Below are 50678 nucleotides of genomic sequence, written 5' to 3'. Positions count from 1 at the left end.
CAGCCAGCTGTCTATAAAAGCAGGCTGGCTGAGCTGTTGCAGTTCAGTTTCTATTCCAGCTTACAAAATAAAGAGCTGCTTGGAGAAATCGCTGTGTCGTCTGTCATGTCTACCCACTATTCAACAAAAACAGTGAGCTTAAAATCTATTGTGCATATGTATGCACTTTCTGTCTCTCCAGAGGAAGGGTGGTGGCCACAGCACTCGCTCAAAAATCTAATTGCGCCCAAGGACCTAAAAAGATTGGCGACTCCTGTAGAAATCAACCTGAAATGCCACTTAAAGGGAGAGTGTAAGTGGTTGAGCCATCAGATGGCTGTTCCTGCCTCTGTCCCCTCACCCTCTTTTAATTCTCTGAGCAACCCAGGAGGGAGAACTGGACCCAGCTGTTCTGCTTAGAGAAACCATTAGAGAAAGAGAAGGCAGCAGCTGCTCCTCACAGGAGCTGCCATTTTCTTTTCTCTCTTCCTCCCCCTTTTTTTGCAAAAAGAACTGGAGACGACCAGCAAACCCAGTCCACCCAATTGCACCATGCAGAGAATGAAAAAAAAAACCAACCAAAAACAAAACAAGACTGCCGAGAGAGAGAGAGAGAGAGAGAGAGAGTAGGGAAAAAAGGTGAGCAATTGTGTGGAGGCTGTTCTGGTTCACCTTCACTTCCTCTCCGGTGGGGAGTGGGTGGCAGGGAGGACTCAGTAACTGATGGTTGCACAAACCTGCCCAGGATCACTTATATGTCCATCATCTCTTGAAGGCCCTCTCTGTTCAGAAGGATCTATACTTACTGACCCATCCTTGCTCTTGGGGCAATGAAGCATGGAGGACTGGGGCCCAGCAGGACTGTCTAGGCGAGTTCTTCAACCTCTGTTCCCCATTTGTTGCGGGACCACAACTCCCACTATCCCTGACCACTGTGAAACTGACTAGGGGTTGCTGTGCAACTAGGAAGAGGTGTCTGCAGCTGCCGCCACATCTGCCTCCTTGACCTTGACCTCTAGATGGTGCCCAGAAACAGAGGTGGATGAGCAGACAGACAGAAGCTATAGCCAGTCAGCAAGCCAAGTTCTCCAGACCATACCTTCCTATCTGCCATTTCTGGTGGTGAGGAAGATCGGGCCAACCAAGGGGCTTGGGGTGGGGTGGGGTGGGGAGGGGAGGGGAAGGAGGCCCCCTGCCTCTATTGGTTACATCCCAACTTTCCTCAGACTTGCTCAAGGACTCTTTCCTCCAGCCACTTTGTCCTCACAAGAACCCTGCGAGGCAGGTTAGGCTGAGAGCGGATGGCCCAATGTCACGCAGCAAACTTCCATGGCTGGGGAGGGAACTGAACCCGACCCCCCCCCCCCCCGCAACCTTCCTAGCCCAACGCCAATCTTCAATTCACACATTACGGCAGCCACGAGAGATTGACATGGGAGCAAGTCCCACTGAAGTCAACGGGAATGACTCCCAACTAGACACGTGCGGGATGGCGCAGGTATGATTTGCACCATACCTAACCTCCCTCACCTCACCCCACCCACTCCTTTCACTTTGTCCTCCTGCTTAAAATTGGGCCCTCTCTCCTCCCCCGCCGCCTGACTTTGCTCTCGCCTCTCGTGGCAAGTTGTTACGACGGCGGCGGCAGCAGCAGCAGCCATTCAGCCCCTCCCCCTCCCCCGCTTCGCGTTTCCGCGTTTTGTCCCTCGCGGCGCCCCGTCTCCGCAGCAGCTGTTCGCACCAACATGGCGGCGGTGCTGCTTCTGCAGGAGCTCTCAATGTCAGCGGCTGCGGCGGCGAGGCACTTGGCGCGCGGGGCAGGGAGAGAAGCGGCAGCCGTTGCCTCCACCGGCGGCTTCGGGCCCAGGTATATATCTATCCATATATATATACGGGAAGCGGGCGCGTCGGCAGGTATATAGGGGGAGCGGGAGGGCCGTGGCCCCTCATCCTGCACTGTCCACCAGCCCAGGAATGGGATTGCGGGTGGGACGGGATATGGGATGTGTATGTGTCTCGATGTCCAGGTGTCGTCGGAGAGAAAGGGCGTGGGTTGAGGCCGTGAGCCAGGGTGTGTGTGTGTGTGTGTGTGTACACATGTACACGTGTTTATATGCGACAGACTTAACTGGGACGCCCCTCACCCAGCTTTGCCTTTCCCCCCTGTGGATGCCCCTGGGAGTCTACTCGTGAGGAGGAAGCAGCTCTTCGCCTACCCTCCAACTCTTAAGGGTTTTGATTCTTTTATCTGGCCTCCACTATGCGCAGTTCACTGTGCGTCCAGCTGTAAACGGGGAGAGAGAGCGAATTAGCTCTCCTTTCAGATAGAAAACGACAACAAAGATTGTCCAAGGGGCACCTGAACAAACAGGTTTATTGTATGTTTTCGCTTGGAGACCTCAGCTGCGTGAGGCGTAGCGTTTGGTTGTCAGGTGCAGTCACTTGGCGCAAGGGGATAATTGCAAGCAGCCGGGCATGGTGAAGGCCATGAAATGTAAAAGGAAGCAGTAGTAGGCCTGTGTTTTTTTCCGTGTGGAAAGGCATTATATACAATACAGTACAAGATAAGAACGTGCCCTTTGCAACAGCAGTCACTGTGATGATAGTCCTTCCGGTTTGTGTTAATGTTGATTTGACTTCTGTATGGGAAAGAAGCCCATCGTTTCAGAAGCCTGGTTTTTCCATACTTGCGATGCTGATGGTTTCTTTATTAATGTCGATCTTCTGACTGAAGCTTGCTTAAGATGTGCTTTTCTTAGAACTTTCCACAGTTGCAAATCATGTTTCCCTCTTCTTTTAAAAAATAGTATAAACTGTACAATATACATATGGAGATACTGTTGTTTTGCTTGTGGGTGAATAACTTCTGTTCTAAGTAAACTCTTCTATCTGTATGGCTTGAGAGAACATGAAGACATTAAAAAATGTTGGAATAAATATATTCAAAGCTTTGTAAGGCACCTGATTTCTTTTCAGACACACATATTATTTACAGCATGGACAATGTCCTGTACTGTAGCAGCTTCTGAATGACAAATTTCATCTGTCAACAAACACTTCAGGGACTGGGAAGCACTGAATATTATTATAGTGTGTGAATATGTGTATATGTACACCATATTTTGACTTTTCCTTTGCATCTTAACCAATGTTTCCCTAACAAATTCATTGCTGATTTAGTGGAGAAAATAAGAGGAAGAGTATATTCATTTCATACATGTTTAGGTTTGATAGTTCCCTATGATTAGAACTTACTACATTTGTAGCTAATTAGAGCTAAAGAAAGTTCACTTAGTTCAGACAAATTGAACTGTACCATATGCTATCAGCAACCAGTTTGAGGGAGAAGTGGAAGGGAGGAGCTACAGAGGTTTTTTTGGAGCTTGTATAGAAGAAAAGTCTTAACTTTTGAGTAGTCTTTCTCTGTGTATTTTTCTCCCTCTCTTCTCTGGGCTAAATTTGACCCATCTGATTGGTTATTGTGGTTTTTAAAAAAGTATACTCTTTTACCTGTGGGAGGAATAAAATACTGTACTCCCTAATGTCCTATAAGGGAAAATTGTCCTGATCTTTTGCAGAATCAAGCACACACTTCTGCACTGATTTTAAGGCATGCCTTACCTTACTATAGGATTGGGCTATAAAGATTTTTCTAATCATCCCTAACCTGTCTCATCCATTATAGCTTTCTTATCAGTTAGTACATATACCAGTGTTGGTTGGAAAAATTTGCACAGAAACACTGCTGAATAAATAGAAGATTTAGATTCCTATGCTGTTGTTTCTTAAACCAGAAAGAAGAAATGAATCTGCACTGGAGCAAAATATGAAAGAAATTTCCTTTTGGGGGAAAACCCAAACCCCTATACATGGATTCAATGAGACTTACTGCAAAATAAGTTTCCCAATAAATGTGTATAATGTTGGAATGCAAGTAGTTTACAAGAGTCTTCTTAAATAAAGGCCTACTTGTCTCTTTGCCTACCTCTGTCCTTTTTTAATGAACTTCGCAGTTGTATGCAAATGTTTGTGTCATTGGGAATCAGGATCTGAGCAGTTACAACATTTTTATAGTCCGATGTTAGCATAGTTTAAAATGGCTACACTTCTGGACAAATGCTTTATGGGTTGTCTTCTGTATCCTAGATCTCATTGGTAATACATTTTAAAAAAGAATTCTATATTGAATATTGGAGCTTCAGTTCTTGGGTGGTCTTAAGCAGTGCTTTTTTCGGAGGGGGGACGATGCAGGGGTATGCATACCCCTAAACATTCTGTGAATCTTTGTACTTTGGCCCATTTACTGTATTTATTTTTCCCAATTTGAACTATAAAATGGTGCTTTCCTTGAGTCCAAATGAAAGTACCACTAAACATTTTTAAAGGAAAAAAACACTGGTCTTAAGTTATCCTAAAATGGGGACTTCTAGTAACAGCTTCTTTACATTGCATTCTTCTTCTTTTCAACCCATTGAGACAAACATTGATGTATTTAAGCGATCTCCTTGGACCCAAATATCCAATTAGTGCTACCTCAAGGCAGTAGATCGCCCCAAGTGGTACACAGCATCATCTGGAAAGTGTGTCCCAGTATTCCCTGCAATGTTATAAAAGGCACTTGATTGCGTGTGCCTGCACAGTGAGTTATATTGTAAAGTTTCCTAAGATGTCCATCTCTGATTTCATGATGCTTCACTGTGCCCCTAAAAATACTGCCTCAAGCAATTGCTTGGGTTGCTTATGCAGTCTAGGATTTTAACTCACTGAAAGAATGAACCCACTTTCACATTTCTTTGGATAGTGGAAAAATCAGACACTAACGATGTCTTAAGGCACCCTTAATTAGAGCCTACTACCAAATTTTGTAGGAGAATAAATCAAAAGCAATGCTGGTTTTTAAAATTCAGATTATATCACAGTTCTAATTACTGCATGGTATACAACAAATTGAAATGCAAATATGATTTTTGTTGTGTTCAAATAATCGGTATCACTATATGTTCAATAGTCATCTTGCATTTTAGAGAGGCATGATTTCCAATTGTTTATCTCGCTTTTGACACTATATTTTTCTGGCAGATAAACAGTCTTCTTTGAAAGATCTATTACCTAACCAGCCATTGTGTTTTTCAGGAATCTCAAGAATGTTATTCATTACAAAGCACATATTTGATTGTCAGTGTGAGAAACTTCCATTCTATTGGTAAGGTCATTCCCTATATCCAAAGAGAGCTGGCAATTTCAAGCAGTATTTGAACTTTGTTCTTCAATCAATATGATTGGTGGCAATACAGATTAACATCACATTTTTTTTCTAGACTAAATAAAATTCATTTAGTTTTAGATAAAGCAGAAAAATAAGTTCAGTGTTTTTTACATGATTCATAACATTGCTTATTATTGTACTTTAAAAATAAATAAATTACAAGCCCTTAGTCAGTTTCTGAATGAAGAAGTTGCCTCTTATTTGTTTGTGTATGTTTCAGTTCCATGATTGACAGAGATTGAACTTTCACCAACCCACTTGCAGGCATCTTTTGAAATAGTTGTAGCAAGATGAAACTAAACAGTATGTAAAAGTCTTGATTAGAAGTCTGCAAGGTTTTAAAAAATTCATTTAAAAGCAGCCACAGAGTGCAGATTCCATTGAATCTCTGCAAAAACCTCTAGGTATTCATTAGGGAAAACTTACAGGTGTTGTTTACCTCTTCTTTCTCTGTTTAAAAAGATTTATTTTGTCTTTTAGTACTCCTACTAATAATGCTGGATGTCAATTGCATTTTTTGTATGGCATAACAGGATAAACTCTTTGAAGTCCGTGCTTCTGAAAGAATAATTCTCCATTCTGAAAATAACATTATTTTGTGTACGTATATTACACAACACTTTGAGTCGATATATATCCTTCAACAGAACAGTCCTGTCCAGAGAGCAGATGAGTTGCAACAGCCCTTTGCACAGCTGATACTGCAAAACCTCAAATTAATATAGATAACTTGTTTTCTGTAGAGAACCATTTATTCAGACTCAAAACATCATGACCAAATGCAGTCCCCGGTTGTGTGTACATTTGTCAACTGACTGATTATTGGTTTCACCTAGAAATGCAGTGATATTCATAATTCATAATCTACTGTTTGTAGATTTGTAATTAGTTTGTGTATATATTTTAAATGGATGTTTAAGGGTGTAGCATGTTCAAAGTACAGTGCTTTAAAATGCAAATTTAAGAGCAGGGAGCAAATTCACATCTGCACATGGCAAAGCGGAATAAGATGTGAGATGGTTTTACATAGGATAGTTACGGATGCAGTCCTGTGCATCCTTTTTGGGAGTATTTCAGTTGAAGTGATTGGGAAAGAATTGCACTGTAAAAAATAGAAGTATGTTGAGGAGATATATAATGGGGCAAGTGTGTCTGGTTTGTTTTCTATTGTGACAAACATGGACTAGCCTGTGTGTGAATGATTTGTGTGAAGAGTTGCCATTGAATGTGTTAATTCTTCTTGACATTTATACCCACTTCTTCTGAAGTGACCAGAAGGAAAATGGATGGTGGACCTGCCTTACTTGCTAAAATTCCCTCTAAAGCTCCCTTTATGAAGTTGTTGTGAAATTATGCAAAACTATTAAAGGTGCCTCTTTTGCATCTGCTCACACTTGCTTCTTCCTATTTGTTATGCTGTTATACTTCACACAGATATACATAATTGGTTTGTTAAAAATATTTGAATAATAAGTTCATAAGATAATAGTGTTAATGGCTTTGGTCTAAATTGTTAAGTATATGATTAGTTAATATATACTTTTTCAGAACTATTGCTAAGGCAGTTGTGGCCACCAAGCTAGTGACCATTGAAAGATGAAAGTGATAAAATCCCATATGGGTGATATCCAGTTGTGGCTTTTTGCTTGTTCCACTCATGAAAACAGGAATTTTCTTTTCTCTCCTCCCATTGCATGCCCCCCAGATCTGCTCCTGAGAATGGGGAGACACCCTGGGGGGTAGAAGGTGGTGGCAGGGGGCATGGAAAGAGAAGACCTATTGCATACACAAATGTGATGTTATATTTTGCCCTTATAGTTGTACTGTGCCCTACGTTATTGTAAGTTTTCTTACTAAAGGCGCAAACTCCTTTGATCAGAAGTGAGCAAACTCGTTAACAGTTAATAAGTGAACGAGGTCAGTGTTGATCGTTTTTCACAATATGACTTTTATTAATTACTAGGGGGAGATAACTAGTTGCCCTAGTTATCTAGGCAGCAGCTCTTGTACTAGCTATTTGAAACTGTTCCTTTGACTTTGGGGGACAACTGGCAGCACAAAAATGACTCTTGGGGTGTCTTTTGTAACAGGCTTACTCCAAGCATTAGTAGAAATTTGTTACATTTCTAACGAAGGAGAGGGCCTTTTTCACAGTGTCACCATGTCTTTGGAATGCCCTTCCCAAAGAAACATGCCTGGTGCCAGTGTTACAGGTTTTTCAGTAGTACATGAATGCTGTCCTACTTGTGTAGACATTTTAGATAATTTCTGGATTTTATCTCCATTCAGTTCTTTTAGTTGTTTTTTAAATTGTCACTTGTTTCATTGTGTTTTATTTGTTGATTGTAAACTGTATTTGTGCCGTGAATTAGTTTTATTCACACTTTTTTGTTTCATTCTGAGATGTCTTGTTGAAAGAAGGTTTAAGAAATAATTTAAGTAAAATAAATCAAAATTGGAGGAAGATCATCTGCGGCTTGGTGGCAAAGTACATGCTCGAGCCTTAGTTCTTGACCACTCCGGTAGGACTGTGAAGCATTAGCATCTGAAACTGGGGAGCTACCAGTCAGTGTAGACACAACTAAGCTAGATGGACTAATGATTTGACTGTATAATTAGAATCATGGAGTTGGAGGAGACCACAAGGATCATCTAGTTACACCCCCTACAAATTTGGAATATGCAGCTGTTCCTTACAGGGATCAAACCTGCAACCTTGGCATTCATTAGCACCACACGAATTATTATTTTTTATTATTATTTATTTGATTTATATACTGTCCCTCATCAAAAGATCCCAGGTTAGTGTACAACATTTAGAACACATTAAGTAGCTTCTATATCATGATGTTCCACATAACTAAATTCAGTGTTGCTGTTTTTGGCAACTTATTTTACTTTCTGTATGTTAATAAACTTTCTATAAGGCTTATCTTCCGTAACTATGCCACTCATGCACGTTTTAAAGTTTGAAGATGTTGTACCTGTCTTGTTATCTGGAAGGTGCTGCCCCCCCCCCCGCCCCCTTAACTAATTTATAAAATTCAGAAGGAGTTTGGAAAAGTAGAATATCATAGCCTTTCCTGAACACAGAGGTGGGTTGTGGAACGTTAGCTGTTTCATTCCTCGCAGTTCTGGAATTAAACCCTTTGACTTTTGTACTACTTTGTGATAATAAAAGCACACTTGTTATTTACTGTGGCTTTTGGTACAATCTGAATATATTTGTGTGGGGAGACATTTGACATTTCAGAAAACACTGGCAGGGCAGAACTTAGGTCACCTGTGGTTTTTGCAAATTTGTAATCCTTCCTCCCCCAGTCGTCTCCCTGTTCCCACCAGCCGCCCACAAATACAGAATTCCAGTACAGTACTAGTCAGGAGCTAAGGAGATGCTGCATGGGCATAATTACTGTTCTGTTAGATTTTGTATTCCTTCTTAAGCTGAAAAGTTGTTGTTTTGCTGCAGCAGTTATTGGAACCAGCATCATGGTCTACCTTGTCTGGCCTAGGCAGCAGTTCCTTGGCTAGTTATCAGTGGGTGACTCTTTCTTTCAGCAATTTTGTTATCAAATTACTCATTTTCTTAAGCAATTGTATGTATAAATAGCACTCTGATTGACCTATTTTAACATCTGATGCTACGGAAGCGTGAAGAAATGCACTTTTTTCACTTGGAGTTTGATAGCACCATTGGTTGTGATCAACATTGGGGGGCTTCAGTTGTATTTATCTATTTGTAACGCTCATATGAAATGCCTAGTAGTTGTTCATTTTCTAAATCATGTTTTTATTACCTAAAGGGTCATGAGTTCAATTTGAAAAGACAGGTGAACTTTCTGTAGTAATTGGCTTTGATACATGATACCAAGTAGCTGCCTGACCTTTGGCTAGTAATGTTAAAATTAGTTTTATTTTTTTTATAAATTTTTATTAATTTTCCAATACATTTATACATTTTTAACCAAATTATAACAAAACATCTCTTTTGGACTTCCTTCAGCTTCCCTGGCAATCATCCATGTTTATCTCTTAATTACGCATTCCCTTTATCTTCCCTCTCCCTTATATTTCTTTTTTGACAATATCTCTCAGTTTTTACAGTGCCTCTCGAAACCCCACTAGCGTTGTTTGTATATCACATACATTTTTCAGATACTCTACAAACTTTCTCCAGTCTTCGATGAACCTTTGGTCTCGGGCATATCTGATTTTCCCAGTTAATTTGTCCAGTTCCGCATAGTCTGTCAATTTCAATCTCCATTCTTCTATTGTCGGTAATTCCTCTTGTTTCCATTTTTGAGCCAATAAAATCCTTGCCGCTGTAACTGCATACTGAAAGAGTTTACAGTCTTTTCTTCTTATTTCTTTCCCTGTAATTCCTAAAAGAAAGGCTTCTGGTTTCTTCACAAAAGTAAATTTTAACATCTTTTTCAATTCATTATAAATTGCATCCCAGAAACCTTTCACCTTCTTACATTCCCACCACATATGGTAAAATGTTCCTTCTTTTTCTTTACATTTCCAACACTTATTACATGTCTCATACATTTTTGCTAATTTTACCGGTGTGATATACCATCTGTAAAACATTTTCATAACATTTTCCTTCAACGCAGTACATGCAGTAAATTTCAGATTTTCTTTCCACAATTTTTCCCAATCGTCAAATTGTATATTATAACCAAAGTCTTTGGCCCATTGTATCATTACCGATTTATCCTCTTCATCTTTCATGTTCCATTCCAACAGTATTTTATACATTTTTGACAGAATTTTACATTCATTATTTATTATATCTACTTGAAACTTTGAATCTTTTTCTCCATATCCACATTCTTTTATGTCTTTTTTAAACAATTCATTAACCTGTAGATAATGCAACCAATCATATACATGTTCTTTAATTTGTTCATATGGCTTTAACTTCCATTTTCCCTGCTCTTTAATCACCATTTCACCATATGTAATCCAATTGCCTCTCATATTAATTTTCTTTACACTCATAACTTCTAACGGAGATAGCCAGTGTGGAACTTTTGGTTCCAGTAAATTTTTGTACCTGTCCCATACCTCTATCAACAAATTCCTGAAGATGTGGTGCCCAAAACCTTTATGAATTTTCTTCTTATCACACCATAGGTATGCATGCCACCCAAATCTGTTATCAAAACCTTCAAGGTCTAATAATTCCTTATTGTATAATTTTATCCATTCTTTTAACCAGCAAAGACATGCTGCTTCATAATATAGTTTCATATCTGGCAGGGCGAAGCCTCCTCTTTCTTTTACATCTGTTAATAACATATATTTTATTCTTGGCTTCTTGCCCTGCCAGATATACCTTGAAATCACTTTTTGCCACTCTTTGAAAATCCCTATCCCCTTTATAATGGGGATAGTCTGAAATAAAAATAACATCATTGGAAGCACACTCATCTTTATCGTGGAAATTCTACCCCAAAAGGACAGTTTCATTCTGCCCCACACCTCTAGATCTTTCTTTATTTCCTTCCAAACTGGTACATAATTATTCTGGAACAGGTCAATATTTTGGGGTGTTAACCAAATCCCCAAATATTTTACTTTTTCCACAACCTCTATCTCTGTCTGTTGTTGCATTATTTCTATCTTATTTTGTTCCATATTTTTAGCAATTATTTTAGTCTTTTTCTTATTCAGTCTAAATCCTGCCATTTTTCCAAATTGTTCTATTTCCTCCAAGACTTCTTTTACACTTTCCAGTGGTTCTTCAATTGTTATAACCAGATCAGTTAAAATTAGTTTTATTTTGGTTTTTATTCATGTACCAAATGAGTGGCATCTGTGTTTCCAAGACAATGTTGTTGCAGGAGACTGATATAGTGAAATCACCTGTCCTTGTCCGGACATAATGTCAGGTAACTTTTTTCTCCAAGTTGAGTTCCTCAATGTGTACTATCTATCCTTTTGAACATTTTCATTTCAGATCTGTGTTTCAAATTCTGTTTATCTACAATATCTTTAGTTTAGGGTACAAACACAATTATTTTTAGATATTTATAAATATAACATAGTAAAGGTCACTTGCCCTGTTTCCTGTGTTGAATAAAATTGTCTCTAGACAGGAAAAGTTATGCAACATAGAAAAGAGCTTGATTTTTCTATCTCTTTTTCCCTGTCAATATGTCACAAAATAAATATTTCATAGCACTTCCTAGGCATGTAGTGGCTTGTCTGTACAAATTTAACTGTGGAAAATTAATGCAATTAATTCTAGGAAAATTAGCAGGATTTAAAAACTGCCAGATAAGTAGTAAATGTGTATATTGTTATGGGGGGGGTGTTTGGTTTGTTTGTTTTGTTCATTTTATGAGATGTATTTTGTGTTTTCATTTTATACTTTAATGGTGGAAGCGGCCCTGTGGTGTTAGGATCAAACAAACAAACAAAAGCAATAGAGAAACGGACTGGTGTTCTTTGATTGAAATAAATTCCATACATTGTACAGTGTACCCCACCCTCTCTGAATGTAACTTCTTTGGATGTAAATCCCACTGGATGTTTCCAGGTCTTGAAGGTTTTGATTCAGCTGATAGCTATATTTATTTATGGAGAAACACACAGCATAATGTATTTAGCAGCGATCTTGGTTTCCTGGGTATTGACAGCAGTCAGTCAACTCCTGTGGTCCTGATCAGCTGCAGCTAGAGGCGAACACCATAAATCACCTACAAAAACACTGCGGTCCAGGGACCACCAACCATCATCACTTATGTCTTGTTTTTATACAGAGTGTAAATCCATGAACTATGACTTTCACTCACTTGTTTAAAGTGGAAACTGCATCTCCTCAGTTTGAAGAGCAGTAGTTTTGAGGTTACCCCACGCAGCGTTTGAAGGCTGAGCACCAGTTGCATGTTGCGATTGGCAGTCAGACCTTTGCAACTGGATGGAGATGTCCAGGGGCTGCCCTTGGCACCTGGCATCTCCACCTGCCTGGCTGCAGTCATCTGGTCTGCTGGGCACAGCGGCAGCAAAAGACACGCCTCTTTTTCTGCAGCACAACCCTTGGCAAACATCTAATTCGTCCAGCTGCGCAGCAGCAAAAGATACACCATTTTTTACTGCCACTCTGCTGGATGAATCCGATGTTTGGCAGGGTAGAGCAGTAGCAAAAGACGTGTCTTTTGTTGCTGCACTACCCTGCTGACCCCCAGATTCGCCTGGCAGCATTTTTAAATTTCTTTTTATTTCTTTTTCTGCGGGGCTGCCTGGTCTGGTAGCAGAGCAGCAAAAAAAGGTGCCTAGACATTTTGTCCTAAATCCCAGGAGCCACATGGCTCCTGGCATTCCCATCCCATTTTCTAACACTGATAATATTAACAGCCTTGTACAGATGTTATTGGCAAAGAATGGAACTTGAAGGCATGCTGAAGATTGGCTGTGCTTGCCTTTTGAGAATATTTGATCAAAAATGTAATAGAACCACATTTAGCTTGCACAGACGGGCTGCATTCTCCCTGAAGCAGCAGGTGCATAGCATGCGGGTAGTTCTGATCCTCACTTGTCACTCTCATTAGATTTACAGATGGCCACAGTGGCAGGAAGTGCTTTTTGGTAGCTTTGGCTAGTTAGCCAGTTATTTGGCCTTTTCTGGAGACAGTGGTCCTAGTGTCAGTAACTCATCCTGTAGTAGAGTATGACTAACTTGTGGCCCTCCAGAGGTTGAACTTGCAACTCCTGTCAGGCCCAACAACATTTGGAGGGCCACAGATTAGCGGTCACCTCTGCCTTGGTTACCTTCAGATAGTGCTGTATTGCTGCAATGTAGGGATGCTAAAAACAGTTCTATAAGGTTCAGTGAGTGCAAAAATGGCTCTGCCAAATTATTGTCTAGGTTTCAGCAGTTGGAGTATGCATCTAAACTGATTTTGTTTCCATGCTTGATTTGTGCCTTAAAGCCCTAAACAGCTTAAGAGCAGGCTATTTCAGAAAGTATCTGCCCTCACACCTACCTGCCTGATCCTTAAGGTTGGCTGTGTGACTCTGCTTTCTGCCCTGTTCTTATGTGAGATATGATAGCATCATGTCATAATATGCTATTACCCCATTTTTCTTGTGATTCTTATTATGTCCAAACTTTTTAGAAGAGAATGTACCACTTGCCTGAAATTCTGGCTTTATCTTGTTTGCTTCACATTGGGAGCCATTCAAATATATTTTCTTTAGCTTTCTGGAGTTCACAAGGCAACATGTGAGACACTCTTAGCTATTTTCTCCTAATGGAACTTTGTGAGTAGCCTTAAAGTTCATTTTCAAAGTTCGCTTTGCCTTGTTAAAATATCGCACATCTGGGTAAGCCTGATTTCTAGTCATTATTAAGAATGATGTGTTATAACCAAGATAAAATACTAGTTAAGTTTGCATGCTTGAAAGTGCTCTCAATTAATCACCACAGTTTAAAGTATAAGCTACTAGAAAGCTAATATTGAGGAAGTAAACTATTTTTTGCTGTTTGAAGGTTAGCATCTTGTAGGAGTAGGACATATTGTCTTTCAAACTTGTTCAAGTTACAGTCAGACCAAATAGCTGACTTTCAAAAATTATGATGCTCATGTAGTGGTGGAATCTATGCCAGCAAGGCAGCTACGGCACCTCATAAACTCAAAATATAATTTGCATTTGGAAGTCTGCTTGCTTTGTAAATTATGTAACTGCTTCAGAGACAATTCAAAACTTAAAAGGAGTCTGGTTTTTAAATTCTGTCCGTAGTAAACTTGCTGATCTGATGTTTCCCAAAGAGGAGTGGGATGGAAGTGAAATAGATGGACATTTATAATGCTCTGTCTTGCTTTTTAAGGTAAACAATAAAACATAATGAGCTGTACAGGTATCTTGAGTACAAAGTGGCATACAGTAAATTAATAAAAACAATAGACAATAAAAAAGATGAAGTCTCGAGCTTCATCTTAAAAAAAAAGTGTGTGCTTGGAATCTTGCATCAACCTCTTGCTTTTTTACTTTGCTTCCAGTTATTTAATGAATATTGATAACTACAGTTGAAGACAATGGGTTGGATCCAAGAACCTTGAGACGGAAAAGAGCTGCCACCGCTTTCCTCACATGCTTGAGCAAGAATTTGCATAGTGATATGAGAGGTTAATTCTGTAGCAGTTCTGTTTCCTTCTGCCTACACAAGAGGCTATGCAACCTCTTTGAATTTAGTTGGATTTTCTTGCACAGCGTTCCCATTGCAAAATGTCAGTCCTTTTGTCCAGCGCAAGGACAACTTTTGGATCCAGCCCAGTGTTGGCCTAATGTACTAACTGAACCATAGAAATGACTTGAATCATTTTTCTGGGACAGATCTTTAGAAGTCAGTTACAGTGGGTATTTGTAGATAAATGTGTACATCAGAGAAATGTTGAACAGGGCCTAGGCATTAATTCAGAATCTGTGTCTTAACTAGTCTCAGGAGTGTTCTTTCATTTATGATCCTGCCTTGAAACTTCCACTGCAGTTTGAATTGTTTGGAAAGGGACTAATGAGTTTAAGTCCTCTGATGCTTCATTGAGGTTCAGAGTTCCAGAGGAGTCGCAGTAGCTTTGCATTTTTTTCCTGTTTGTTCGTGACAAACCAGCTACTGTACTTGCATAGAGTAGTACAGTCCTTGCCACTGGCAGTCTCTGTGTGACAGAGAGCCTGTAGGCTGACATAAAGTGCAGCCTGTTGTGAACTGCTAAGTGAGAGTCTGCCAAAAACTCAGTAGACAGAACTAATTGGGGGGTGGCGGGAGGTGGGTGGATTTTTGAGCCCTCATTTCTCTCCCCTTTTTTTACAAGATGGATATTGTTAAAGTAACTTGTTTATGTAAGATTTGTCTGCCTCTATTTTCTCATTGCATGAATCATTTTTTAACTTCAAGTCTTGCACTGCAGGTCACTGAACACTTCCACATGGCGGCTGGCACAGGACCAAGCTCAAGACACGCAACTCATCACAGTTGATGAAAAATTGGTAAGGGCTTTCTGCTGCGTATGCTGCCTTGAGGGTTGTTTCTGTGCAACAGGTATTCAGTCCTCCATAGTGTACTGGGAAAAGAGTGTAACTGCCGAGTAAAAGGCCTTTCTTGACTAAAATGGGTACCTTGGTAAATCATAAAAGTCATAAAATAGGATAGGATAGAAGAGTTGGAAGGGATCCTGAGGATCATCTAGTCCAACCTCCTGCAATGCAGGAATATGTCTTCAGGAATAAAAAGTGTGTACCGAGATATGCAAGAGTTTAAAATACAAAACTATGCATCTTGACTACATTCATGTTGACTAAATTGTGGTTAGGAAGCAGTAAAAAACATTTTTAATGTGACATATTGGAATCTGCCCACTTCCCTGTTATACATGAATGATTTACAAACACTTCTTAAAATTAACTGTTGGGTTGTCTCATTTTATCGCAATACAGTTTAAAGAAGCCGTGTAAATTAATTGTAAGCTGTGTTCATACACCCTGTTTTAAATATGCATGAAGGATTGCAATTAGAAACAACTGTGTAGCATTCTTTTGCTAATCATTACCAGATCATAATTTTGGCAGCCTTTAAGTTCTAACATATTGCAGCGTGTGGTCCATCACTAGTACAGTGATGCAACCTGATATTTATGCTTACATTATACAATGGCCTGACCTTTGTTGTAAAGCATCCAAGACTCCTAGTGGGAATGTCATAGTTAAAAGAATAGTTTTCATTGACAATTGTATCATGTTTGATTTTTGGAGATGGAAAATGGTCATAGAACCCCTAAGAATACATAAGTTGTAGTGTGCTTACCTTTGAACATTGCGAGAACGTACCTCCTTGAAAGCAAATGGCAGTGGCTGAACAAGTGCTTGGGAAAACTTGCAGTGCTACCTTAATTAAACAGGGTGGTTATTGAAGGATGTATCCAGCCCCTCTTAGCAAGTGCAGAGCTGCATTCTGGGGGGATTCCCAGCTCATCTATGCATTCAGGAGCATTTCAGGGTATCAGGGTGGGGATCAGTTGTGCTCCCCCTTTTCAATAATGCCATTACAATTAATATTAAATAAAACGCAACTTTCCGATTGACTTCTTCAGTGACATTATCTAGCAATATGAAGAACAATTCTTGGTGCAGATTTTGTTGAAATGCTTGGTCATTGTGTGGGAGCACACTTAAATTCAACTGCACTTTTTTGTATTCTTTAAATATAGCAGAATATTTTATATGTAAGACAGCCTGTGTAAGTTAAGTTCATCTTACAGGTAAAATGCACTCTGTGTTAACCCTAGATACAGATTCTGCATAGTCTGCATATTTTTACAGGTATTTTTTGTTAAATGAATAGTTTCCCCCCTAAAATAATAATACTTGTTATCAATCAATCCTTGTAAAGCTTGTAAAGCTATTGGGGGGGGGGGATTCTCCAAGCTTCTTAGAATTAAATATGCCTGTTCTAATTTACCCCTTGCCCTCCCTAGCCTATTTGAACTTCTAGTCACTTACAAGGATCATTTGAAGTACGGCTAGACTAGTCTTCACTGAATTTAGAAATGTGGACCCTGAATGAATTAACGATCTATAAGATCATTACAAAAAGTTCAGTTTGTGCTTCTGTGGCATACTGAACTTTTGATGTTTGATGATGAAAAATAAATTAATGCAATCCAGTTTTAAGAAGTCTTAATGTCAACACCCACAGCAATGAGCCACAAATTTGCATCGTGTCCATTTAATGTGATAAAATTTAATAACCCAAACTCTGGTTACTCGTATATACTTTGAGACTGACTCTGTAACTTCCTTAACTTCAATCAGAATTATTGAAATTTGAATGGACAACCCTGCAAATTTCTTCCTCTCTTGCCGCTAGTCTTCTAGCTCAGTGGAGCAGCTTTAATATTATTTCACACAACCCCAACCTCTCAGCGGTGCGAGATTCTAGGAGTTCCAGCCACTCACCCAGGGTCCCTGTTTCCTTTTGGAAATGAGGCACAGTAAAGACTCTGGTGTCTTTATGATATATGGTTTATTTACACATATATACAAGCTGAGCCCCTGTGTTGGAGGGGCTCTCACCATTGCACTCCAAGAGGGTCTGGTCTCTCCCATAGCTGCAGCCTTAGATTCAAACAGAAATCAAATATAACTCTAAAACATGGGTCTGACCCTCTCTCCAGCTTGCTGCATTTTACCATCTGCAGTATCACTGCAAAAACTCCATTCTAAAATCTCCATTCCACTCTTCAAAAACTCTTCTTTTCGTCTTCTACCTGACTCAGAGCTGAAGGAGGGGCCTCTCCCATCTGTCTGCTTTTAATGGTCCATCTCCCAAGGCGATTACTTCTTCAGGAAGCCAGCCTGGCTTATATTTTAACATTTGCTGGGTCCAGGGGTTAAGAGCACCCACAAACTCGAGCACCCACCAACTTATAACTATATCTATATCCTTCTATCCATCCATCCATAGAGACAGACACACGGTTCATAATACTGGTTAATCATGAGTTTTTCTGGCAAAGGGGCTGCCTTTATTTCCTCACCTTTTATTGCTGAAATGGGATACTATGGAATAATTTGACTGCATCATGTTCAGTGGAGTTGACCTTTAAATGTGTTTCTTAAATTTGAATGCCCTTATGGTGACATTGATAAAGTCTGCAAAAGAAATAGGCAAAATATTGTAGTGATTCCTAGACTGGGAGACAGAATGTGGACATTTGCAGAGGATAATTTATGTGGGTGATACGTACTCGGCTTAAATGAGACATGAAGAAGCCCTCAATATAGCAGAATAAATACTTTCAAAAAGATTCCTCGCTTAGCCTTGCCACAGATGTTTTTCCTACATCTAAACAGTCAGATCTAAAGCATGGGTCCTTCTGTAGCATCCTGAGTTTGTGGCCTAACAGCAACACCAGGTGTACCATCCATGGGTTGAATTCCAAAGGTCTGGAGTTTATCCTGAGGAGCTGATATCTATAGCTTGCCAGCTGATCTTGGCTGACATTATAAAATTCAGGGTGAGAGGTGGCCCCTCTAGGCTTTGTCTATGTTGGGAAATTGCCCTGTTGCTGACGTGAGATGTCAGCAGTGGTCTCCCTTAGTGAAACTTAAAATGATTTAACTTCTACCATATGAAACAAAATTGGTTCCAGTACTATTATAGAAATCCTGTTTCTCCTTTTATAAAGTTGTGTGTGTCACATATAGTTCTCTTAAACTTCAGTAATCTCTGCGGTGTTTCTGCATGAGCCCTCGTGCCTGTTAGTCCACTCACATTCTGATTTGTTGAGTTGTAAGTATTGCTCTTCCAGATCACTTTGCAGCTCAAAATCAGGAAAATATAAAAGTAGCTGTCCTAATTTGTCTGTATGCTATAGCAAGAAATGCTTAATCCACAGTACTATTCACAGTACTTAATCCACAGTACTATTGTTAATTAAATAATAATAATAATACTAGTGGCAAGTTGTTGCTGGCAAGGTTGGCATAATAATAATAATAAATACTGCAACTCTGATTGTGGGATTCCTGGTCAAAATGAGTCAACTTCCTAAAGATTTCCAGGTTGGTATAAGATGCCATTTGTCCCCATTCCAGTTGGGCTTTGTATATTGGAAAGAATAGGAGAAACTTATCCTAAACCGGCAGACTTCATTCAGGACAAAGGAGTAGCAGGAATCTTCCTACCCTCCCTCCTCTCCCATAGAGTTGAAGGGACCAATGTTAGTCATAATGAACTGTAGAGATGTAAATGGGGTAGAATTTAAAGGAGCTTTAGAGATATCTTATACTTTTAATGTCCTCAGTGTGGTTCGTAGCCATACTTCTCACATTGAGAGTCTGGCTGCTCCTAAGAGAGGTACCCTGGGGGTAATGTAAAGTAGACTCATCCCTGGCCCAAAAGACACGGACTGGAGTAGAAAGTATTGTTTCATTCTCTCCCAGTCAGGGGTCATGTGCCCACCCACTTCTTCAAGTAGTAGTAGTGAGGGACCAGCAATGCAACCCTTTATTTTTCATGGTCTGTTTTGTTTCTGCAGGGAACCTGAAAGCATCTCTGTGATCCCTGTCTGCTCCTTTGATCTGCTTGACCTCAGACTGGAGATAACTGAATGCTGCCAGCTGAGCTGTTTGTCTTTACTTTGTGCTGGTTACGCTTGGAGGCCCAAATAATTCTTTTGAGTTAGGGGTGGCTCTCTGTGACACAGTTTTAAGACCTCTTGTAGATAATGCTATGGATACTTCAGTATCTGTTCTGGAGCTTAGTGATACTGAAAATTGTGGTCATTGTTGTAAGGTTGACTTGTGGATTTCGTGATCAGTTCTTGAACTGATAACACAATAGTCCCAGTGCAATCTTATGTGTGTCTACTCAGAAGAAAGTCTCATTTAGTTCCATAGAACATAGTCCAAGCAAGTGTGTATTTCTGCACGTAAGTGAATTAGAAGAGTAAATATTCACTGTGGGTATCTGTAGTCAGACTTTTACCACATACCCATTAACCTAGGGGGCATGCTACAACCCCCAGATTGCTAGCCATGATATCAGTATTGTTTTTCAAGAACTCTGTATGATTATGAGTTAGTAGAACACCAGCCAGTAACAGAAGAACTCAGTAAAATTAGAAAATACAGGTTGGTGTTTTGAGGGAGCTGGAGGTCTGCTTAGCTGAAGATTTGAAGCATTCAAAATACATAGTTTGAATTATACATTTCATTTCTAAATTTCTTTTAACATTGACTTTCTAGCTGTCACTTCAGAATTGCTGGTAATATAAGGCATTGTACAATATTTTGTATTCAGTTAGAACATTTGTTACTGCCAATACCTCAAGCAGTATGTTTAACAGTCTGATGTACTAATGGCCTAAAATTGATTCTTACATTTAACTCAGTACTTCTGTATTTCAAGAGTGTGTTTCATTCCTGTTATAGGATTTACTGTGGTTAGGGGACATCATTGGGTCTTAAAAATGAATGCAAATGAAAACTGGCATAGATAAAGATGGTCCATCTTGGATTGGGAAAGTAGGCTAATGGTCTGGTCTGATCTGGTATGTTTGTTAGTAATGAGCAGATTAATGAATTGCAGTTAGGAATTAAATATAGTAAGAGCTACCTGAAAATGGAGAATACAGGAGCAAAGGAGAACATTTCCACAGAGTTCCTAAAAAAATCTTTTAAGACTGGTAAGAAAGCTGAATGTTTAGTTGACAGACAGAATAGCACACTATGGTTCTTAAGCTGAAACAGGACTTGTAGTGCTAGACAGATTTACATATTCCCTGGTATGTTAGGAATGCCGCAAGATTTATCTTATTTTAGTAAATGCATGTCTTACCTTTCCACCTGGGGACACCCTTGGCAACTAACAATATAAAATACCAAAAAATTACACTCAAGTAAAACTTTTAAAAAACATTTACAAATGAATAGTTGAATAGCAGATAAGTACCAAAACACACCAGCCAGTTAAGTTTTTTTAAAAAATTCTGCCAAAAGAGGCAGAAGAGGGCAAAACATGAATCTTCCTTGGTAGTAAAGGTAAAGGGACCCCTGACCATTAGCTCCAGTCACGGACGACGGGTTGCGGCGCTCATCTCGCTTTATTGGCCAAGGGAGCCGGCGTACAGTCATGTGGCCAGCATGACTAAGCCGCTTCTGGAGAACCAGAAGCAGCACACGGAAATGCCGTTTACCTTCCCACCTATTTATCTACTTGCATTTTGACGTGCTTTCGAACTGCTAGGTTGGCAGGAGCAGACACCGAGCAACAGAGGGTTCCACAACTTGGTGCAGCTCCAGAGCAGTCTCTTTAAGACTTACCCCACAAATGTGCCTCTAATAAAGAAACCACCTCTACTAATCCATCAAGTGTCCTGACCACAAATGATTTAAGCCTTTAAAAGTAATAGTTAGCACTTTGACTTGAGTCTAGAAATGAATCAGTAACCATCTGGAACCACAAAGGATGGGCATCTTATGTTAGGTTTCCCTGTAAATGGCACTGATAGCTTAGATTAAGTTTCGACATAGGGAATGTGTTGTGATTATGCAACTCTCCCTGGGGATCTTATTGAGCGATAGCATAGAAATATCCATAATGATTTTTTGATATATATATTTTTTGCAAATAAGCTCCCAAAATGTTAGTAACCCTCCTGTGTATATGAGATAGAGAGACGGGGTCTGCCAAACTACTCACCAGGAAGAATAGTTAACCTGGGCAAGTAGCCTGATGAGAAACTACAGGTCTGAGTTGTTGAGACAAGAAGTATTGGCTTACTCTTTAAAAATACCATCCAACGACATCTTTTCGTTCATGCAAGGACTTCCACTTCAGTGGAACTTCTCCTTCCACAGCATCCCCCATCCCCTGATCTGTTTGGGGTTTTAGATTGCGGGGGTGGAAAAGGAGGGGGAGATTGCAGGCAGAAGTCCTTGGGCGAGCAGAATGACTTCGTTGGACATGACTCTTTGCTAGGAATGTCTTGGATAAATCAAAGGTCTTGGTTTTATAATGAGCTGCCATTATGAGTTTGGAATAAATTAAAAAGAACCGAGCTGAAAGGCATCCCTTGTAATCTTTTATAGACATAACATGTCCTATAGCATACTTTGGATGAAATGTGGTTTAACTCTTGCTTGTCCTCTGTCGTGAGATGTATGAGAAGGACTGGGTTCGTGTTTCATATTCAGCAGATGAAGTAGGCTGGAGGAAAAATCCATGTTTAAAAGGCAGGGCCTAAACATATTTCAGGCTGCTGTATTTGCATTTTTGTTATTGGAGATACCTTCCCTAATCTAAACATAACCTTGTCTTTCCTGGCTCATGAAAACCTAATTCCTAAACACATATCAGTAGGCTTCTGGCACAAGCAAGCGATTTTGCCGCAATTACTGAAATATCCTCTCAAATGAATTGTTCAGTGCTTCCTAACTATGCTGAAAACTCCATTTGTGGGAACAATGTGCCAGCAATGTACAAGCATTGTACAAGCATCCTAGAGGCAGCCAATTCTTCTGTACAGAGATTCCCCAGAGTGCCTTCCCCACAGGACTGGCTCAGGCCTTATCTGCAGTTTACAGTGGTACCTCGGGTTAAGTACTTAATTCGTCCCGGAGGTCCGTTCTTAACCTGAAGCACCATTTTAGCTAATGGGGCCTCCTGCTGCTGCTGCACCGCCGGATTTCTGTTCTCATCCTGAAGCCAAGTTCTTAACCCGAGGTACTACTTCTGGGTTAGCGGAGTCTGTAACCTGAAGCGTATGTAACTCGAGGTACCACTGTATTCTGTGCTCCAAGACTTGTGGTTTGCCCCATTTAGCTGCTGAAGACTTGTTTCACTCTCTCGTCTCCATCCAAATATATTCTTACAGCTAGTTCCAGTTCAAAGCATAGTTGAAGGACCGCTGTATCTTGGACACAGGCATTGGAAGGATTATAACTGCCATGTGACCAAAGCTTTCTGTTTAAACTGAAGGTTAATGTCACTGACAGGAGGAAACTTTTCTTCTTTGACCTTAACAATATAGGAACTCGTTTGTTTGTTTTTCATACACTCACAAAAATTTGTTGAAGAGAAATCTGGAAAAATTGCAGTGTTGCTTAAGATAGCTGTCAAATATCCTGAATTCTTGGCACCATTCTTACTGATAGGATAGCATTCTTCCTTTCCTGACCAGTTGACAGAATCATTATATGACGACTTGCATTTACTCTGGCAAATTTTATTTCAAGTGTCTTATGACCACATGAGGCCCAGTTATCTGAGCAGCACTCCGACTCTGAAGCTCAGTGCTTTTGAGTATTCCCCACTAGAATTTAATTGTTCCTCGGCATCTATCAATCAGTCCTAACTTTTTGCTAGAATCAACTCTCTTAATAGGTTGCAGTGCCACATTGTCAACATACAACCATAGAAGCTGCCTTATGCATTGAGTCAGTCCGCTGATCTATCTAGCTCAGTATTGTCTCTATCAGTGGGACCCACCTTTAATCCAAACATCCATTTCGGGAACGGTTTTCTAGTTTTAAAATCATGTATTTATGTTGCAGTTGTACTGCTGTTACAACCCACTTTAGATAAGGCTTCAGCCTGGTAGTGGGCCCTTATCCACCAGTTCTGGACCAATGATCTACATTGACTGACGGCAACTTTCCATGGTTTCAGATAAGATCTTTCCCAGAAAATACAAGGAATTTAATCTGGGATTTTCTGCATGTACAACATGTTCTGCATGTTGTGCAACCAAGATATAATTCCTAGGGAGCTATGGTTAGCAGAGCCCACGCTCCACAAATCCTCATCCATTCTTCATGTATTTTTCAACCTACCCCAATGAAATTGCAGTTTTTATTATATGGAGGTGTTTTCTAGGGAAAATATGGAGGCTTTCTTACTTTATTTGCTGGTTGCTTGATATGCTGTGTCCTATTAGTACACTGTTCCTTGGACTAAAGGACATAACCATTCTTTTTGTTTACTGCAACATTAATGCTTTCTATTTCAAACATTTGTTTTGCCCTCCCACCCATCTTTTCCAAGGGTAATTAAGGAACCTCAGAAGCAAATCCAAGACATGCCTAAATAACTTGGCATGGGGCTCCAATGCCATACTTCTTAGTACACTGCGGTCCTTACTACTTGAAATTCTTACAAGAGCTGTAAAACTATGCTTAATTAATTATATAGTTCTTGATTTTAAACATGTTCATGCACATTAATTTGGAGAAGAAAAGTAACTATTACATGAAACTGTTTTCCTTGTAATCTGTGTAGAAATTAAAGTAAATTTTTACATTTTTTAAGTTTCTAGAAAGTTTCATTTATGTGAAAGGTGGAGTTCTACAGGAAAGGGCAGTCTTTCTTGTCACACTTATTTCAGCTGTCTAAAGCTTAAGCTATAAGCACAGAGTGCACAGAATATGTTAAAATCCCAATGTAGTCCTTTTTTGTGTCTGGTGTTACACCTTGTCTCAAATGCTGGCTGCACTTTCTCTGCTTATCATTACTGGTTTAATTTGATGAATTTCAAGTAGCCCTGATGTTTAGGCACATCAGATTTGTAGCTGCAATTGCATTGCTGGAAAAGTTAGTATATATGGGGTCTGCAGACTTTTTTGGGGTGGCTTTAAACTACATCTCCCTAGAGGTTGGTGAGGTTTTCCTCTTTTGAAGTTATTTGAACACAATTTGTTGATTGAATTAGTTTTTTAAGGGGGGTGGGAGAGAGATTTGCATCCTTGAAAAGTGAAGGAAAAGAAAGTTGTTAAGACAAAAGTAGCTATTTATCTGTATGTTCATTTCTAGTGGAAGGTGATATCACTGGTTAGTATTTAGCACTGGCACTATAAACTGGTTCAGTTTTAGATATAGAGAAACTTTTAGCAGTATTTACTAGACAAAATAACTCCAAACTGGCTTTAAAAGCAGAGATAACTAGAGCATCATCTGTTTGAATTGTACCCTATTGCCACAGAACCCATGTTAGCTGTGGAGTCTTGTTTTGTGTATATGGTGGCATTGTTATGAAAAGAAATTCCAGATTAATTAGATGGGAGACAAGCTTCAGACTTAAAGACAATGGAAATGTACAATTAATTTATTGTCTGTTTTGACTGTTCACATTTAACGTTTAGCGCAATTTATCTAACTTTATTTCAGTCCTTCTTTTCCAGAATGCTTAACTTTCAGTTTCTTTTGCATTCTTCCATCACTAATTGTGCTCATGATTATCACTTTGAAGTCTGCCATGTTGAAAGTGATAATCAAAGCCACAATTAGTGGTGGCAGATTCAACTCCGCAAGTAGTGTATGTGAAGCAAGGGAGTAGAAAATAGAAGCCATTTGTAAATGGGCAGACCTCTGCAAACACTGAGGTGCCTTGTCTTCTATTCCGGAGAGCTTACTAATTGATTATCGGCTGTCATTTAGCAACCTTGGTGGTGAAGGTACATTTTAAAATAGCATTTGATTGCTAGAAAGTGCAGTAATATGCCACATGATTTTTCTGTTCAAGAACCCTTGCAAATGAGCCTTGGGGCTAGTACAGGCAAACCATTACCCTTAAACTTTTTGAGACGGTGTGCATTTCTGTAATAGAACCATATAGCTTGCAGTCCCCCCACTCCAAATGAATGCTCCAACACAGCCCTTTAAAAATAAATGAATAGGATTTTGAGAACAGAGGTCACGGTAACATAGTACATGCATATTTATATTTATATAAGTATATTCAATTTTTAAAAGATTGATAATTCATTGCAATTCATTGCCTGCCAATTAATTCCCTCTTTAATTGGAATAGTGTATCTCAATTCAGCCCCCAGTGCTTGCTGCCACTTGCTTTTCTAAGTAATTACTGTTTGATTTAGCATTTGTTAGTGTTAGCAAGCTCAGCTGGCTGGCTAGTGATACAGAGCTTTCTGTAAAATGTCTGCAGGCAACAAGTTCTCCGCCAGTCGACAGACTGTAGCAGTGGCAGATCTAGCAACGAAATCAATATATTTATCCTTGTTTGTAAAAGGGTTTTATGGTCTTCCAAAAGAGAGGCTTTACATGAGAGATGCTCAATTCCCATGATGGCATTGGATCATTATTTGCTAGCTTTTCAAGTATTTTTGTGGGTCAGCAACAGCTCGTTTTGAATTACTAACCTGACAAAATACTTTTTTTGTGATGGTAGCTACATTTAGTTTTCAGATTAAGGGACTGGTGGATCTGGCTTTCATTCTTCAGTTTCTTTTCACTTTGGTACATGGCTGTGCTATCTCTGCTAGGTTGCAGGAGCGTCTGAGATTGGGGGTTATACAATTTTTCTAACATCTCAAGTGTCTGTTTTGTCTGCTCAGAGGGCATTCTTGTGCAGAGATTTCAACGCTTTAGTCTGGAGCACTGGGTCAAAGGATATGTCTCTTTAGAAGGCAGATGGGAGACCTTTTTATTCATGAAGTAGCATTTCACTTTACATCAAAGAATAGTAGGTTTTCAGACCTCATTATGATGGAAGTTCAGTGCAGCCCTTTAAGAAGATATGCAACATATTCAATCTGTTTTAGATGCTTTGGGAGACACTTGTCATAGTAACTTTGCAAGGTTTCAAATTTGCTATCCATAACCACTCCAATCCAGCATTAGTTTAATGCTCACAGAAGATTTCTGTGCATTCATTCCCTGTAGTATCAGGAACCACACATGTAATTTCTGAAATCAGAACCATATAAACAGTGCAAAATAGCTTTCTTGGGGTGGTTGGGCAGGAGAAGGCATGCTACAAGACTGAATCCAGCCCCTTCCCCTGTTCTGAGGAGGTGACAATTCTCGTACCTTCCATACAAGTGGCTGAGATTGTCATTGTCAATAATAAATGTCCCTTTAGCACTCCTTTTAAAGAAAAGCCTTTTGTTTTACAATTAATTCCAGAAATAACACAGAATTCTAATTGTTGGGGTCTCTTAATAAGAGCAATTCCATAACAACTCCCTGAGGTGGCAGAATTCCCTATCCTTGTTGAACACCCCTCCAATATCTTATTGAATTTTTCTATTAAAGATTCTTAAGCTTCCCTGCAGAAGTTTTTCATTAATTAGCTACCTACAGTTAGAGCTTCCTCTGAACTAATCTAGTGTCTCATTGCAACCAGCTACAAACTAAATGTGCTCATTGAGCCTTCCCTCTAATATTATATATTTCATTATTATTATTTTTGAAATTATGAATTTTACATATTTGGATTCAAATAAACTGGATCCTGTCTGGTTTATTTGAATCCACCTTAAAATATGGGTTCAAGCATACAACCAGAAAGATAACAAAGTGCTGCAGCTTCTTATGGAAGGCCGGGGGCAATGGCTTCCTGTGATATTTCAGGTCAGCTTTTCCCAACCTCAGTTACCGTTGGACTACAATTCCCAACATTCCATACTGGCTGAGGCTGATGAGAGTTGTAGTCCAAGATTGGGAAGGCTACTTTAGGTCATATGTGATCATGCTTCAGCTGGTCTATAGTATTACCTCTTTAATGTGCCCCCACAGGTCTGTAATATGTCAGGGGTGTTGCATAGGAAGCATATAAGCCCTCTTGCCTTTCTGTGGGGCTGTTTCGCCTACAAAGCAGCTGACACGGCCAGGCTGAGTTCAGCATTAGGAGGAGTGTCTGGAGGGGCAATGCAACCAGACACATTCCTTTCCCCCCTGCTACTAGAGATCTGTGTGGCAAGAAGAAGGATGTTGGGGTTTGCCAGTGCAAGGGGAAAATCTGTGTGGGTTTTGTTCAATACATTTTTTAATTCAGATTTGCTTCCCTAAGAGAGTTGAAATCTTGCCACAATTTGGAAAAGACCTCCTTAATTTGGATTGGCTTTTGCTGAATTTGGAAAGTTATTTATTGTTTATTTTTGTTACTATATTAAACAATAGAGAGAGAAAACCTCTAAGTTGTTTGCATAAACACAACAAAAGACGACTTCTACAACAAAGAGGTTCCTGTTTCTGTTTTGTAATCGGGGCAAGGGAAAATTTAAAATAAATGTTAACAAATGTATTGGGTATTTACAGTTGCTGAGAGGAGAAACTGGGGGGGGGGGACCAGAGTACTTCTGGTATATAATAAATGTGAGTTAGGAAAACAGGCTTCTAGTAGTAGTGTTTAATGGGGACTTGAAAGTTCTAGGCATTAATTAACAAAACAAAGTGAAAGTTTAAACTGTTAATAGCTGTGACATCCCTAAAGCATAGCAGTGCAGAATGCTAACACTAACAGTTCTCTATTGTGTACTATTTTAACAGGGTAACTGTGTCAGTTCTTCCTAGCTCCCCTACCTGCTGTCTTTGGAAATAATCTTCATTACTTGGTGCTTGTTTTTCCGCCTTTCATTAACAATGCCTATCACAGCATGAAAGTGCAACATCTCTCATTACTCAAAACGGGGAAGAGTGGGGGGGGGAATGTATTGACTAGCAGAGGTTGGGGGCACAGCATCTAATACTTCTACTTCCTAAAATATTTCATATTACTGCTTGCAAGTTAACGTAAGAGGACCTTCTAAGCCACTGCAGAGGCTGCTCTAGAGTAGCCTTCAGTAACCTCCATGTGTTTTAGGCTAGCTGGAGTTAATAGGAGTTGTAGTCCAAAATGTCTGAAAGGCTCCAGGTTAGTGCAGGCTGTTCTAGACCCAAAATCTTTGCCCACACTGTTTACTCTGTGGCAGATGTGTAGTTGTGTTCAGCTCAACCTTGTGTTTATTGATAATGCTTGAAATTGGCATGTTGGACCCCTTTCCTATTTCCTAAACTGCCCTAGCCTCTTGCATGTGAACATTTAAAAGCTCTATGTGTGCCTTTGTGGCCTGTCTTCCCACACAGTTACACATTAGTGGGAGAACCTGCCTTTAATTCTGTGGTTAAGTCTGTGTCCAGGGCAGCTGTCTACCAGCTCCATCTGGTGTGCCAATGGAGACCCTACCTGCTTGCACACTGTCTTACCAGAGTGGTACATGCTCCGGATATCTCCCACTTGGATTACTGCAATGCGCTCTACGTGGGGCTACCTTTGAAGGTGATTTGGAAACTAACAGAAACTACTCTGTGGCTACTAGAGTGGCGACTGGAAGCAGCCACCAGAACCATATAACACCGGTCCTAAAATATCTATATTGGCTCATAGTATGTTTCCGAGCACAGTTCAAAGTGTTGGTGTTGACCTTTAAAGCCCTAAATGGCCCCGACTCTGTATACCTGAAGGAGCATCTCCACCAACTACACTACTTTCCAAATACATTTGAAGGCAGCCAAATGTATACTGGGAATTTTTTAATGTTTGATGTTTCATTATGTTTTTATATTCTATTAGAAGCTCCCCAGAGTGGCTGGGGCAACCCAGTCAGATGGGCAAGTGGGGTATAAATAATATAGTAGTAGTAGTAGTAGTAGTAGTAGTAGTAGTTATTTTTTTAAAAAAAACACATTTCAATAGCTTTTAATTGAGTTGGGGAGACACTGTTTTTGAGACCAAAGCTTTTACAGAAAGATGTCTATGTCCAAGAAATAAGCTCAGTAAAATCCATAACTCTTCCCACCCCCCTTTATACAACCCTTTATATCTTCAGGCATGCTTTACCTCTGCAATGATCACAGGTTCATCAATCACTTTAGCCATGTTTAGGTATAATCCTGCATGATCAGAATACTAAATTTTGGGGAGAGCCTCCATGAGCACAGCAGACTCTGCAACCCCAGCGCATGGAGGGCAATCGGAATTTGACAAAGTGGGTGAAGCTAGCTAGCATGTCCATTCTCTCCCCATTTCACCATTCTAATTATAAAAAGAGAACAACACCTCAATAGTTGCTCCATGCATCTCAGGATGACACTCCAATGCACTGTTCTCATGATCGTACCAAAGCTAGAACTTGCTCTGACATCACTACGGAAGAACAATATAAGACAATATAAGTTATGAGAATGATAGAGAATATTATTGCAGGGGGTTGGACTAGATGACCCCAGACCCCCTTCCTATTCTACAGTTCTATGATTCATTGTCAGCTTTGTGGAGGCCATTGATAGCTGTGTTTTTGATCAACAGTGTAAATGGTATGCTATACAGTGGAGTCAAAAGAAATCCTGTGCAACTCCCCTTAGCTGCTCTATAGTCATAGTTTCTTCTTTTTTAACCATTATTTCCTGATTTTTAAAGCAGAAAATAATGCTCATTGTGGCACAGAATGGCAGCAGCAAGGTAGCAGTGGCAAACTGCCAGAATCTGCAACTGAGCATATTTGGTGGGAAATTGCTCATGGTTGGCCTTTCTCAGGTTTGTGTAGCATGGTGCTTCTTTTTGGGAAGATGAAAATTCAGAAATCTATCTTTTTGCCTGCATGTCTAGTCTGACAGTTCCTTTTGTGTTGAACCTCGCTGCTGGTTTTCTTGTGTTTTGTCTGAAAAACTGTCAAGCACAGCAATGCATATACTTAAAGCCTGTGTGTGTGTTTGTAGTGGATGAAAAATTTGGGTGTCTGCCTGCAGAGCAAGCAATTTTGTTCCTTTCTTTCTGTGGTAGGGGTATAACTCACAATTTCCAAACACCTCATTCTCTTGATGAAATTGTATGGAAGGGTTTAATGTGCACAGGTAGTTAGAAATATTTGTTGGCAGGATCTTAGTGTACCTGTGGATAAATACAGCAGTGGTGATTTTTTTTATTTTTAAAGAAATCTCTTAAGCACCAAATATTTCAGGGGTTACCAGGGCTTAGACTTTTTCTCTGTTTTTGTTATAGTTGCAGGGGAGGGAGAAGACTATGAGGGACACAAAAGCAAACATTACTGTTTCACTAATTAGTTATATGAAACAAGCAAAAGAGAAGTAAAGTAGTCTTGGTTGGATAGTCCCTCTCCCTCAAAAATTTTTTAATGCAACTAATGCTTGTGTTGGTGTCATGCTGGGTTGTTAACCTTATAGATTATTCTTACTGATAGTATGGATACTATCTTACTGATAGTATGGCTAAAACAAAAGAGCTTACAGGCACATCTCTTCAATCTCAGATCAAGTGACATCTCTTGGATACCTGAAATTGAGCATTAAAGAGCAAAGAGCTGTTTTTCCTGGGAGAAAGCAGTGGGGCCAGAGGAAGTGTGAATAAGCCCTAGTGTGTTATGCTTTTATGATGCATTATTGAAACACCATAGGTATTCACAAAAAGGGGGAAGGAAGTAATTTGCAAATCATCCCTGAAAATGGGGGGCTGATCCCCTCTGTCAGAAATTCTCTTTTTGCTTTCTTTGGTTCCTTCTGCTGTTTTTTCTTTAGGGAAAATTCAGCGACAACTCTTGTTGGGTTGTCATCAAGATGGGATCTCAGGTCTCTAATATTTTGCCCCTCTGGTGAACACGGGATAGGCAAAGGAGAAGTAAGTTGATAGCAAATCTTCAGCCATATTTTGCATTCTCCTTTGTGCTCATTTGCATATATGGGTGAGACTTGGACTGGATTGTCATGAATATGAAAACTATGAGTAGGAACTGTGGTAGAGCTCGCTTGTGTTAATTGCTCTTTAATATTCTCCCCTTCCTTGATGCTGTTCCCTCAGTACTTTTGTGTGTCAGGGAAGCCATTGCATTGCAAATGGTTCAGGTAGGATGCTATTTCTGGGCAGATCAGTGCCCAGTGATGCACGAAAGCTTGGTGTTTCGTTCCCTCCTGGTCATCTCCAGGTGCCTGTGGGGAAATACAAGCATGAGCTGGGTTATAAATAGATACAGTAACCAGGCCAGCAGCAATGTTAGTGATTGACAGAATTTTTTCCACCACAGTATTTATGGAAACCACTGCTAACAATATCTTTGTACAGCATGCTGACATTTCTCCCAAAGATTCCCTATTGGGAGATAGACAGAAGGGATCAAATTACTGTATGAATGTCTATGTAGCAAAAATTCTATGTACCCAGAATTACTGTATGAATGTCTATGTAGCAAAAAGACAAGCGTTTGGGTATAGTAATTTCTTGAAGGCTAATGCGCTTCTCCACTGCTTGTGCTGTTTGAATCTATTAGTTACATACCTGCTCATGTTAAGTGTTTATTCTACAGACTTCCCTTCCTCAAACCTCATCCCAGAAGACAATAGGGAAAAGCATTGAGAAATGAAACAGTTTCACCCTCAAAAAGCCACACAAACAATTTTCAGGAGCAATACATAGAGGCAGACACTGCAGTTGTCTGCAGTTGTCCCAGTCGTATGTTTTTCAACTCCATGCTCTTGAACTTTGTTTTTAAACTTTCAGTGCTTGTCCTGGCACAGTCTGTTTTAACCAACTCCGTTGCAACATCTTAGTGGTCTATTTAAAATATGAGGCATGCTAGCAAATTAGTCTAAACTTATCTAAAGTAGCGATACCATCTCTTCAGTCCCTATCTTTATATATAAAATAGTATAAACTGTGGAGGTTAAGTAGGTTGGGCAACCGGAAGTAATTACTAAGTCCAGTGTGGTTTAATAAAGGCAGAGGCTAATTATTCAGTTTTTTATTTAAGTGAAATGGTGCCAGAAAGGAGGCTCCTGCAGAGCAGCTGCACTCCTTCAGTGTTACCCTAATTTACCACAGACACAACTGTCACAAACAGAACTTTTAAACTTGATATAATGGAAGTTAGGGGGCTTTTGTCTGGAGTGCATGCAGAAGAACCCTTTTATACAAATCAACCGGCAGATGATGGACAATGATGAAAATTTGATTCTTTGAAGTCATAATGGTCATTGAAATGTGTGAAATTCTGGCATTGAAAAGAGGGCAACTAGCAAGGCTCTGAATCTTGGGTGGCTGCTGGAAGCTTGCTGGGAGGTTTTCTGCATTTTGACATCAACTTCCCATTGCTTGTTCCCGGCTTCCTTTTATTTAGAGAGGAGGAAAATGTTAAACAGTAGATATTTGCTCTCATGGGTTCTGTACAATCTCTTGTGGTCATATTTGTGTGCTCTGTCGTTATGCAGATGTGAAATTGTTATATGTTCCTGATTTTGTGAAACAAAAACTGCTGATGCCCAAAGGTTGTGGGGTAGGAGGGTGGGTTTGCTATTGTTTCTTCTCTGTGGCCATATCATTGTCTAGAAGCTTACATTACTAATTTTCCCCATAACAAGGTGGCTGAAGTAATACAATTACTTTCAGAAATGAAGCAGAACACTAACGATGAAACTTCTTCCATGATTTTGGAGGGAGTGATCTAATTTAAAAGTAGCCCGCTTCTTCTGCTTTGAGTGAAAATTGAAGGTTAGAACCCTAGAAATTGGTTTCCTGTTGTTGTTGTTTTACAGTTGTGTTATGAGGTATTTCGTTATTAAAATTCCTCTCTTTGTTCCCTGTTCTTAAAAGCGCCTCTCTTATATCACTCCACCTGAAAACCTGCCTCAATATGGAAAGAATCATCTACCATGCCAAACAGAATTCTAGTTCATTATATATACAAAGCACCAGTTTTTTGTTTTCTATATTTTGAAGAAACACACACCCCAACATAATATCAAAGAAATCCCACAGGTGCTCTCCTGTCAGCATTTGAAAATGAATGGACACAGAAAGCTTGGAATTGTTAAGCACAATACTGCTAAATATACAAAAAGGTATTTTTTTAAAATAAATTAAAAAACCCAACTCTTTCCCAACATCTTTGTTTCAGAAAGTTGGTTCACAGGTAGTTTTCACTGAGAACTTGAACTCGGAACAAAGCACTGGAGACACAGTAGAGAGTTGGACTTAGTTCTTTTCAAGTATTATATTGTTTTTAATGGCGTCTTGAAGCGGGAGCTTTAGCCCATTGAAATGTCGCTAAAAGGACAGGTTCTTCTGTCAGTAGCTGAAGCTGTGTGGATGAAATGATCACAATAGAGTGTTGTAATGCATTTTCAAAGTGTGAGAAATCAGTTTGTCTAGACTGAGAGTTCGCCTACAGGGAATAGGAATTTTAGAGCTTCTGTGCTCTTTAGGTGTCAAGTATTTGAGAGATGCCAAGCCTTTATTCCATATCTTTGGCAACAGCTCAGCAATGCTACAGTACCTTACATGTCTAGTGCAAGCAAAAACAGCAATTCTGTGTCAGGACAACTCAGGGCTTCACAATCCAGAAACTCATTGTCCTAAACAACTGTCTGTTCAATTGCCAGCTTTAAACTGGGGGAGGGAGGAGTGTGTATGTGGGGAGAGGGGAGGGGAGATATCAATAAACAATTGCTGTATTCCCAGAAGGCATGGAAACTTTGGCTGTAATGAATCAAAAGTACAACGAGCTAGCAGCATCATGCAGCTATTTTAAATTATTAAAGCAGGCCCTGTTTTTCTTCTTGCTCTGAAAAAGAGGCTTTCAGAAGGATAAATCCCTTGCCACCACTAAAGGTTTTTTTTTCTCTTTAGTTGCAGCCAGTCAAATACCATGGTATCTACGGCTTGACTTTTTCACGTTAGACTAGACCTTTTTCTTCATTAGAAGTAATTTTTAAGCATAACAAATCTTCCAAGGGCAGCATAGTCCTATTGTAAAGCTATACAGTAGTTTTAAAATAACTACAGTAAAGGCCCTGCAGTGGATTGGCTTGATGGGGGTGAGGCAAAGAGAGACTTGATGCTGTGCACCTAGGACATAGTGTAGCTTTCTTTAGTGTTTAACTTCCAGTAGTGAAGAAGCCCTCATCTCTGATGTGCTGCTTTTCAGTAGAAATATCCCCTTCTTGTGACCTACTTTCCCCATCCATTTCTGGGGAGAGGAGAGACTGGATTCTATCCTTCTCCACCGAGTCACTAAGGAGATTCCTCTCCAGAGTTCCCTTGGCTTCTTTTGTAAGTCCGGCTACTGCAGACAGCAGTTGGCCTCTATCTAGAGCACATCTTCCATGTACTCGGGACCAACAAGAGATGCTATTTGGGGTGGCAGGGGACGATTCGCTGTTGCTCAGAACTGGGGAAGGAGAAAAGTTATGATTACTATGTCTTATGAGAATATAAAGGACAAAAATGTGATTGCATTCAGTGGTGACCTAATTCTAATAGAAAACACTTCTGCTTGTGCAAGAATATCAATTCCGATCTACCCACTGCAGTTTCCTGCTCCCCACAGGCCTGCTGTTAAGAGCTGGGTGACTCTCTGGAGTAGCATGTAGTATTTTGGTATAGGGCTGAAGAAGATAAGAATGGAGACTTGCCATGGACAAGCACTTTCTGCTAGCATGAAGCCACTGTTGACTACAACCCACAGATTATAATCCAAAACTCCATGTGTACCAGGTCTGTACTTTCACTTTTGACATGAGGAAAGCACCTGGGAAGAACACCTGGTATAGTGGTAGTCTAAAGACCAATGCATGTTTAGCAACCATGGTAAACAGGAGGCCTCTATGACATGCTTTTCCCATAGAGATGGTGAGTCACGTATAATCGTATCTTCTCACTTATATCTGACAATGTAAAACAGAGATTTACCTGTTCAAGTATCTTACAAAATATGACACACTTTGTGGGAGGATTCCCCTACCTGCAAGTGTTTGCAAAAAAAAAGAAGCAGCCATGATTTGTGTACTGCAGAAGCTAACACAGAAAATTCCTTAAAAACCTGCTATTTTTTGCAAATTTGAGAGTGTGGGACGCAGGTGGCGCTGTGGGTTAAAGCCTCAGCGCCTAGGACTTGCCGATCGAAAGGTCGGCGGTTCGAATCCCTGCGGCGGGGTGCGCTCCCGCTGCTCCCGCGCCTGCCAACCTAGCAGTTCGAAAGCACCTACGGGTGCAAGTAGATAAATAGGGACCGCTTACCAGCGGGAAGGTAAACGGCGTTTCCGTGTGCGGCTCTGGCTCTGGCCAGAGCAGCGATGTCACGCTGGCCACGTGACCCGGAAGTGTCTCCGGACAGCGCTGGCCCCTGGCCTCTTAAGTGAGATGGGCGCACAACCCCAGAGTCTGTCAAGACTGGCCCGTACGGGCAGGGGTACCTTTACCTTTACCTTTTTAAGCTTATAATACTATCATGCTTCTTAGTGTCTCCACATGCAAATGAGGTGGGTGCAGGAACAAGCCTAGGGAAACTGATGAGATATATCAAACTAAATCATTTAGTTTTGTGGAACTGGGGAGGAAAGCGTACAATGTTGCAGGAGGGGGGGAATCGGGGGAGCCAAAAATCGGGAGAAACTGAGCTGCATGGACCCTTGGAGGATTCTGGGGATGAGCAGACAGCAGTTGAAGCCTCTGTGCAAGCGCAAAGAAGGGAGAGGTAACACTGGAGTCGGGACAAAAGTGAGCAATTGGCTTAGCCTCAAAATACATTTGGAGGTGGGACTGGCTGAATAGAATGCAAGCAGTGAAGCAAGTTTATTCTGCTTAGCACTGGTACACTGTGGGGAGGGGGCGGTAGAAAAGAGAGTATGAGTGGAATGTGAGCTGTGAAGCAAGCATTCCACCCAGACAACTCCAGGAGCTATGTTCCATGTGAGCCAGGCTCTCATCCCTAATATTTTCTTCTTAAAAAAAGATACAAGGACATCAGGACTATGCATTTTCACACTTCTGGAACAGTTGTGGTCCTGAAGTCCTTGCACGTGTTTTGGGTGGTATGGAAAAAAAAGAGGAAAATACGATAGTGTGTGCAGGGGGGCAGCAAGTGGGCTGGGAGTCATCTGTGAGTTTGAACAAATATTAGCAAATAGGGAAGGTGGGAGCTGATTGGCAGGGAGAACATATTTTGCAAAGCTATAGCTGACCGCTCACAAAAGAAATAGATTTTGCAAAAAAAGTGTTGGGGAGTTTCTGACACTGGGGAATTTTTTTTGAGTGATAGCTAGCTAAGACATACACAAGAGTAGACTCATTGAAATCAATCCACTTAAGTTCGCTTGTTTCAGTGGATTGATCATGACTTAGTTGGCTACCACCTCTTGTACAGTGGTACCTCGGATTACATACGCTTCAGGTTACATACGCTTCAGGTTACAGACTCCACTAACCTAGAAATAGTGCTTCAGGTTAAGAACTTTGCTTCAGGATGACAACAGAAATCGTGCTCCGGTAGCGCAGCAGCAGCAGGAGGCCCCATTAGCTAAAGTGGTGCTTCAGGTTAAGAACAGTTTCAGGTTAAGAACGGACCTTCGGAACAAATTAAGTATTTAATCTGAGGTACCACTGTATATAGTATGGAAAACCACAGAGCGATAAAAGAAGTGCTTCATGGAGAAGTGCAAGAGAGAATAAATAAATGCAAACAAATAGGCAGAGTTACTTTTTGGGATGCTGCATTTTTACATTGGAAATAAATTAAGGGGTGGTGGTTGTGGGGTGCTTTATGCTGCCTCTGCCAGTGCCCTCAGTAGTCATGTGTGTGTCCCCTGCTGCTGCTGCTGCTGCTGCTGCTGCTGCTGCCATCTGTGTGTTCAGTGGTCATGGGGCTCTTCATGCACACTGGTCCTCTATACACAAGGGGCATCCTGATCCATTCTAGAGATGGTACAGCCCCTTTTCACATGTGCCAAACATGGCTGCCAGGGCTCTGCCATATAGCCCCTGCAACTCTCTCTTTGATTCTTTAAATAATTCAATATTACTGGGGTAGGGAAATAGATGCGCAAAATATGGCTGCAGAGGATCGTCTCCCCCACCTGCTCTGCATTTATAAGTAACACTGAACATCACTGAACAGTGCTCCCTTACTTGATGAGCACGTAGAACAGCTATGGGGAACCTCTGGCCCTCTAGATGCTGCTGAACTGCAACTGCCATCATCCTTGGCCACGCTTGCTCAGGCTGCTGGGCATTACAGTCCAGCAACATCTGGAGGGCCAAAGGTTCCCCACACCTGATGCAGAGGACCCAAAAGCAAGCTTGCAGGTTGTAGTAGGGCACCCCTGGAGCCAGCAAACTCCCAACATGTGCTTGCAAGGGCAAGGGCCATGTTGTCTTCCCCAACAGCTGAGCTCCCAACATAGATGGTCAGTAGGAGAAATGGAAACTATGCTGAGGAAGGGAAGAGATTGTTTCCTTGATCTTGGCCCAGTGTGATGTAGTCAGCAACCACTCTTGATGGCTTTGTGCTGCTTGAAAGGGGAAAGAAAAGCCGAGAGACCAAAACCCAGGATCTCTCTCACTTAAGACCATGCATATACCCTGCGCACTGAGCTGTCGCACTTGGTGGAGGAGATTGGGATATTCTTTCTGGCTCTCGCTTTTCCATCCAAAATACTTGTTGCCTCCAGGCCACCCAAATAGTGTGCTTTTGCTCGTGCCTTCCTGGTCTTCCGTTGATCTTCTGCCTTTTTCCCAAAGAGCTGGGCAGCTCATGCTGAAGCCTCCTGTAAGCTTTGTTGTAAAGAGCATTTTTTCTTATTTCATAAAATTTATGTGCCACTTGGTTGTTAAAAAAATCCCAAAACCCTCTTGTGTACAAATACACCACCCCATCTCTGTCTCTCTAACAAAAAGAGAGACTTGAATCGTATCATTTGAATATATGTGACACACCCTCAAACCAGTAAAAATGAGTTTTGCATTTTTATTCTTCCTTAATATCTTCTACTTCGTTTTTCATGTTTGTTTGGTTTTTTAAAAAATGCCTCACCTTTTGGAAGTTAATGAGAACTGGATTCCTTTTAGTCGGTGACCTATAAAGGATTCCCCCCGCCTTCTTTTTTTAATATGTCCTAATCCCAAGGATATGTTAATATGAAAGCGGATGTATTATTGCTAGTTGATTTCTATAAACAGACATGTTGGAACAATCAAGCCTCGCCTTATTTTTTTCTGCAGGTAAAACACGTTGTGTGAAGCCTGACAATTGGTTGCCCAACCAAACAACTTTTCAGATATTTCTTTTTTTAGCCATCAAATGCCAATCTGTCAGGAGATAATGTAGTTTTGTGTGTTGCAACATTTTGACTAATAATTGGTGTGTCTTCATATTATGACTAGACTGGTATTCAACATAAACACTACTTGCACTCAAAGAAAACATTTATGATTAAATTGTTAAAATATTTTGACAGTTTGCTTTAGGTAGTCTGAGCTCAGCTTTTGTGCGTTGTTGTAATTTCCTGTGGGGTTCCCCCCCCCTCCTTGGTTCTAAATGCAAGACAAACATTTCACACTTGGCAGTTGTGACTGATCTCTCTGAGTTTATTTTATAAAGTGAAGCAAAAAAAGGGGAGGAAGGGGATAGAAGACGGGCCTCCTGTTTTCTTTCTTTCTAAGGATGGTCTGGTGAGAATATGAAGAGCTTTTAAACTCTGTGACAGAAGAGACTCTGAAGTTGGTAGCTGGAGGCTTATTTTAAAAATCCCAATGTGCTATTTAGACTTGTTTGCCTCCTCAAATTTAAGTCATGTCATCACTGGTTTGGATTAGTTCTGTCTGCCTGCAGTTGGACCTGTACCAGATCAGCCTTTTGTTCCTGGAGAAAGGCAGCGGAAGACAGTCCAAGCCTCTCCCATTGGCATTGTGCATGCAAGAATCTAAGTAGGCGGCAGTTTTGAGTTACTTCTGCTAGCTTAATGTGGTGGCTTCTGCAGGAAGTATTTGATGATCCACACTTTTTTTTTGTCAACAGCTGTTAAAGGACTAGGATTGCTGTGCAAATTATAGAGAACTGCTGGGAGGCTTTCCGTAAAGTTTACTTTCATAGCCTGACCCAGTCACAAGAGCTTGAGATGGATATAATACTACCGCACCAGTGTAAAGAGACAGTTCTCTGTCCGGCAGGATCTCGCACATAATTGAATAAAGGGCGGGGAGACGGTAACACAAAGGGCTTGAGATGGATACCTTCCTGCTGGCTAGATTTGGCCCGCTCCTTGCATCATGCAGCCAAACCCTCTCTTTCCACACCATCATTCTAACAATCCAGCCTTCTCACTGCCTTTCCCCTCTCAAACCTTAACAGAATGCATACAATGACACTACAGTGGTGCCCCGCAAGACGAAAAACCCGCTAGACGAAAGGGTTTTCCGTTTTTTGAGGCGCTTCGCAAAAAGAATTTCCCTATGGGCTTGCTTCGCAAGACGAAAACGTCTTGCGAGTTTTTCCCCTTTCCCCCCCTTTTTCTAAGCCGCTAATAGCCGCTAATAGCGCTAATCCGCTAAGCCGCTAATAGGGATGCTTCACAAGATGAAAAAACCGCTAGACAAAGAGACTCGCGGAACGGATTATTTTCGTCTTGCGAGGCCCACTGTATTGCCTACAGTAAGTTACTAGCAGCGTTCAAAATTTGCCAGGCACATTTTACACCTGGCTAGTGGCCACTTGTGACCCATGCATGCCTGGGGATCCTTGGATCTTGACTGTTTGCACACACTGGCAACACATCCTGTAGAATTTTATCTGTGATATTTTATCTGCACAATCAGAACATGTTTCAGGAACCAAAAAGTTGTATTGAAAAATACATTTTTCAAGCTGTTTGGCTCAAAATGGCAACTAGACATTCCGTTTTGGTGACTGCACCCTTGGTTTAGGAGCCATTCCGCACCTAGCTTTCTAACACTGGTTACACCGACTTTTCAGGTTCCCACTATGTGCCTTTTTAAAAACCTGAATAATAATAATAACAACTTAGTAAAAAATTGTTTTTTAAAAAAATAAATGCTAATAAAAAGTAACATGAGAGGCACCCTCTTTTCTGCAATGCTGCTTTGTAGCAACAACAAGACAGATTATATTTTAAACTGGGTTAATTTCTTCCAGGGGTTATATGAACACTGCAGGCTGTTTGAATGTTTCTGCTGCTATTGCAAACCCCTTCACAGCCCCAAAAGACATTCCTGAAAGTTGGGGACCCTTTGAAATAGCCTCTGATGTTGCACGGGAAACTGCATTTGGAGGAGGAGAGAGAACCCTGGTATAGATCTGGAAATCTTTGAGTGCACTTGCAAGTCTTTAGATTTCAACCAGATTGTGTTACAGTTCATAACTGCTTTATCAAAGTATTCAGAAGCCTCAGTATGGCATCCAAAACTGTCTATGAAGTCAATGTTTTCAAGTAATCTTGCCCAAATACTTGCCTCAACCTAGTTTGGAATGTCTGACTTGTCAGGTTGAAACCATATCCTTCCACACCTGCCCATACACCACTTGCTACCAAGCAGCAATGACCGAGGTTGGTACAGCTAGTCCAAAACAAGATGCTCAGCACTGACAGCCACAGGAAAATAGGTTTACAGCAGCCCATTCAAATCCGTCTCTGCAACCCCCGATGTCTAAATGTCTCATCCACTTCTATTGGGATTCAAACAAGACTCTACAGAGAGCAAAGAGAGTCTCAAAAGAGTGTGTTTACTTGCAGGTTAGTCTAATTCAGAGGGAGGAATTACACGTAGCACTAAGGGAAATGGATAGAACAGTCTAGAAGAAAGAGGTTTATCACTTCTGGGTTGGATTTAACACTACCAAAAGTCCTTGCACAGATCTGCACTAGTGGGAGCAGTTGGTTAAATCCAACCCAGAAGTGATAAGCCTCTTTCTTCTGGATTGTTTGTATCATTTCCCTGGATGGAAATGACATATTTTAAGAAGAGGAAAGTAACCTGTTTATTCTTACCCGGGTCATATTTGTTTATTCTTTTTTTTTTCTTCCCCCCCCCCCCCAGGACATTTCACCTTTAACAGGTGTACCAGAGGAGCATATCAAAACCAGAAAAGTTCACATTTTTGTTCCAGCCCGTAATGCCATGCAAGCTGGTGTTAACAATACAAAAAAATGGAAGATAGAATTTGACACAAGGGAGCGCTGGGAAAACCCACTGATGGGCTGGGCATCTTCGTAAGTATAAAATAGCTGGCAAGTTCCATAGCTGGTAGGCTGTTGAGTGCTATGGAGCTTTATTCTCTGGCCTTTTGAATCTAGCAAACCCTTCCACATTCTCTCGTCTGTCTGTCTGTCTTCACCATCTCCGAATATTGCAGTGGGGCTTGGTAGACAGACTGTTGCAGATCTTCTGGCTGCCACTGGTGTCACTGCTTAAATGGGACGCCGAGAGACAAGATTCTAATTCCAAGGTCCATGCTCAGTTTCTGCTAACGCAGAAGCCTCAAGAGGGCTTTCTTTTGCCTCCTTTCAAAGCAAGCAAGTTAGAAACTTTCAAATACAGAGGCATGGCACTAGCTCTCAGCCTTAATTTCCCCACCTGTAATATGAGCACAATACTCACGATCCACTGTATTGAGGGACTGAAAGATAAAACACATGAATCATTATATTTGCAATGCTTGTTGGGAGACCAGATTTCAAATTCCCACTGAGCTATGAACCCATCAGGTGAATTTGAGCCAGTCACAATCTCTTGGCTTAACCTGCCTCACAGGGTTGTGTTGTTGGGAGGATAACATGGGGATAGGGGAGCATGTACACCTTAGAGGAAAGGTGGGATAGGAATGTAGTAAAACAACAACAACAACAACAACATATTATTTCGGTAGCAGATTCATTATGAAATTAGATTTTGGAGGATCTTTCACTGCACATTTGAGAAGAGATCTTAGCAATTGAATGAACTTAAATTTCAGCAACAGTTACAATAAGTGTGTGTTGCAGTGACACTGATAATGGAGCTCACTCTGCTGCCCTAAATATGTTCAGTAACATATTTAAATTGCTGTCGCCCAAGGCAGACTACAAGGGGCTGGAAAATACCTTCGATTTCCTTCTCCACCTAATTTGATTCTGAGTGACCTCCAAAATGAGTTGGTGTATGTTTGTATGACAGTAACATGCGGCGGCATCTCCACAGAATTATGTTCAATTCTGTGTTTAAAAGGCATGGTAAAAAAACAATCATGTTCACAATCAGTCTCTGCATATAAAGTTAGCAAGTTAGTTCAGCATCTCTAAAGAAGATAACTGAATATTCTGCAAGCATCTGCATATTGCATGCCAAAACACCGTTTTAATAATGATGCAACTATGTCCTCTGTCCTCAGTGAAAGGGTCTGTTTAGAAGCTCTATAATGTATGTATTTATTCTCATAAATTCTGAGAATTCACCATGCTTCTCTTTCTGGCACAGAAAGTTCTGTTTTAGTTATTGTGGTGGGGGTATTTCATTCTGAAAAAAAGATGTACTGCATATGTTTAGCATTTTGGGTTGCTGTGAGCTGGAGGTTTGGCTAATTCAGAAAGTGGAAGGCTAGGAATTCTTGGCCCTTTTGTGGTTCAGCCTTCTCTCTAGAAATATGAAATGAGAGTAGAAAAAAGTAGATTACCTTTCATTGTTGTCTTCTTTTAATTTTCTGACACCTCAAAATGCATTCCTGTCTGCAGCTATTGGGGATCGTGGAGAACAGGAAGCCGGAGGCAGAACACTTTTATCATGCCTCAAGTACAAATATTTGGTTAGAGATAGCCTGATTTAAATGCTTGTATTATAAAGAATTATATTGCCTTGCTGCATTTTGTATTTTCAAGAGACTGGGGGACTTCTATTCAACCCTTTGGTTCTTGTGCTGTCCTGCAATGTTCCTTTTTATCCCCTCCCCATGTTTTTTAATGTATGAAGCTGCTGGGTGATGTCAGTTTGTTTACATTTATGTGTTTTTATCTCATCCTTCATCAAATAAATGATCACAGGGCAGGTTGCATAAAATAAAAACACTAACGCAGTAGCATTGAAACAATTAAAACAATATATCATATTTACTCGAGTCTAATGCGCTATCGAATCTAACACACACCTCAATTTTCAGAACCTTGAAACCAAAAAAAAGGTATTTGCTGACGATTGTAAATGTGCTTTCAAATATAACGTGCACCTTAATTTCTGCAACATAATTTGGCCCAAAAAGGTGAGCATTAGATTCGAGTAAATACGGCAAATTGAGTAGACAATCCACCTCCTCCTTCTCAGCATGAATATCAATGTGCCAATGGTCATACCCCCATTAAAAGTCTGACAGAATAGATGAGATTTTAACTGACACTGAAAACTAGCCAGAGTTGGCACCCAGTGTTATATCAAGGTGGAAAGTAGTTGATTGCTGGGGTGCCACTCACAGGTCACTGAGGTGCTGAGCCTCCCTTGGGGATGGGGGGAGGAGGAGGAGGAGGAACTCCCCAGCGGATCTCAGTACACAGAGGACACTCAGTTCTGTTTCTCTTTGTCATCTGAATTGGGTGAGGCTGTGCCTGGACTTGGTAATGAGCTGGATGAGGACTAATAATCTGAACCTGAATCCTGACAAGGTGAAGTTGTTGTAGGTAGATAGTTTTGCTGTCCTGGGAGATGGTGTTTAGTCTTTTCTGACCCTGAGAAAGCAGTTAAGACCCAGCACTGTCATTAGAGGGCCAAATGACTTCTGTGGCATACAGTGATTTTCAGCAGTCCAGCCACTTCCAAATGGAGGGAGGCTGGCCCCAGTGATCCATGCTCTGATAACTCTTGCCTGGAATACTGCACAGTGCTAGTCCTTAATCTTTGAAGCCCTAAATGGCTCAGGGACTATACCTAAAGGAGCTCCCACTCCCATGTCAACATGCCTGTTTTTTAAGATCATCTGCCAAGACTCTTTCCCTCCACGTAACTCTTCCATCACTAGTACAAAGACAGCCTGCAAGGAAGAGGGCTTTCTCAGCAATGAGACCCAGGTTATAGAATGTCTTCTCCACTGTCAGCACTAATACTGCTCTTAAATATAACAGTGCCAGGCAGAACCATTTTTACCCCCCCATGGCATTTTGATAAATGTGAAAATTGTAGTTTGTGAGTGAGAGAGATGCTGTATATACCACACTAAAATCTAGTGTGATGGAGAGTGGTATTTAAAATGTTTTAAGCAAAGAAATAACTAAACATCGATATTTTGCAGCGCGGATCCTCTGTCCAATGTGTTGATGACCTTTTCTACGAAAGAAGCTGCTATAGCCTTCGCTGAAAAAAACGGTATGTGCAGACCACACTTCATGCAGTGCTTTGGTGGCACACTGGCTGCTTCTGCCACTTAATGGGAAAGAGGAATCCATTGTTCTCCTACCCACCAAGTGCTCTACCCAGTTGTGCTCCACAACTATCCCTGGCAGGTTTCTCCATAATCATCATCATAATTTTTTATTTGCATGCCGCCTTTCCACAGTTAAAAAAACAATGCTCAAGGCAGCTTACAGCATAACAAGATTTACCTAATTACAAGTCATAAACAATAAATAAACCACATCAAAAAAAATACACAGCCAAACGGGAAACAATTTCCACATAAATCAAAATCTAAAACTAAGAATACAGCATTAATATCACAGTTTAAAATGACATAGGTAAAAAAAATAACAATTTAAACAAAAAACAAAACGGAGCCCTCTCTGCCCAGCAGCGGCAGCAGTCCTTTATAGAGCCCATCAGATCCCTCCCTGGGCCAGGTGGGGAGTGGCACTCAGCCTTGAATGCTCATGCCTGGCTCAGGGATTCCCTTGTTTCCTGACTTTTGCTGTCCCCAAGCCACATCTTCCCTAGTGATTAAGATTTCCTATGACTGAGCAAGAGATAGCATTGCATTATTGTGCAACTTTGCTGACATAGCCAGATGTTTTCAGAGTTGTCCATTCTAGTCCCCCATTCTACTGGAAGCATGCGGGATAATATATTCCTTGTGTTTTGCTGCCTGACCTTCAGAGGTGAAGGAACACAGTTGATTTTACAGACACCATGAGGATTAATTCTTTGCTACTGTGAGAAATTTGAATTTGGAAAAATAGATTACAATATGCATTTGCATACAGACTCATCTTTTTTAAAGGACTGGCTTAAGTCCTGTGACTTAAAGCACAATAGTTTGATGTGGCTCAATAGTTTGATGTGGCTCACAAGTCAGTGTGAGGCACACATCCTTACAGTTTTGCAAACTGGGAAGCTGGCTTCCGATACCGAGCACGTTTGCTCAGTAGGAAAGTTCACTGCAGTCCAGTGGAGATTCCTTCAAGGAAATAGGTTTAGCACCAAAGACACAACTCTGTTAGCACTTACGCCCTCTAAGCATTTTGTGATAAATATTATCCTTGATCCTTGCCCATCCTGGCTTATAAAAGCTAGCCGGAAAGGGCTGGGCGATGAGATTCGCGGGGTGCTGAATGCTTCTCTCTGTAAGGGAGCCTTCCCTGACCCACTCAAAGAGGTGGTTATCAAACCGCTTCTTAAAAACCCATCTTTAGATTATTATTATTATTATTATTATTATCTGGCTCTATTTATGTAAGGCTGCAAGTGTTCAACTAGCCGTCTTCTTAACGGAAATAAAACACACTTCAGATGTGTCAGTTTTCCCTAGCAGAGTCTGAGGGCTTTCTGAGGAGGAGGACTTCTTGTAAGCTTTGCAGCTCCTTAAGTGTTGGCACAAAAAAATAAACCCTTTTATCTATCTCATTTCCTGCAAATATTTGACAAGAAACTTAGTACTCTAATGTGAAGAACCAAGAGTGTTGGCCTACAGCCCAGTGTAATGCGGGCGAGGGACAAGGTTTTCCCTCTGCCGGTGCCAGGGCACCTTTATCTTGGTCTACAAGTTTCACTAATTCCACAACTAGGCCTCCTGAGCAGAGAGATTGGAGCTGCTTGGCAAGGATGCCAAATTATGTGCTAGTTTATAACACTCGGGGAAACAAGGGGCCATTAAACTCATTTTCACTCTCAAATTCTAGAGTCAAAAGTTGAGCTGGTCTCTAGAGGGATGAAGGCTAGTGTGCTAAACCCAAGCCTGTCTAATATCTTCCTTTTTAGCATATTTTTTTTGCTTCAGGATAAACTTTCCTTAAACGAATCCCAGAAAAGAATTATGCTGAAGGTATTTTTAACTTAAACTGGAAGTTCAGCACCTTTTCTATTTGTAGGGTTTTACTTTGTGTATGTGTGCGCAGAGCATTTTTGCTCCTCCCTGCTTAGTCACAGGAGGGCAAGTAGAAGCTCATGCCTGCCTATCTGGGAGAAGGAGGGCTCCCCTGGGATCATGGCGTGACAGGACATTAACCAGGCTAAGGGATAAGAGGGAGCTGGTCTGTGCCACTTTTCCCTCGGAGAAGTTGCTCCTATAAAATTGGGTGATCTCTGGAAACATAGCTGTTACCTCGGCCCAGTACAAAAGAGATTCTGGGTGCATAAAGGAAATTCAAAATTGCATATACTGCTATTCCTTTTCATCCTTATTTGGAGCAAACTAGATGTGTGAAGTTGAACTGAGAGGAAGCAATCCAATCAGCTGACTTTTATTGTGGGGTTTCCATGATGTGTGTGGTATATAGCGTAGTTATTTGGGTATGTTGTGTATGCACCTCACTGTCATTTTATGGCACGCTTACCTGGCCTGCAGGGGGTTGATGGATGGAAAGCAGAGATTGTCCATTAATGTACAGTTGGATCTGGTTTGGTGGAGAATTAAAATTATATTATGAAGCGGAATGTTTACTTTGGGTAAGAGATTGGATTAGATTGGAAAAAACTAATATATTGGATCTTGAAAGTTTTAATAATAGATACGGATGGCATGGGTATCTTAATTACGAGAAAGTAAAAGTCAATAAAGAATTTACAAGTCATATATTAAGAGGTACATTATATAAAGTTTGGAATAAATATAGATTACATCTGGAACCACAGACACCTTGGTGGATATCACCGCTGGAGGCATATGCTATCAAAAAATTGAATATGAGGACAAATTGGCCAACATATAGACAATTATTATTGGAAAAGGAACAGGGGAAACTCAGATTAAAATCCTATGAAGACATACGGCAATATGAAGTTGACAGATGGCAGTATATATATACAACTTAGAAGTATATTCAATTCGGATCAAAAGAAAGGATTTGCAAAAGAGGATTCAAAATTTAACATCACAGTGATACAGAATAACAAGAAATTGTTGTCCAAAACATATAATCTTTTATTGGACTGGGAATTGATGGAAGAAGAAGTGAAAGAAACGATGATTAAATGGTCTCAGGATCTCGGACATAATATCTATCTAGAGCAATGGTAGAAACTCTGGCGAGAGGATATACAATTTACTGCCTCATACAATTAAAGAAAATTTTGTAAAGATGTTCTATAAGTGGTACTTAATGCCAGTTAAGTTGGCAAAGATATGCAAATTGAAATCCAACCTCTGTTGGAGATGTGGTGAAGAAATAGGAACAACAATATACGGTATATGTGGTGGAGCTGTGAGGAAATTAAGAAATTTTGGATAGTAGTACACGAAGAACTAAAGAAGATGATGAAAATATAAATAACAAAGAAACCAGAGACATATCTCCTTGGATTTATAGATGAAGAGATACCGCGGTGCGGAAGGGGGATGATATTTTTTCTATATGCGTACAGCTGCTAAAATAGTGATTGCTGCTAGGTGGAAGTCACAAACTATACCCACAGAGGAGGAATGGATTTGTAAACTAAATGAATATTTAATTTTGGCAAAATTAACTGCTATAATAAGAAATCAGTCGAATTAAAAATTAAAGGAGTGGAATTGTTTTGATGAATATATGGCAAAATGTCGCTCAAAAAAAGATATTCTAATATGCCTAGATTAAAATGTGAAGTACTGGATGGAAGAAAAATTAGTAAGAATATATATATATATATATATGATTTGAGAATATTGTAGAATGCAAAGATTATTGTAAATTGTATAATGTGGAGGAAATTGAGTGGGGACAGAGGGAAGTGGGAGGAAGGAGAAAAGAATATTATGATGGATTGAGGAAATAGAAATGTAAAGGTATGTGGGGATGGGGAGGAAATGGTGTTGGCTTTGGTACATCTGTATTGTAATGCAATATGTGAAAACCAATTAAAAAAAAGAAAAAAGGAGGGAGATTTTGGAACACAGAAATAAAGAGAGAGAGAGAGAATGGGATGGAATAAGCAGCTTTATTTTGGAAGATTTGGTTCTAGAAAATACTTCTGGACTTTCCCCTCGCTTATTATGTTACTCTTTCAGTGCTTATTATAAATTCAGTTAAAGGTTTCTATTGGTTGAAATATAGAAGAGCAGAAACAATAAAAGCACAATCTAATCCTGCACTGAAATCGCCTACCTGCTTCTGTCCCCTCTGCTTGGTTTCTTAATATGCCTTTCCTGAAAACTGGGTCTTGTGCTTGTAGGAGGGCTTGATGTACCTTAGGGAACATAGGAAGCTTCACTGACTGCCAGTGGCTCTCCAGGTTTCAGACAGGATATCTGGGACCTCTATGCACATGAAACATGTGCTTTGCCACTGAGCTATGGCTCCACATAGGGCATATTTAGGTGACTGTCAGGATTGCCTGCCAAATACTTGTTCTAAAGGAAGCAAATTAGCTCAGCCTTACAAACTTAGTCACAACAAATTTTCTGTATCTTTTGTAGAATATAACTAGACTTTAAGTGTTTGCTATTGGTATCCTGTAGAGTTGTCTTCTTGAACAGAAAACCAACCTTCATGGCTTATTGCAAACTGCTTCTGAAATATTCAGCTCCACCTCAGAAACATAAGTCCAAAACACACACTTGGGCACAAAAAAAGCATATGCATAATTCCTTTGGCCCAGGTTTATATGCATAAGACGTATATAAGAATGAAAGAAGCGTCCGTCCCTTCTACTCCCTGGTAGCCTTTAGAATCTGCTCAGTGACAGAGGTTGGCCATGTTACACTTTTGCTGAGTATCTGAATAGTCTGTTATCAAGATTGCCTGCCCTTCATTTAACCCTATCTATCAGCAAGAGACTCTCCATCTCTTTTCTGTGGTCAGCAGTTCCACCCCTGTATTACCATCATATGCAATTCCATGTGCTGAATCTGATGGGTGCAACTGGACTAAGGTTTACAGGGAGAGAAAACCCCTGCAAGAGATTAGTGTCCTTTGATTTCATCCGAATTTTTTTTTTAAGCAGTGGGAGAATTGGCAGTGTCCCTGGTCTGCAGAGCAGCTGATTCTGATTAGAAGGCCGCTTAATAAATTCTCCCAAGCTCACCTCCTTGTCCTTCTGGCTTCCTTGTGGCATTGTGGTACCCTGCTACCATGCATATTTTCAAAACTTGGCCCGACATCAGAAAGAGAGGTGTAGATGCATGAGATTACAGGACTTCATGTGTCAACTGTTGGTGCTGGTCTATCAGCAGGAGCGGCGAAAGTTGGAACACACGGTGCCTGAGATCTGACAAACCTGAGAACAGGTGGAGGTCACATTTAAGGCATATCTGTCTTAAAGGATTATTGTTCTCTGCCTTTTACAAAAGAATAAGCTAGTAATTACATATAGTATATCAAATATGTTGGTTATTTCTTTTTTGTTAGCTCTTAAAAGCTTGACGTTGCAATTGTTTGTGTTGCACTTGCTCTGTTATTGGGTGCATGTGTGTTGTTTAGAATTCTCTACATGTTTTTTCCTAGGCTGGAGCTATGATGTTCAAGAGCAGAGGATTCCAAAACCTAAATCCAAGTCTTATGGTGCAAACTTTTCTTGGAACAAAAGAACAAGGGTGTCCACAAAATAGGTTGGCATTGGCTGTCTCTGCGTCTGACTGTGAATAAAGTCAGCTGTGCTGTATTTATAGTCCATGTATAATACATCTCTTAATCTCCTAATAAATTTGACCTTTAAACTACTCATGCATCTTGTGGTGTCTATTTAAAATGTTTTTGATGTCTCCAATTGAACCTGTTACAAACTTCCCTATATTTAGAGAGGAGATTTGGGGTGTTCATACCTCTAGGAAATTGCTGTACGTGGAATTCATTAAAAGGAATGTTTGAAATGAGCTGCAACATTAAAGATCAAGCCTTGCCTTTTGGAGTAATTTTATAGTTCAATAAATGTCCATCCTTTCACACAGAAAGGCTGTTAGATGTTCCTCTGGTTTTTTCGCTTATTTATATAGAAGAGGTTAATCTGTTTAAGTGCTGGCAGCAGGCGATCTCTGCTTACTGTTTTAA

General features: G+C 40.4%; 1 protein-coding gene across 2 annotated transcripts; it reads left to right on the top strand.

Moving 5' to 3' along the window:
- The first annotated feature begins 1688 nt into the window (after positions 1–1688).
- Positions 1689–50350, top strand: NDUFS4 (NADH:ubiquinone oxidoreductase subunit S4). 2 transcript variants are annotated; one of them, XM_079995158.1, is made up of 5 exons: positions 1689–1846; positions 15166–15244; positions 41368–41540; positions 44579–44652; positions 50136–50350. In XM_079995158.1, the coding sequence occupies exons 1-5, from the start codon at positions 1725–1727 to the stop codon at positions 50237–50239; spliced, it is 552 nt and encodes a 183-aa protein (XP_079851284.1). In that variant the 5' UTR covers positions 1689–1724; the 3' UTR covers positions 50240–50350. The 2 variants fall into 2 exon arrangements, with proteins under 2 accessions (XP_079851284.1, XP_079851285.1); XM_079995159.1 differs by lacking the exon at positions 1689–1846 and adding an exon at positions 5113–5182.
- Positions 50351–50678: the final 328 nt, after the last annotated feature.

This window comes from Podarcis cretensis, assembly GCF_951804945.1.
Source record: "Podarcis cretensis genome assembly, chromosome: 11".
In the NCBI taxonomy this organism is placed as follows: domain Eukaryota; kingdom Metazoa; phylum Chordata; class Lepidosauria; order Squamata; family Lacertidae; genus Podarcis; species Podarcis cretensis.
The sequence above is the reverse complement of the archived record's forward strand: the minus strand, read 5'-3'. Positions and strand labels throughout refer to the sequence as shown.

Excerpts from the sequence above, each read along its gene's own strand:
- NDUFS4 (XM_079995158.1), top strand. The coding sequence starts at position 1,725 with ATGGCGGCGGTGCTGCTTCTGCAGGAGCTCTCAATGTCAGCGGCTGCG. Across the intron at positions 41,541-44,578 it reads CTGATGGGCTGGGCATCTTC|CGCGGATCCTCTGTCCAATG; the intron begins GTAAGTATAAAA and ends GATATTTTGCAG. Across the intron at positions 44,653-50,135 it reads AGCCTTCGCTGAAAAAAACG|GCTGGAGCTATGATGTTCAA; the intron begins GTATGTGCAGAC and ends GTTTTTTCCTAG.